The sequence below is a fragment of the Mytilus californianus genome, unplaced genomic scaffold (assembly GCF_021869535.1).
Source record: "Mytilus californianus isolate M0D057914Y unplaced genomic scaffold, xbMytCali1.0.p SCAF_2, whole genome shotgun sequence".
NCBI classification, from domain to species: domain Eukaryota; kingdom Metazoa; phylum Mollusca; class Bivalvia; order Mytilida; family Mytilidae; genus Mytilus; species Mytilus californianus.
In genome coordinates, this window is record NW_026262668.1 from 15946745 (window position 1) to 16018833 (window position 72089).

General features: G+C 32.1%; 4 protein-coding genes across 8 annotated transcripts in view; 2 read left to right on the forward strand and 2 right to left on the reverse strand.

Annotated features, from left to right (window-relative positions):
• Positions 1-2422: 2422 nt before the first annotated feature.
• On the forward strand, positions 2423-9185 carry LOC127728902 (thiamine transporter 2-like). The gene is made up of 5 exons (XM_052236484.1): positions 2423-2654; positions 3973-4623; positions 6163-6361; positions 8391-8532; positions 9072-9185. The coding sequence occupies exons 1-5, from the start codon at positions 2423-2425 to the stop codon at positions 9183-9185; spliced, it is 1338 nt and encodes a 445-aa protein (XP_052092444.1).
• Positions 9186-32951: 23766 nt separating this feature from the next.
• LOC127728903 (uncharacterized) lies at positions 32952-39472 on the reverse strand. The gene is made up of 3 exons (XM_052236485.1): positions 39427-39472; positions 35503-35621; positions 32952-33140 (listed from the first exon to the last, which is right to left on the reverse strand). The coding sequence occupies exons 1-3, from the start codon at positions 39470-39472 to the stop codon at positions 32952-32954; spliced, it is 354 nt and encodes a 117-aa protein (XP_052092445.1).
• A 21340-nt stretch (positions 39473-60812) lies between these two features.
• LOC127728904 (thiamine transporter 1-like) lies at positions 60813-65954 on the forward strand. The gene is made up of 3 exons (XM_052236486.1): positions 60813-61020; positions 61511-61782; positions 65790-65954. The coding sequence occupies exons 1-3, from the start codon at positions 60813-60815 to the stop codon at positions 65952-65954; spliced, it is 645 nt and encodes a 214-aa protein (XP_052092446.1).
• Positions 65955-71142: 5188 nt separating this feature from the next.
• The window catches only part of LOC127729340 (thiamine biosynthesis multifunctional protein ThiED-like), an 18801-nt gene continuing 17854 nt past the window's right edge, over positions 71143-72089 (reverse strand). For all 5 annotated transcript variants that reach the window (XM_052237101.1, XM_052237098.1, XM_052237099.1 and 2 more), the window contains one exon: positions 71143-71359. In XM_052237101.1, coding sequence (XP_052093061.1) covers positions 71171-71359 — 189 coding nt within the window. In that variant the 3' untranslated portion in view covers positions 71143-71170. The remainder of the gene's footprint in view (positions 71360-72089) is intronic.

The following is a 72089-nucleotide window of genomic DNA, read 5'->3' on the forward strand; positions in this document are numbered from 1 at the left end:
CCAAAACAAGTTTGATTTAAAATTTATATTTAAACAAAATTAACATACTTTTGATATAAAGACACTCTGGGATATAAAGGTTTGGATAAAGGGTTTCTGGTATTAAGAGGAGTCCAATGGACAATCTTTGGTGGAGAATTTCGATTTCGGCAAAATTTAATCCGATACTTTGAGTGGCATTTGCTTTTCTGTTTAGCATGCAGTGCTTCGAAAGAATAACAAAAACGTGCCTAAATCATGGTTAAGTGTCAAGGTAGTGTGACATGTCGTCCTGTGTTATTTTTTATTTAAAATTCGACATAGCTTGTCGAAAATGTTATCTTCTTGATTTAAAGCATCCATCCGCTATCTGAAGATGGCGATTTGCCAAAGAACGAATAGACCAGCCTATGCCTACCATTTTGCGACTTTTCTTGAAAGTAACAACATGAATTATTTCCCCAGAACCGTAATCTGAATTGCTTCTCCAAAACCTTAAGTCGAACTGCTTCTCCTTAAACGTAAGTTGTAAGTAGATGTACAACATATTTTTTGATACAATTGCTTTTGATTTTGCCATTTGATTATGACTTATATAGAAATTGACTATGAGGGTCGGTTGAAAACAAAACTTTACGACAAAAGAGATGATTTCAGCTTCCCAATTGTGAATTTTCATTTTTAAACCAAGAGTTCCAAATGGTGAAGTTGAAATCATCACTTTGTAAATTTTACGGACGCCATCACGAGTTTGTTGACCGTTATGGAATATCCGTTTCACAGATGATATCGGATATGTTCCTTACGTCGTAACTACAATCCCGTTCCCTTTTCACGAATGTGACCTACCGAATTAGACTATTTACCCCTATTTGTGACATTTTTACCTATTGTTTTTGTTTGTTTTGTTCACACATCGATGTCAATATAATGGAATTTGATGCGACTGTCATACAAGTGAGAGTTTTAGCTAGTTTTAAAACCAGGTTCAATCCACCATTTTCTACATAAGAAAATGCCTGTACCAAGTCAGGAATATGACAGTTGTTATAAATTCGTTTGATGTGTTTGAACTTTTGATTTTGCCATTTGATTGGGGACTTTCCTTTTTGAATTTTCCTCGGAGTTCAGTATTTTTGTGATTTTACTTTATAATAGAAACTGTAAAGTACTGAAGTACAAATTACATAAGAAATCCGTTGGTTGAGTACATAAGTAGCTTCCTTATTTGCTTAATCACGAACGGTGATGAGACGCTTTTTACCATGTGAGTCGCAAATGCCAATACAATATGCTCGCATGGTAAGAACATAAAACCTAGCAAAAATAGAGTTTTGCAAACTGTGTAACTGTCATGACAACAGACATAAAACATAAGTAAATCAAGTAGTTGCAGAAATCGGTTTTAGTTTTTTGCCATGGTGTTGTCAGTTTGACATGTTATCCATTTATGAGTTTGAATATCCCTTCTGTATCTTCCACCCTTCTTTTTAGCACAATTTTGTATGCTTGGGGTTTGGTTTTTTTAATTCGTGTCATGATAGTATAATATATTGCAGATCGTGGTCGTCATTTACATAACCTCTCTGTACCAATAGTTGTTATCATAGATATATTTATCAATATCCGTGTTAAAAATATGCCAGTTGATTAGAATTAATTTGGTAAATATTACCTTTTTTCAGTAAAGAGAAACCTTTGATTTTAAGGAAGGCTTATGTTAAAAGGGAACCGGTCGATATTCTAGGAACTGATGTGATATTCTGTGAGTAGTAGTTTGTATTTTGATTTAGATTTCAAATTCCTCTTGTATCATACATACTTTTAAAAATGAAAACAACATTTTATAAATTTCATGCGTCCGAAGCGCTTTTCTGGATTAACCTTTATCAGGAACGCTTGAAGCTGAATATTTGAAAGCCAAAGATGTATAAGAACCGAAGCAGTTAAAGAGCTATATGACCAAAAAAGGACCTAAAAATAATAGTAAAATTCATTTAAGGTCAACTTTGTCTAAGGGAGTTGAAACCTTAGTTTCTTAAATTATTCTTGAGTTCTATTACATCGTTGAAATTTTATGTTAAACTTTATTTATTATTAGATTACATTAATTTCATATTCTTCGTTTTGATAAAAACTTATATGAGCATATGAAGATATGTTAGATATTGGAATGAATAATTCTTCAGCGCACCTGACGAAGAAATCACATGCAGTTTTACTTTTTTACTTTAATATGGATGATCTTGAGTGATATGTTTGTGCGGTTTCTTTATTGTACTCTTTCCCGAGATGTTATGATGACTTTTGTTTCTTAAATTGTAATTGCATTTGAATTTTTTGTTTGTTCTGCAACACCAAAAGCATCAAGATTGTAATTGTGATTAGAGACATGCATAGTACTATATAATATAAGTCTCTTATTTTGTTTGAAATCAGAAATATGGACTGGAAGGTATTGACCTTTCTGGTATGTTTGTATGGCTTTCTAAAGGAGTACCGACCATCTGAAGCCTATTTGTCAGATTATTTAACTGGGCCATGGAAGAATCTTACAGTGAAAGAAGTAAACAATGAAATCTATCCTGTATGGACTTATGCTTACCTTGTATGGCTCGTGCCTGTCTTCCTTCTCACAGATTATCTAAGATACCAACCAATGTTGGCACTGGGAGGTACTTACATTTTATAAATAATTCATGTATCAAATGAAATAAAGGAACTAATATTCGGTAAATTGTCCCTTACACTGCCAAAAATAGAAATATAACATCTAGATATATTAAAGAGAGTTTGGACAGTTTCATATGGAAAATTCTTTTTTTGATATTTGAACATATAATATGACGAGATATGATCACAGAAAACTCTGGAAATAAAACATAGGTTACCGTGTAAGTTCGAGAAAACGGAGACTGATCCTTTTTTTAAATCATAGTTTTTTATGATAAAATTTATAATTATCATTAGGTAAACAATTAGAAACTTTTGGTTCAATAGCTTCATTGTAAGCAGCTACACTCTTTTTATGGAAGAAAAACCGAAAGTTACAATAATTATGCACGGCTCTACAATTAACTACAGGTTCTTTCTTTGTAAACAGTTTAACAAATATATCGATCTCTAAGGTAAATGTGACTGTCCGAAGTCAGAAGGCTGTTTAGCGGTTTCGTTTATTGTTCTGTCATACATCAGGTGGTGTTTTTTTTCCCGTTTAGATTGTTTCACATTTGTCATGTCGGTTCTTTGTATAGCAGACTATACGGTATGGATTTTGCTCATTATTGAAGGCCGTACGATGAACTATCTAGTAGTTGCTTAAATCCGATTTATTTGAACTCTGTTTGGTAGTTATCTCATTGGCAATCATACCACATCTATTTAATTTATATAACTGTACCATATATCCTTTACTTCATGTACATGGGATGGTTTTGTCCAACATTGAATAATTTAGTGGATGACATCATCTATACAACAGAATGATCCTGGGTTGTATGAACTCTAACATTTTTTATTTTTTTTTAGCATTTAAATTTGATTCACATCGTCCCCTTAAGTACCAAATAACAGTTACCCTGAAGCCAGCCTTCGAATGCTTGTGAAATCGAAATTTGACATATATAGCACTAAAACGTTATTTGTATTTTTTTTAATTCTAGAATCCAGTCGAAATGGCAGAATATACTATCAGGGAAAACTGTCATCAAGACTACAGGACTATTTCAAACTATTTATATCGAAATAGACGTTTTGCAAAATTATTATAAACGGAAACATGGTTTTTCTCAGTTTGTTTGTGAATAAAATTAAGACAGTGCTTACTGTATAACGTTACCATAATACTATTATCGCTTTTAAGGTTATTTTTTGCATAACATTTGTATCAGTAATGTATTATCTTTGTATTATAATTTATACACTGTTTTCAGAAAAAGGCTTAACCATTAGACTGCAATATGACATTCCAGGTAAAATCATTTCTTTTAACAGGTGTAGCTTACATTGCAACTTGGTCACTACTGCTTTGGGCACGTGGCGTTTTGGCAATGAAATTCATGCAAATAACTTTTGGCTTGGTGTCGGCAACAGAAGTAGCTTACTATTCTTATTTATTTGCAATGATTTCTAGTGATCGTTTCAAGATAATAACAAGTTTCACAAGGGCTGCAACCCTTGCTGGTCGTTTTGCAGCGTATTTGACCGGCCAGTTGCTTGTATCCTTCTACTTGATGGATTATCATCAGCTAAATATAATATCGTTTGTGAGTGTTTCGCTGGCTTTTCTTTTATCTTTGACTTTTAAAAGACCCCAACATTCTTATATTTTTCAAACCGAAGAGAAACAAGTCGACAAACAAGACTTTGTTGAGATAGAATTGAACAAGATTGGATTATCAACGAGTCAAGAAAATTCAAATGATCGGAAAAATACTTTGAAACGAGGTTTCGTGTTTTTATTGAGAGAATTAAAGACATTATATTCCGATAAATCTGTATTGATTTGGTGCTGTTTTTGGGCCTTTGCATCATGTGGACATCTCCAAGTGTCGAATTATATCCAGAACCTTTGGGAAGTTATAAGTCCAGCTAAGAAAGGAACAATTTATAATGCAGCAGTAGAGGCCTTTGGAACTATTATAAGTAAGTTTCTGATAAATTTATTTCCTTTCAATAAGAAACAGAAGACACAAAAGGAACCATAAAAACAAAACTCTGGATACGACAATTAGAACATATTCGTGTGCATCTCTGATACTTAATGCGACATAAGAAGCGACATAATGTGCATAACACTCGGTGCTGTCGGACATACGGTCGATAGATTTACAAAGTTCGATGGAGCATGTTTCACATTTACACATTATGTGCCATAAAAATATAAACTTGAAAATACAGGTGATTGAATTCAAAAATGTTCTATTACGTAATTCTGATCAATTTATTAAAGTCTGATACATAGTAAAGACTATTTCGCGTCTAGAGACGCCCCTATGACATGTGTCGGACACAACGAACATGTTTTATTATCAAATCCAATTTTGTTGTTGCTTTGCTTAATGAGATTCATATATTAAATTAGTTTCCTCATCACAATACTGACTTTTGGAATCGTATGTTTGTCGGTCCTTTAAGCCTATGATACATCTTTTTAGAAATTTACAATGAGGGTCGGTTGATAACAAAACTTTACGACAAAAAAGATGATTTCAGCTTCCCAATTGTGAACTTTCCATTTTTATGTAGTAACATTCCAGCAGCGCCTGCTTTGGAGTATATATCTCTCAGTTGATACGATATTCCAGGGCTTGCGTTTCCTATCATGATTTCCATGATAGAGGGTTGCTGCTCACAAGGAAGCTATTAAACCAAAAGTTCCAAGTGGTGAAGTTGAAATCATCCCATCGAAAATTTTACGGACGCCATCACTAGTTAGTTGACCGTTATGGAATATATGTTTCACAGATGACGAAGGATATGTTCCAATCGTCACAAATTAATCTCAAACCCGTCCTTCTTTTCCCCGATTGTGACCCACCGTATTAGACTTATCACCGGTTTGTACTTACATGAGTAACACGACGAGTGCCACAAGTGGACAGAATCTGCTTACCCTTCCGGAGCACTTGAGATCACCACCGGTTTTTGGTGGGGTTCGTATGGCTCTGTCTTTAGTTTTCTATTTTGTGTTTTGTATACTGTTGTTTGTCTTTTGGTCTTTTTCTTTTTTTGCCATGGCGTTGTCAGTTTATTTCCGACTTATGAGTTTGAATGTCCCTTTGGTATCTTTTGCCTCTCTTTTAGATTTTAGACGAGCTGAACAAAGGTTTAACTACGATCTATACTAATTGTTTTTGTCAAAAGCCAAGAGCTTGTATAGTCAATTGATTATCATTGTGTTACTGTTAACTTGTAAGAATTAATGGGAAATGAGAGGTAAACGTCAGTGAGACAGGAACCCAACGAAACAAATAAACTTGTGTCAGTATTTTGTATCAATTAATTGAAGAAACAAAGCTAACAATATATAAATGAAGTTTCAATGTTTTTATATATAAGGCTCGTAAATTTTCGTAATATTTTGCAATACAACTTTCGGTTTAATGTCCATCTGTATGTTTGTTTGTTTATAAATGATGTACGTGATTTGTTTTAACGTATATCTTTTGTTATTATAACTAGGTGTGTTGAGTGTGTTATTATTTGGATTCTTGCCTACTAACTGGTCACGCCCCGGGATTTCTGAAACAACGATGGCCATTGTTTGCTTCTTCAACATCATTGTTCTTATCATTATGGCACAGTCCACCAGCATTTGGGTTTGCTATGCATTTTATAGCGCATTCAGAGCTACCTATCACACAGTAATTACTTTAGCAACGTACGTCTTTATTCTATATATTTAAGTACTGTTTTATTCATTGTTTAATTCATTTCTCGACAAATAGAATGCATCATTAGATCTATAAAAGATGTATTCTAACATGTTATAGGGTTATATATATAATATGATTTTAATGCGTTTGTTGTCAGATTTAAATTAAATGTTTGAAGTACTAATTGTTTTTTTTTTTGGTCTGATTAGTACTAATTAATATTTTAGTCTGGGAAAACATGTTTATTTATAATTGTAAATAGAATTTGATCAAGCTTTCAATAACAGTGAATCTCTTAGACCCATTTTTGTGTTTTTTGTACTATTACCTTTTTGTTATTTGTTTGTGTGCGAAGAACCGATCTGTTGAGCCAATATCTTTTCAACTTATTTATTCAGTTTGTAATTATATTGCTTTCTTACACCAATCTTTAATGCACCATTTTCCACAGATGATTTATTGTTCCCATTACTTTTGGTTGATTGTAAGCTATACTGAACATGACGTATCAGTAAATTTTACTTGCATTGAGTAAAAGAGAGGCGAACGATACCAAAGGGACATTCAAACGCATAAGTCGAAAATAAACTGACAATGCAATGTTCTTTGGTTTGTCGCCTTGGCAATCAAACCACATCTATTAAGTTTGAATGTATTTATAAAAATAAGAAGATGTGGTATGATTGCCATCGAGACAACTCTCCACAAGAGACCAAATGACACAGAAATTAACAACTATAGGTCACCGTACGGCCTTCAACAATGAGCAAGGCCCATACAGCATAGTCATCTATAAAAGGCCCCGACATGATAAATGTAAAACAATTCAAACGAGAAAACTAACGGCCTAATTTATGAACAAAATAATGAACGAAAAAGAAATATGCTACACAGCAACAAACGACAACCACTGAATTACAGGCTCCTGAATTTGGACAGGCAGATACAGAATGTGGCGGGGTTGAACTAGTTCGAAGGCTTCAACCCTCCCCTTAACCTGGGACAGTGGTGTAACAGTACAACATAAGAACAAACTATGAAAATCAATTGTAAAAGGCTTAACTCATCAGCTGGATACAAATAAAATACATCTAACAAAAACACAGAGTGGACGTGGCAGGGTACTTATACATCCCCACAACAAAAAGACATTAAGTACAGATCTGAGAGTACTCGCAGTTACTGACAGCTAGTTTGAAGCCAATAACAACTAATAAAAAAAAATCATGCATCTAAGACTAAAATATCAATCAGTACACATCCAACATCCAATGGATTTAGTGTAAAGACGTCATTAACAGTCAGAGAAAAACATGACCTTGTGCAATGCGAAGATACAGGTATCGACAGATTGTAGAGCCATGAATATGCATATGTATATAAAAGTAATATTTAGTTTGATTTTAATTCACTGATAACAAAATCAATATTAATACCAATAAAAACAATATTCAAAGATCTAATTACAGTGTTGAATTGGTAACCTTTTAGTTCTAAATTTCCGGGCTCGGTAAACAACATCTCCGTAAAAATTAGGATGTGCTATCCCGTTTGAAATAAGTTTTCTACAGGTACAACCAAACTTTAAAACCAAATCTTTATATCTATGGAAGAATTTAGTAAAGGTTTTAAGTAATTTGTGGTAACGAAATCCCTGACTTAATAATTTACCAGTAATACATAGATTACGTTCATTGAAATCCAAAACGTCACAACAGACATAGTCTTGATCGTACACGGAAAGGTTGGTACATAAACATGTCTGTGCCCACGGAAACTGATATCATAATACAAAAAAAAAATATGTTATATACGTCCATGTGCAAACGGATATTGCTTGTGGTTTGAATAGAACACTACAATATTGTTTCATGATTTTGTCTGTGTAACGGGAAGATGTTATAATAGCACTTCTTAACTTCGAAGAATAAAATATGGTATACATTTATTTATGTATCAGCGTCTTTTATGTTTTCACCATAGTTAATGAAAGACATTCCCATCCAATGCATTTCTTTTCTCTTTCTTCTAAAGGTTACAGATTGCAAAATCCCTTTCCAAACAGAGATATGGCTTTGTAATTGGAGTGAACATGTTTATATCCCTTAGCGTTGAAACGCTACTAACAGTTACTGTTGTTGATAAAGCTGGTCTTGATGTAAATGTACGAACACAGGTATTTGTTTAGAAATAATGTATAAGAATTCGGGATTTTAATGCAATGATAATTACAATTGTTACTAAAAAATTAAACGTAAAATATCGAAATATTACAGTGCACCTGACATGTGTTTGTGGAATAACCTACTCCAGACATGATCGTGACCAAAAGTCATGCAGTCCCGTTATAGCATTATGGAAATAAACAGATTATTCGGAATTGCGATTGATTGTTATTTCATAGTTTCGTTTTAGTTTTGTTTAGAAAAGCAAAGGATATGGGGTATCCATAATCAGTACATTGTTTATAAATTTTTATTAGAGAGTTTATATGAATATATAATTTGAATATAAGAAAAGCAGTCCTATGTCATAGTTAAAGGCGCTTAAAACTTCAAAGCAATACTATTCGTTACTATGCAATTTCAAAAATTTTAAATCTTAAACGCTGAGATTGTCACCATCTACGAGCTAAACATCAACCATATGCAGATTAATTCTATTTTAGATAAAGGATTATAGTAAAACTTTTCTAGGAATTTTTTTCTCTTTTAGTTCATGGTGTATGGTGGATATTTTGGTGTTATTGGGTGTGTGTTCCTAGCAGCAGCATTTTACGCTGTTTACAAGAATGGTTGTTCTTACAAAGTCAATCGGCCAGCCGATTAACTCAAACTAAAATGGTTTTATATATCCAAAACCAGTTAAAAGTTTCTGAATTTTGAATATTTAAGAGATTAATAATATACTGAAAAATGTACATTTTTTTTAATATATTTTTATAAAACAAAAAAATGCTAAAAATCGTACTGACTTTAAGGTTAATGTAATACAGTTTTAAAATGTTTACATGTTTTTGTATAATTTTGCATCGAACGTTTTTAACCAGAATGAATTGATTTGTCGCTGAAATGTTTAAACCTATTTGAGATAGAATTTTGGTTTTAGTTAAGATTGGCCTTCTAAACTATATCTGTTGAATAAAGACTGAATAAATTGCAATATTGAAACACAATTGCAGTATAGAGCAATTTTAACCTTTATTATTTGAGCAATTGCTTCTAGTTTAGACATCATATTGCATTACACGAAAAACATACACAGAAGCTGTGGTACTGAGAATTTTAGGGAAACTGAACGATTTTTTGAAAATGGCCCTTGTGTGGAATAAATTCAGGGGAGAGTAGTCAAATCTCTTTGAAACAACTATAACTAAATTGTCAATATATTGTATATAATGAAAATATAACCATGTTTTGTCTAATATATTGGGTTTGCATGGTAATAAGAGGCATGATAAATTTAACGATACCAGCTTTATGAATTTAAATGCACTAGATGCGCATTTCGACATTTATGTCTCTTCAGTGATGCTCAATGCTAAACTAATTGATGTTCGTGTAAACACATCTATAGGTTTAACTTAAGTTCCATATTGATCACCTTATGTGCATCATAGCACTAAGAGGATTAAGTAAAATAAGAAGGTTCCTTATCACAAAATATGACAAAACGCTTCATGGGAACAAAGTCTTTAACAACATGAATCACTGCAAATCTGTGTTCTCCGAAAGGTTAAACGGTTCCAGTTCCACTAATTGCATCCGTAGATTTGAAAATCGGTGATAAGTAAAATTCGATATCACAATCGAGGAAAAGTGGATAGGAGTGTCATCTGTGACAGGAGTATTCAATAACATTTAACTTAATCATAATGGCGTCCATAAAACATATATGGATAATCTTTTTCGGCTTTTAGTCACAATGGTTTAAACTTCATTTTACCAAAGTTCTTTTTGATTTGAACATGTCATTAATAAAAGATCTAGAGAATATAAATTTTTTTTGTTTCGATATTCCGAACATTTCATGTATTTGTCTTAAATAATAGTGACAATACTTTACCGATGATCAAATCTCGTAAATCGATTAGGAAGAGACAAATAAAGGTAACAAACAAAAAACCGAAGGAATCGCATGAATTGTAAAAGGAGCAAGATCGGATGTCTTTACTCGAGAAATGTTAGTGAACCCCGTCACGTAAAGGCAGATCGAAGCAGATGTTCAAAGGACCAAAGAAAGTCTTAACGCATACAAAGAAGAGACAAAGCTTTCTTTCAGTTGCTCAATAGATGCTAGTCGAGTATGTGGTTCACATAATATATAACTAAGAAGATGTGGTATGAGTGCCAATGAGACAACTCTCTACAAGAGACCAAATGACACAGAAATTAATAACTATAGGTCACCGCACGGCCTTCAACAATTAGCAAAACCCATACCGCATACTCAGCTGGGCTTGTATTTCCTATCATGATTTCCTTGATAGAGAATTGCTGCTCACAAGGAAGCTATTAAACCAAGAGTTCCAAATGGTGAAGTTGAAGTCATCCCTTCGTAAATTTTACGGACGCCATCACGAATTGGTTGACCGTTATGGAATAACCGTCTCACAGATGATATCGGATATTTTCCTTATGTCGTAACTACAATACCCTTCCCTTTTCACGAATGTGACCTACCGAAATAGACTACTTACCGGATTTGAAATAACATAAGCAACACGACGGGTGCCACATGTGGAGCAGGATCTGCTTACCCTTCCGGAGCACCTGAGATTACCCCAAGTTTTTGGTGGGGTTCGTGTTGCTTCGTCTTTAGTTTTCTATGTTGTGTCATCTGTACTATTATTTGTCTGTTTGTTTTTTATTTTTGGCCATGGCGTTGTCAGTTTGTTTTCGATCTATGAGTTTAACTGTCCCTCTGGTATCTTTCGTCCCTCTTTTCAAATTATTTTGTTTAAGTGTTCCTTATAAAAATATATTCAGAAAAGCGATTCGAATGCACGACATTTATAAAGTGTCATTTTCATTTAATAAACATGTTATGCTTGAATGGAGTCAAAAAAAGCGGCATCTGCTTCCACACTCTTTAAGTAGATCTGTAGTGCTTTGTCCTTGTCTACTTGACCTTTGGCATAGGCCTCATCTACAAAGGCTTCTAGTTTCTTATAGCCAGTATACAACGGACTAAAAGACTTGTTTATCCAATCGGCATATGGCCCATAGTGATGCTAAAAAAAGGTATATTTTCATTAAACTAACTAAAAAAAAATCAACGCTGTATTTAGAAATTGACTTATCACAATCGAAATATGATATAATATGCAGATAAAAAAATGATAGATAAACTAACTGTTCGCCGTAGATATTAACATACATTGATATCTGTAACTTTGATGCTGCATATTGTACCAAACAAATGGCTTAAAATCTTGATTTAACCAATATCTTGATTATAATCCCCACGTGGTCAACAATATTGTTCTAGTTTTATAGCCATATTACATATCTATGAGTTGTTAATAAGTTACATTAAATAACTACCAAGGTAATCCTTTATTCTAGTTTATTTGTCAATAACTATTAATTTTATAACATTTTAGTAAACATATTAGTTTCTAGTAAACTTATTAGGGCTCCACCATGACCAGCTAGTCGGTGGTGCACTATAATAATTGCTTTGTCTGTTGGTCAATCGGTCATTGTTTCTATATAATACCATAACTCAACATGGCCTCTACGAATTTTCATAGTTTTAAAGCATAAGTTTTACCTGCATCTTTTGATTTTGTGAAAATTTGAAAATAAAATTGTGGTTAAACCTAATTTTTGGTAAAACTGACAAATTTTGATAACATATTGTTTGTACAAGGATTTCAATAATCATTGATATAATAGATATATAACATGCTATTCTTAATTGAATTGTGTGTAAACTGGAAAATAAGATTTGGTGAGAACTTAATTTTCGATAAAAAAAGATACATTTCGAGAATTATTTGTTTCTCCGCATCACACTTATTTGTGTAAGCAGGACCCGAACTGACAACCATTGACAATCATATCACATCTCCTTATTTTAATATTGCAGTTTTCTAGTTATTAATATTTGTCTTAAAATTATTTCCCTGTCTTGTCCTGCAGCTTTTTTGGACAAACAAAAAAGAAGTGATTTACATTCTCAATGTTTGTTACACACTGAGAGTAAGGGTCCACTATACTGTTAGCTGTGAAAATATCCGTTATAAATCTAAGAATAAATTTTTTCTTAATTTTATTAGCCATGTTTTCCTTATGTATGTTTCATTACAGTTATAAATACAGTTTATATATCTTTAAAAGAAGTCTATATTTGTTTAAAAGACTATATTTGGCTGACCATAATACTTACAGTTTGCGAATTTAATTCCTGTCCCAACCATGGCCATAAACGTTCACATGGAATAGATGATATGACAGTGTAAATTGGATCCTCATTGAGTGACACATTTAAATGATGATCAATGTAACTCTGGCATTCAGGTCCTACCACTATAGCTGATGCATTTCGAACATGCCATGTCATTGTCATACGATCACCAAGACTAGAAGCATAAATAGGCAAACAGTCTAACATATGACACTAGCTTTTTGTTTCAACATGTATATTTTTAATCACTTTCAGAAAGAACGCTTAGGGAGTTTGGAAGCAAAGGACGATTACATGTGTGCCAAATGTGGGGCAAGATCTGCTTATACTTCCATAACACCTGAGATCACCCCCGGTTTTATGGGGTTCGTTTTGCTCAGTTTTTAGTTTTCTATGTCGTGTTTTGTGTACTGTTGTTTGTCGTTTGGTCTTATATCGTTTTTTGCCATGGCATTGTCAGTTAATTTTCGACTTATGAATTTGAATGTCCCTTTTGGTATCGTTCGCCTCTCTTTTACATGTAGGAGGTTGGAAATATATAAAAGGATCCTAGATGAAATGAATAGTCAAAACCGTAGGTAATTTGAATCTCAGTTCATTAGAAAATACAATGTATGGTAAGAGCTTTATTTGGCCTCTAGGTGTAATTTCATGTGGTGCAAACTGTTGCTGTATGGCTGTTTGTAATAATATATACTTGTTTTCTGATGGGGCAAATACAACTGAGTTAAAGTAAACTGATCAACAATTGACTTGGATCACAAAAATAGAAGAAGGGAAAACTAGCAAAAATTGGTAAATTTGATATCGTATTTCACAAAATTAGCTGTCATCACATTTGTGACCACGAACAATCTTTTGGTAGACATTTAGAACCAAAGACTGTTCAAAATAATTGTAATAAAAAAACTAAGGGCATGATTATGAATTTAAATATCGAAACATTGAGAACTAGAAGGATTATACAAATTGTGACTACAGTCCACCTCCAATCAAATGGCACCCTTTATTACTAAGAGCCAACCAACGGTCAAAGAAGACCTTTTGGGACTGTTCATCACCAGTCAAAGAGCAATAACCGAATGGGACACTATTATTATTCCAGATTTCTTATTTTTGTCTCTTTTGAAATTGATTAAAATAAAAGTTGACGAAAAACCAGCATGGGTATGATAAATTCAAGTAACTACTGCAGAATTTTTAACCGTTACTACATAAACAAAAAGCACAATGTTTTTCCTTATAAACACGAGGAGGGGAATGAATGGAAACATTTCACTTAAGAACAAAATATATGTAGGACTCACATCCATGGTGGGTTCTAGATCTATGGCAGATTCCTAATCTATGGTAGATTTGACGTCATGCCATTCCAAATCTATGGTAGATTTTTTAAATCCATATCTATGCCAAATTTTCTTATGTAATAATCTATGGCGGATTTTGTAGTTTCCGAATTTAAGGCATATTTTCTGCAAATGGAGGACAAGTCAATACATATCTGACGAATGACTCGCCTTTAACAGGTGGATTTGTCCAGAAATCTTTCTTTCTCCAACAGAAAAGTTATTAGCTGAAAATTATGTAGTTAGGTATAAAAAAATCTATGAAAGATTTTGTTTATAGTTTCCAAATCTTAAGAAAGATTATTTGCTAAAATAGTACAGGCATTCCCTGTAATATAGCTAAAAAAAACGAAGATTATGGTAAAAAAAACCTTTAAAGAATGCCATAGAAATGAGAAAACAACCAAGAAAATAGCATAGCATTACAACAAATTATTTTAAGCCAATTTGCTGTCGCGATTAGGATAAGTAGCCGGTTTTGGGCGTCTTGTTCTTTCTGTTTTTGGTAGGGATATTGCACTTTTACATTGGCTTTTCACAGTCTACGTAAAGATCAAAGAGCAGCTTTGCGTTTTCCCTTACAACTGGAAAGACAAGACTTCGAATAGATCCAAAAATGAATGCTGTGTGAGATTTTCTGTGATTTATGGAGTGATGCTTTTTCACCAGGTCAATTAATTCCTCCTTTGACAGACATTTTCTATGTGGAGTGGCTAAGTCGTTACTTTTCTGTACAAATGATTAGAATTTGAATCGAAAAAATAGTTTTCTAAATATTTTCGACGACGTAATATGACGTTATTTGATTGTGATGGTATAGTCTACTCTTTTTCTCAAATAATTACGCAATTATAAAGTCTGTCATAGATTTGGAGAAAACAAAAAACTGCCATTGTATTATTTTAAATTGCATGGCGTTTGTGACGTCAAATTTGCCATATATTTGAAATCTGCCATAGGTCCAGAACCCACCATAGATTTGAGTCCTACATATATTTGTACAATGTTTAATATATTTACAGTGATTGCGTTAAATATTTAGAAATTTGATTTGAATATTCACTTACACATACAACAGAAACAAAAACCCAAACAAAAACATCAATAATGAAGTTACTGATTGATAAAAGAAAAATACACATTACCTCTTATACAATTTCATCTCGTATTCCAGAAATGTTTTAAGAGCACCATCACTTTGTCGACTCCAAGCCTTTTCGAAAGATTTAGAAACTTCCAAGCAGTATATTGCATCTTGAATAACATATTGACCTATAAAGTTACAATGAACACTATGTCTTTACTACGAAAGTATAAAATAATGTACTGTAACTTGTCATTCAATATCTTTCAATAAAAGAACAGAAACAATACTATTATAGATTTCTATTTTTTTTTACATACATTCATAAAAAGTAAAAAGACATTGATTTTTTTCCAACCCTACACATTGCTTTTAAAGACAATCTTGTAAATATTTCAGCGAAACATCAACCAAACGTAAAAAAGAACAAAAACAATATAACAAACATTTGGAGGTCAATATCCGGTCTTCAGCACACTATGTCTATACACTATGCCAAGCTCTACATCGGCCTGAGCATGAATAGAGTTTATATTATATGATGTTGTCAGAAACTCAAATGACACACACGAAACTTTAATATTGAAAATTCAAGATGTTTGAAGATTCAAACAAATACAGCGCCTTCATATGGAGTATGTATTTCCAAGTTGGTACGATATTCCAGAGCTTGCATTTCCTATCACGATTTCCTTGAGCCAGGGTTGCTAACAAGAAAGCTTTTAAAAGTGTTGAAGTTGAAATCACCAATTTGAAAATTCTGCAGACGCCATCACGAGTTGAATGACCGCTATTGAATATCTGTTTCACAGATGACGACGGATATGTTCCAATTGTGATAACCACAATCCCGTCCCCTTTTTCTCGAATGTAACCCACCGAATTAGACTTATCACCAGGTTTGTAATTACATGAGCAACACGACGGGTGTCATATGTGGAACAGGATCTGCTTACCCTTCACCTGAGATCAAACCCCGGATTTTGATGGGATTTGTGTTGCTCAGTCTTTAATTTTCTATGTTGTGTTTTTTATACTGTAAATTGTCTTTTCGTCGTTTTTTTTGTTTTTTTTGCAATGGCATTGTCAGTTTTTTTTCGATTTATGAGTTTTATATCTCTTTGGTATCTTTCGCCTCTCTTTCAAAAATACCCGTCCTCGTGAAATAAATTGAATATAAATTGGCGATTCCTGTATATATTTATTGACGAATAGCATTAAAAGATAAAATTAAAACAGAGCATCACAAACACAATATTGAAATATATTTTTGAAGAATATGAATAATATCAGCATGTTCGCAACTCAACACGACATAGTCAACTCAACACGACATAGTCAACTGTACAACTCAACACGACATAGTCAATTGTACAACTCAACACGACATATTTAACTGTACAACTCAACACGACATAGTCACTGTATAACTCAATACGACATAGTCAACCCAACACGATATAGTCAACTGTACAACTCAACACGACAGAGTCAACTCAACACGACATAGTCAACTCAACACGACTTAGTCAACTGTATTTTGGAACTATGTAAATACAATTAATAAAAAGACGACCGAACTGTTGAAGAACTACGTGTCAATACACGTCAATATTCATATTTCAATATCGCCAGAATTGTAGAAGTTTTTTCTATTTGTTTTATAATTTTTCTAGTTTTAGTTAAATTTTATCCAGTAAATCCGGCAATATAACCTAGCTACAAGCTATGATCAGGAGAACCATTGACAACTAACAATGAGATTTAAAACGTCATAATATTGACAGTGTAGTCTTCCTGTAGTGAATCCAAGATGTATCAAGAAAAATGCCTTTATTTCAGCTTCCACAAAAAATCCCTTTTTTTGTGATCGAAGCTTTGGCCAATTTATGTTATATTTAATCTCGCTGTTTTAAACGTTTAGTGATGACAATATTACGATCATTGACATCACTATAAACTTATCGAACTTACTGAAGAATGAATACTCAGAACAAGTTTTAAATGTTTTGTATTAACGTATTTAAGAAGCAATCAGAACATTAACACACAATAAAGAACAATTAAAACTAATAAAAAAACATGGAAAAGTCCCGTTTGTCATAAACTTTAGTTTTAAAATTGCATTGGGATTTTCTTACAAAAAAGGACAATGATCACATTAAATGTTAAAATTAGAGCAGACTTAGGTATGTGGTCGGGTTGTTGAATCTGAATTATTCCTCGTTTTCATTCTCTATTCTATATTACTAACCAAAAAATGTTGGATGCAGAGTCCCATCTCTAACTCCTGTCACAAAAGTGGTATTCAGTGATTTCATTCTAGCGTGTACTGTTTCACGCCATATCCAGTCACTCAGGTTGTCTGCCAATAAGAACTATGTTAGGTAACAAAATATCGAATATATCTATGGTACATATATGCATTGTGGCGCGCGACGACGCATGCAAGCCGAGAGATAACATTTGACATTGTCGTATATCAAAAGCATTCTTCTCATTCGCATATATTATATCACGGCGTCAGGTGCTTGAGGAAAATGAATTAAAATATCGGGAGAAATTTTGCGGTAAATTTCCCAAGGATGAAAATGGGAAGTACATTAAAAAAAGTTAACAGGATATCTTAAAATGAAAAAAAAACCAAAACTCAGGGATCCTCTGATATTTACAAATTCAGAGCGGGTATAACTAAATTATTTGTAAAACTTCCGAAAACGTCAAATCAGAAAACGTTATTTCGAAAATCAAACAATAAGGACATTTTTTCGGAAATTTTCCGCTACATTTTTTTATTGATCACGACAGGGTAAAAATCGGAAATTTGTAGAAACGAACCGGATTTTGAAAATTTAAGAGCCTAAATAATATCATCCGTGACTTTTTTTTTAACAATTTCAAATACATCAATAAAAAAATGAAAAAGTTATTCAATGACACAGTAACTTAGCTTGCAAATGTCACATGTTTTGGAAACATTTTTCATCGAAAAACGTCGTAAATCGAAAGGAATTTATTTACATTTAAAGGTAACATATAGATTTACATTCAAAAGAATTTTTGTTTCGGCTTAGAATGTTCATTTTGTCTATTTTATGTGAAAATACTCAAAACTTGTCAAATTCCATTAAAACTTCAGATTTAAACCGTTTTGAGAGGTTTATAAGTAGATTAAATGTTCGGAAATACGCAATTAATTCCAGTTAACGATCCTGGAATTATACAGACTAGCAGTGATATTGTGAATTTTGGTAAAGATTAAAAACCTTTAAAAATTGGATACTAGTAGGTGTGAAATAATTTCAAAGGGAATTAGACAAACATCTTACACTAAGTTTATATTAACACTTTAACGTGCAATCCAGAATTGACAAAGTTGGTGTGTTTCCCTCGGTTTTGGTTTGTTACCCGGATTCGTTTTCTCTTAATCGATTTATGACTTTTGAACACCGGTATACTACTGTTGCCTTAATTTATGGTTGTAGCCTTTGGATTCGGTATTCCTTAGCTAAACGGAAATACATCACGCAACACTTATTTTCTACATTTGTTTTGCTCGCCAGAAATACAGTTTGATTGTTTCCATTTCAGCGTTTTGATATTTTGTGTTTTAGGTACAAAACAATGGATTATTAGCATGGGGTCGTAGTACAATTTTGATTAAAATATCATGAATATTGATAAGAAAACTCATAAGAATATCTTAATTCCGGAATCAGCAAACAACTTATAATTTAATTGTTCAAGTAATTCGTACCCACTGTTAGAAATATTTGTATTCTTTTCCCTGGTTTGCCTTTTGTTTGTTTTTTTATGCCTGTCTATGTTAAATACATTATTATACTTACAAGAACACTTAATTCCTACAACAAATAAACATATACAGTTAATGTTGTTATCAATAATCGTTTAGCAGATCTAAACCTTCTTTTCAGTTTGTAACTGCGTAAAAGTCGAAAGAAGTGGCAGATACCAACATTAATAAAATAATGAACTTTAAAATAGTGTAAAATCCAGTAGGGTTTCTTTTACTTTCTTTTGTTATAACTTTATTTTTAACTCGATGGAAATTTTAAAGTTATCAAGAATGTTGCTAATTATGTTGATCCTGCTAGCTATAAAACCAGGTTTTACCCACCAAATGCCTGTACCAAGTCAGGAATACGGCAGTTGTTTTCCATTCATTTGTTGATATAGATTAACGGTTTGATTTTGTCAGGTTTTATGGACCTCCTCCTATTTCAATATACCTTGGGGTTCGGTATTTTTGCTAAGACTTTTTTTCTGTTACAATTTGAACTGCTTAAATTGACGTTTTTTTCTGATGAGGAACACTTGCAACTTTAATTTGGTACAATATGCTCAAATTATTTTCGAGTATCGATTCGCTTATTTCGCTTTACTGGAAGAATATATATGTTAGACCATCATTCTTCAATTATATTAATAAAAGGAACAATATATACCATATGATTTGTAATTGTAGAAAATAGCTTATATAACTTTTACAAAAATCATGTGAGAATTTTGGTTGTTTAAAAATTAAATCTAGTAAACCTATTAGGGATTAAAATAATTTCTACATTTTCATATTTAATTAAGGTTGCAAGGGACAAAATGTAAAACTGTCATAATACCATATATAACTTTAATTGTTAATCATTTTTTACTTCGGAATCAAAATGACCTCAAAATTGTAAAAAGACTGTCACACAGTTCAGTATTTATATCTGAACATGCACCTACAGTAAATTTTGAAACAAATTATGTCAAAATAACTTTAGAATGAATACATATACCTAAATAGTTAGTGTTCTCTTTCTGAACTTATAACCTATTTAGAATAAAGGGAGGTTCTCTTTCCGAACTTTAAAATCATTCAGAACAATTACTGTTAAAATGCCTCCAAATAAGAAAGAGGCGAACGTTACCAAAAGGACGTTAAAACTCATACGATAGGAATAGGTGGTATACTTTCCATTCAAACTGCTATCCACTAGCGACAAAAGGGACAAAAATAATTACTATTGACAAGACACTGATAGTAAGGTTTCAATCTTTCTATAATGTATTCTAGAAAGGCTTTTGCTATCAAGAGATAGACAATCAGATCTATAGAAATTGCAGGATTACCATTGGAACTTTTGACGTTTTCGGTTGCACTCGACCCACCATTTAAACATTCAGGTGTCTTTGGAGTGCCTGTCACTCCACGCTGTACTATTGTTGATGGTCTACGTTCGACATATTCAGGGTGGACTGAAATATTAAAAACACAGATTAAGCAAGAAATGTAAAATAAAGCATTTTAATATAATACGAATGCACATAAGGAGCATTGGAGATTCGAGGTTACAAATTCGACGTTCTATATTTCAAGCTTACAAACGGTTTGAAATTCTACGTTTGAGGTTTCATATTCAATATCTGATTTCGATAAATTGAGATTCGATATTCAATGTCAAAAATAGACACCATTAAGCCAACTTTTGAATATTTTGAATCTATTGGAGTCAATTGTGTATATTTCAAGCAACTAAAAATGTCCTGATTTCTGAAATGATAAAAAATCAAAGAATATCTACCAATTTTGTACATAGTGGGTTCGATTGATTTAGATTCCTATTAAATAAAGGCAACAGTAGTATACCGCTGTTCAATAGTCATAAATCGATTAAGCGAAAACAAATCCGGGTAACAAACTAAAACCGAGGGAAACACATCAACCATAAGAGGAAAACAACGGAACAACAGAAACAATGAACTGCAACAAAAACAAACGCCAACATACATAGAAACGGACTATTTAGTTTAAACAATATTTTATTTTCGAAAGTGCACAAAATACAATTATACAATATAAATACTGGGATTCGGAAACAAGAAGAACTTATATAAATCCGTCTCCCTTTAAAAAAATGACAAAATTAGGAACATAGTATAAGAAACTCGTATAATGTAATTTTCAATTCACAGTACTAGTACATGTTTATTCAGTGGTTTGCACGTTACTCAGAAGTCAGAAATCGAAAAATGTTATCAACTCATCTTTTTTTTATGATTGTGGTCTCACATGTAGCTGTGAAATATGTAAATGTTTCGAAAATAAGGTAAATTAAATTAAAGTTTTCAACATCTTAATCGACATAGAAATAATTGTTTATGAACCTAATCTCCCTGTTTCTAAAATAAAACTTTGTACAGCTTTAAAAATATTTTCGATTTCCTCATCACTGATGAGTTCACTACCTGATAATAATGTTTGTATTTTATATCTTGGTAGTGTAGAAATGGTTTGTGTCCTGATGAGACTATAATTATGACATTCTAGCAGATAGTGTTTGGTGCTCTCAACCTGTCCACATATACAGAAGCTGGACAGAACAATATTTTTCTGGAAAAGGTGTTCATTTAAGCCACTGCAGTTCAACCGGAGTCTGGCGTGAAGTATTTGGCATTTTCTACAACCAGTATTATAATATGTAGGGACTTTTTTAATATCTCGATTTATATAATTTTTAAGTGTAAATTTAGATGGCTTACATCTAACATCTTGTGGAAGGCTGTTCCATTCACGAATAACAGATGGTAGGAAGGAATTTTGATAAAAAGTAGTTCTGCAGTTCATATTTTGAACATTAAATGCCCTTCTAGTATTATAGTTATAGACTTGATAGAGTTGTTGAGGTACGAGACTACAAAGATAATTAGGAGCTTGATCATGAAACATTTCGTGAAATTTAATAACTTTATGTCTGGATCTTCTTTCACTCAGAGATACCCAACCAGTATCATTATAAAGTTTAGATTTAGAGCAAAGTTTGGTGGCACCTGTGACTATACGAGCCGCTTCTATTTGAATACTCTCTAGTTTGTCCTTTAAATAAATTGGTATGTTATCCCACACAGTATCCGCATATTCGAGAATAGGCCTGATGCAACTAATATAAATAACTTGTAGATTATTACGCGATAACTTAAACTTTAAACTCCTCATAAGATTTAAGCGCGGCGTAGCTTTATCAATAATATAGTTAACAAGACTTTCCCAACAGCCGTTTTCTTGAAAAATTAACCCTAAATGTTTATGTTCTTCAACCTCTTGTATCAGTGTATCATTCATATATATTGGTGGATGATGGGGTTTTGCTCTTTTTCTAGATATGGTCATGGTTTCAGTTTTTCTTGGATTAAAATTAACAAGCCATTGTTGAGACCATAAGTGAACTTTTTCTATATCAGAATTCATTAATTCAGCCGTAGCATACTCGTCCTCAACAGCTATATATAATGATGTATCGTCAGCAAAAAGTCTGATGTTGCATGATATGTCACATACAATATCATTTATAAATAATAAAAATAATGCAGGGCCTAAAATTGAGCCCTGGGGGACACCTGCTTTAATGCTATAAACATCAGAGGTCTGTCCTCCTATGACAACTCTTTGTCTTCTCTCAAATAAATAACTTTTAAACCATTTTAGTAAGTCCCCTCTTATTCCATATTTTTCTAGTTTATGAAGGAGGCCTTCATGCCAGTCTCGGTCGAACGCTTTACTGATATCACAAAACACAACTCTGATTTCCTTTCCAGAATCAAGGGCTTTAGCAATATCGTTGGTAATATAAATACGTTGATTAACAGTACTATCTCCAGGCATAAAACCTGATTGCAAGTGTGTAATTATTTTATAGCGAGAAATAAAATTAAATAAATATTTAAAAACACATTTTTCCATCGTTTTACCAATAAAAGATAACAGAGAGATTGGTCTATAGTTTGAGAAAATTTCTTGAGAACCACTCTTGAAACTGGTATTGCATTTGCTATTTTCCATTCAAACGGATAAATGCACAATTGAAGTGACTTATTGAACAACAGAGCCAGAGGATAGCTTAATTCGCGAGCCGCATATTTAAGAAATCTTGGACTAATGCTATCGAGACCTGTTGCCTTAGACACATCTAACAAGAGGAGTTGGTCATGAACTTCTTCTTGCGTTATAATTATATTATCTAACGTATGAATGATGTCATCTAAATTTAATTCTGGGATATTTGTAGATGTGTCATCAACGCGTGATTGATCACAAAAATAACGATTAGAGGCATTTGCTTTATCCTTATTATCGTCTAAGTAGGTATCATTTAATAGGATTAGTGGGTTGTCTGAGGATTTGGAAGGAAGCCCAGCCAAGTTACGCAATTTTTCCCACCAATTCTTAATGGAATCTACGTGTGAATCTAATGATTCACATTGTTTTTTTCAAAATAATGGATTTTTGCTAGTTTATTCAAATTTACACATTCATTCCTAATTTTCTTAAAGTTTCAAAAGACTCAGGAGTATTGCATGTTTTGGCTTTTTTGTGCGAACGTTTCCGTTTACGAATTTGTCTCCTGATAAATGATGTCATCCAAGGAGGATCCTTCGTGCGAACAACAATTAATTTACTTGGTATATGCTTGTTAGCAACATCTAGAATTTTTTGTGTAACAATGGAGACTGCATTATCTAAATTCGTATCAAGTAATGTATCCCAGTCAACTTGTCTTAACTCCTCACAGTAGCGATCGTAGTCCCCTTTTTCAAAATCCCAAACCTTACGTTTAAATTTGGTGTATTTCGGTTTGTGTAAATTAAGTATTCCACTTACTGGACAATGGAACCTAGTATTTGCTTCCAAAATATTTTCACTCACTTCGTGATATGCAAGAATATGGATATTTGATAACAACTGCAATATTCCTGATTTGGTACAGGACATTTTAAGAAAAAATGGTGGATTGAACCTGGTTTTATGGCTACCCAAACCTTCCGCTTATATGGAAATGTTGAAAAAAACTACTAAAATGAAAACACTACTCGACAGGAGTACAGTACAAACAAACGAACACTCAGCACAGAGAAATACACGAACAAACAATATAATAGTACATTACAACATTAAAACAGCAGAATAAGAACGGACACATCCCATGAATTCACGACAGCACAGGACACGACAAATGAAGTATAAACTGCGCGTCACATAAATGGATCAACGCCACAAAAAGTGATGTATTTTTGTGACGTTTATATTATGACAGGTAAATTACTAAAAATAAAATAGATTCGTTTATCTATAGACACGTACAAGAATATCAAACTGGGATTGAGTTTGTAATGGTGTTATATTATGTGTACAAAACTGTGTATAAACAAACAAAGTCCTGTGCATATAGTTGCTTTAAACTTAAAATCATATAAATGAAATAGCTGATTTTTTATCTTAACTTTTACATACATATAGAAAATAAAAATAAAATAACTGCTATATCAGGCAAGATCATGTAAGACCAAACAGTAAACACACTTGAAAACAAAAACACTGTGGACGAACCACGAGAAACTCGACTATACTGACAAATAAGACATATGTGAAATGTACCGAAAATACAGAATTCATACCACAAACGATAAGAAATAACACAATAAGTGGACTTACAAAAGAAACATCATAACTAAATACATGAATGTTAGATGTATAAATACTGAGACACGTCGTATATCAATGCGAATTCACACTCGGCTAAACAGTCATATTCGCGAATAGGTCACGTTCGGTACTTAGCAGATCAGACGACGTAGATGGTAAACCACAATCTTAGACGTGGTAATAATGTCGTTTTCAAAAAGTAGTTCGTTATTACGAGGTAACAAATCCTTTCCTTAAACATATTTTATTTGCTTAGTTTAGTCAAAATGGAAAAGACATAAGTAAAACATACGAGTGAAAAGTCAAGATATGAGTGTGAAGTCCAACATATGAGCGTACATTTATCGTAACAGCTTTTTGTCACTATAGAAGGTTCCCTCGTATTAACAAATTTGAAGGCATAAAAGGCATTTTCTAAAATTAAAATACTATCAATTTGTCTAGAATTTTTAATGACTCTACTGTTCAAAACTTAATACGAAGAATACAGAATGGAAACGGGGAATGTGTCAAAGGGACAACAACCCGACCAAAGCTTTTTGTTACTATAGAATGTTCTCCCGTATTGACAAATGAAGATCATAAAATTAAAATACATTAACAAAATTATTAATTTTATCAATTTTTCAAGTATTTTAATGACTCTACCGTTCAAAACTTTATACGTAGAATAGAGAATGGAAACGGGGAATGTGTCAAAGAGACTACAACCCGACCAAAGAGCAGAAAACAGCCCAAAGCCACCAATGGGTCTCCAACTCAGAGAAAAAATCTTGAACTCGATGGCGGGCTTTAACTGGCCGTAAACAATAATGTTCACTACATTTCCACACAATCAAACTGCTTTTTTAAATTTAATTCAAGAGTCCTTTGAAAAATCTGATTGCATACTTATTTGCTGAAACTCATATAAAGCCTTTTTTTGTAATTAAAAATGGACCTGTTCCTGTGTTGTTTTGAATCACAGTTTATGGCCAAACTCAATAAAGATCCGTCTAAATTACATTTAATTGATGAATTCCAAAACACTTACTGTTACTTTGGTGATATTTTGGCTTTAAAAAATCAAGACTTTTCTAACTTTACTGTAACAATTTACTCAAGAAAACTAATACAGACAACAATAATTGTCCTTTTCTAGATTAGGATATTGCAGTTTCACAGGGAAAACTATATACAATAATGTCGACAAAAGAGACGATTTTTCGTTTCATATGATTAATTTTTCCTTTTTGGACGGATACATTTCTTTGCCCCTTCCTACGGTGTTTATATTTCACAACTTATGCTCGTGTCTGTTGTTGAGTTTTAGATTTCAATGAACGTAGTTTTTGAATAACCTTGTTAATTATTAAAGTCGGGAATTTCGTTTTATAGCTGACTGTACGGTATGAGGTTTTTTTCTCACTGTTGAAGGCATATAATCGCTAATATCCACGTCATTTGAATTCTGGTGGATAGTAGTCTCTTGGCAAATAAACTTCTTGTTTTTTATATTGATTAGAAGTCCTCACCATAATACAAGATACAAAAAAAATAACAACTGAGCTTGCCTACAAAGAATATAAGTCATCATATATATGATACGAACTATGAATAACAAAAACAAAGCTATAAGAAGTTTTTTTTAATGATGGCAACGATGGTGGTTAGTGCCAGTATCAGTAACAATTTCTAATGCGCAACAAATCTGTTTGTCTTTCTAATAAAATCTCAAACTAGTTTTAAGATTTGAATATTTTGTTCATTTGAAATGTGTAAAATAGCTTTGTTTCGCTATAATAAATTTCGGGACGGCAATTTCGATAATGGAATAAGGTTTTCTACAAGTAGAATATTTTGGAACAACAAAAACGAAATGGTTAACATCCTCAATGTCTGCCACACACTGACAGGAAGGATGCGCTATAATGTTAGCTCTGAAAAGGTTACAGTTTAATTATAACATAGAAGATTCCCAGAAAAGATCGCAATTCTGTTAAATAAAATTTAGTTTCCATGAACTGTATCGATATCATTTTTCAAATCTTTTTAAATCTAGAATTACCTTTGCAAATATTTTGATGAAGCTTATTCCATTCTCATGTTGTAGAATGGATAAAAGATTCAGTAGTAAGAGAAAGTCTACAAAATTGACCAATACTAGCTAGTCCATTTCGCAAAGGATAGTTGGTTGTACGTTGAAGCAATGGAGGGACAATGATTTCGAATTATGTCATAAAACATCAGTAATGTTCATCTTCTTCTGTCATATAAAGATTTTCAGCCAATTTCTGAGTACAGAGTTGCAGTTTTTAATGAGAATTTGTATCAATTCTGACAGCTTCCATTTTCAAAGCGCCTAAGTCGTTTGAATATTTGCACAGTAATATTTGATAGCTGAATGTCTAGTGGGAATAGGGTCGATAATATCAGAGGACCACTTCAATGTGACCTGTGACATAACGAGATTTATAACGCGATTTTGATATCGGTAAAATACTGTCGCCTTCATTTACCTTTAACATAAGTACATATCATAATGTTGTTTACCGGTTGCATAAAGGACGTTAATTACAAATCTGTTTATGTAAGAGATCAGTACACTTTTATTGGTTCAATGCCCGAAAACCCGACTTGAATTTGTGTTCGCCATTCATGACATAAGCAAAATTATTACAGAATGTAGCATGACAACAATGTCAAAATTTAAAGTGTTTTAGCCTCAAACCAACAACGAAAAAAATGTTTAAAAGAGAATAAGAATCAAACAATTCAACGGAAATCAGTATCAAAAGAATAAGTATCACAAAATTCCTTTTTATATATTGTAATTCATAAAGGGTTATTTTCATTTTGCAACAGTTAAGATATGCATGATAAAAGATTGGTCAATTATTGTTTGCCAAAAGATGATTGGCAAACATTCTGCGTAAAATACATGATCTACTCGCTCATATGTAGCAGATCTTTTACTCGATTCGAATCTTTCTTTCAAGACCAGGTTCACTTTTGCTAAAATTTGATCTAGCATTTCAACTTTATCACAAAATATGAAAAAAGACCCCACTTTGGTTCTTAAATGGATCTATTGCAAAAGCCTAAATGACAAGTTAAACAAATCTCTTCATAAGAGCATAATATATGCTCCAAAGTCTGCTAATTTTGGATACGTTATTAAAATATCATGTTTTTTTTTTACAACATTTGGACCTTTAAGCACCAGAAAGACCTTGACAGCCACCCGCGATCCAAAATATTGTGTTACCAAAGGGTGAACAATTTTTATATTTAATCCCTACACACAACAGTTTTTATCGATCAGGGGTTGCGACTAAAGTCATCTAGTATGCGAAAAACTTCTCGCAATGATTTACGTTAAGAAAGCTTAAAAAAAACTACAATTAAGGATCGTGTTTTGTTTGTCTTCGACGACTATTCAAATACAATTATTACATTGGTTGCAAATCATATTATTACATTGGTGTCAGATAAAAATCTATATTTCACATATGAAATAAACACTGTATTTTTCCTCATTTGATGTCATATAACAATATTTGCTGTCAAGACGTTATTGATCAGGTTGCACCAAAGCAAAGTAAGAATATTTAGAAACAGACTTGTTACTTGAGTTCTATTTTATTTTCATTAAATACATTAAAAGTCAATATAATGAGAGAGAGAAAAAAAATAATCAAAGAATAGAAAAATAGAAAAATATTGTACTTGAGGCCAAACAACACCGATAGTTCACTCATGCGCTTCATGATTCGTGAGTTAATGTGTTGTTCGGTTGCACGTTTAATATGTTTCGACAATCAAATTCTTGGATTAAGTATTCTGTTAATTTGATGTCTATTAGCATATATGCAATTCACATTCTATGTCTGCAAAAGCAAAACCGATGTTACTTAGATATAAGAAGATGTGGTATGAGTGCCAATGAGACAACTCTCCATCCAAGTCAAAATTTATAAAAGTAAACCATTGACTGTAAGTGTTGCTCTCCACCTATTGCAGTTTATACAAAATTCTGACCAAATTGCTATTTGTTTTATCAAACCAAACTGATCAACTGGTCAGGAATTTTAACAATTTTAAATAAACTGCAATAGATGGAGAGGAACACTTACAGTCAAGTCACAGTTATATCATATTAAAGAATCTCGTTTGTTATACATTACCATAATAATAATGAAAACAGGAAGTATCGGGTTTACGTTATCGACACATTAACATAAATGCAAGCACAAAAAACAAAACAAATGTCATTTTGAGGTCAATATAGCATAATGGTCTTCAATGATAGACATGTTTTCAAGCCAATATGTCCAGCTCAATGCCGTCTTGAGTCTATGGAAACTGCCAAATGCTGCAAACTCTCAAAGCAAGTCTGACGTGTAAACCTCAAATACATAACCAGAAGATAAAATTTTTTTATCATAAAATGTAAATATCATAGCAACAGATAATGAAAGTTGATATATTGTCGTAACGATATTGTGCCTAATATTGATACCTTTACACATAACAAATTAATCTTAAAGACACTAAAATTGATTTATTCTAAAGAAAAATACCTGATTTACAAGATCCAGTGGAAAAAAATAGCAAGATGAACAAAAAATTAATCACTCCGCTCATGTCTGGTTGTGTAATTTCTGCACTGCAATTCAAATCACTAAGCCTTGAACTTTCTCTATCAGGATCTAGAGAGCAATGTACAAAATAGACTAATCTAAAGTAAAGAAATCGGTCAGGAAACATATGTCATTCAGTATCGTTCTTGAATTATGTTCTGATATGAATTCAAAACTGAATGCAATATGTTTATGTAATTGTTTCAAGAAAAAGATAAACAGTTGCTTAAAATCGATTTAAGAAAATCCCACAAAAAAACAATTAGATATTTCAGTTTTAGTTGCTCCAAACTTCTTTCTTTATTTTTAAGATGATACTCTCTGCTGTCGATTTTTTTATTCGAGTTGATCCAAATAGTTCAAGAAACAATTGCACAACTATGAAATAATAGAAATAAAAATATTAAAGGGTAGACGTCTTTTTCAAAGAAATGACGGTTTAATTAATAGAGATTCATTTGTGCATAGTGCGGCTGATTTGAAGAACTGAAGATTAAACATGGAAGCAGCATAGGAATTTTAGAGCTTTACAACAGAAAATGGGTTGATATCCAGAAACAACTATATAGATTACCAAGAAATTCATGACACCATTATTATTTAAGAAGATATACCTAGATATACACCATAATTAGAAAACAAAAAGACAAAAACACCTTCACAATCTGATTTGCTGTAATGCATTACCACATCACATGTGACAGTTTCTTCGCTAAACGGATGACCTTTCATTAGTGAATCTATTTATGAGTTTCTTTTTGTTGCTGTAGAAGAACGCATCAATTAAGTATGCTTATTTTGCTCTGTTGACGCGTTTATCGTGTATGTATCACAAATTACACGACGGGTGCCACTTGTGGAGCAGGATCTGATACCATTTCGGAGCAACAGAGGTCACCCTCGTTTTTTATCGGGGTTCGTGTTGCTCGGTCTATAGTTGAATTTTTGTATAATGTTTTGTAGTCTTTATCCTTTTGTAATACGATAAAGGAGGTTATCAAACAGCATAGATCGAAGAAAGAAACACGACACCAAGTTTTGAAGAAAAAAGATGAAAATAGATTCAAATCACAAAATACTACAAGGAAAACATAAAGATGAGCAACACAAACCCAACCAACAAATTTGGTCTACTCTAAGCTTCCGGAGAAGCGTAATCAGGTCTTGGTGAACTAAATTAAGTGGCATATATCGCGCTACCTCAAAAAGCTTAAATGCAGTCGCATTCGATACAACAAACAAGGAAGGGAGAAAAAGAATATGCCTACGACAAATGGAACAATAATTGAGTTTCTTGGTCATCTGGTGCACAGATATTCCATAACGGTCAACCAATTCATGATGGCATCCGTTAAACTCACAAAATAAAGACTTCACCTTTGTTATTAAGAATCTTCTGTTCAACAGCTTCACGTAAAATCCACAACCGCTGCACGTAAAATTCAAAAATTAAAGTCGTATTTTCTGTCTTGAATATAAGTATTTAGCCGACCTTATCATTCATTTTCTAGATGAGAATAGATAATCGATTAGTGACTCAAATGACAGGGTTTTAAAGAATATTTTTATATATCAGACATCACTCATCAAACATGATCAACATACGACTCCTCCGCAAAAATCCAGACGTATAAATATAAGAAACGAATAGGAATAAATCTTTGTCCAAATAGCCTGACTTGGTACAGGTACAAAATTAAGTTCGGTTAAATAGTATCAATACAGAAACCAGGCTAAATAAAAGTTTTGTAAAAAAAACGTTTTACGTGCTTACACTTCTTGTCAATGGTTTATTATGTGTATACGCAAATTTTAAATGCAAAAAAAGGGAAAAATCTTTAAAGAAGTCCTTCAATTGGTGTGCAAATTTTCTGTGAAGTTTTAAGGATTTTGGTTTAAAAACTGCATGAAGAGTAAATTATGGAAATACGCCGACTTTTGAAAATTTTGCTCAAAAAATCAATTATAATCAATTAGTTCACAAGTTCTGAAAAATATAAAAAAAAATTTAAACTAATTTCTAAACAGCTTGCGAACAACTAAGGTTTCTTAGTTGAAAACTGTAGAAGACGTTTGGTTCCACTTTTCTCGGCTGCATGATATCACCACACTACACGCTGGTTTTTAGACAAACATCTTTAAAGGAAGATGCACAACTTCAATTAGTGTGCAAATTGTCTGCTTCAAAGATTTTGGTTTGAAAAACTACAGAAACAGTAATTTATGGATATTAAAATCTCGTACATACATTGAACATTTAGAATATACAAACTGCCCGACTTTTTTCATAATCAAGTGTCATACACGTGGGAGGTTTAGCTAGCTATAAAACAAGGTTTAGTCCACCATTTTCTACATAAGAAAATGCCTGTACCAAGTCAGGAATATGACAGTTGTTTTCCATTCGTTTGATGTGTTTGAGCTTTTGATTTTGCCATTTGATAAAGAACTTTTCGTTTTGAATTTTTCTTGGAGTTCGGTAATTTTATTATTTTACTTTTTGTAAGACTTATGTTTGTTTATAAAATGTATGCGGACATTTCTTAAATCAAAATTTGAAATATCAGATCTAAAACAAATCTGTTATTCATGGTTTTTGCCTAACATCTTAGAATTATCTAATGCAGAAGATGGATGCATTGTTCGTGGCATTTTGAACCTTCCGTATATTTGTCTTCATTACAAATGAATGGTGGTGTTTAAACAAGTTACATGCCTTGTAGTGTCATTTTTAAAGAGTGATAATACGTTTATTACTCTCATAGCATCATGTCTGATGGGTAATAACAAGGTTGTTTCCAACTTTGCGAAACCTTCTGAAATGTTTTAAGTTGCATATTGAACAAGAAAAGTCGGAGAAAAAATATTTAAATTGATTATAATCAATTTTGATGTCTTTCATCTTTTCGACATTATGATAACTTTCCATAACTGTAGATTCTTTATCTCATTTGCATGATAACTGTATGTCTTAAAATTGGGTTTAATTAGAAAACAAAAGAAAGCCGGAGAATAGCATTAACATTCCAGAAATGAAACACAGACTTTGTCCTTCTAACAAAGAAAAAAAAAAAAAAACAACATTTTGGAACGGTCACACATATTGTTTTTTTTCACATTTATAGAAATAGTAAAAAGGACAGTAAAACATTTGATATTCTTGTTTTTCATTATTTAAAATGTTTATCATCTCGAAAAAAGAGGCAGAAAATACCAAGGGGACATTCAAATTTCATAAGTTGAAGAGAAACTGACAACAACATGGCGAAAAAAAGGAAAGACGACGAAAAGACAAACAAGTCCACAAAACATTACATAGTAAACTAAAGACTGAGCAATACGATCCAAAATGAGAATGGGGGTGATTTTAGGTGCTCCGGAAGGACAAGCAGACTTCACTGGTGGCACCTTTTATGTTATCATGGTAAATCACCGATACAATAAATGAGAAATGTCAGAAATCCACATTAATGATAGTAAAGGACACCGACTAAATCCAAACAGGACAGACATACAAACAGCATGCAGTTGTCTTTCATTAATCGAGGGCATTGACAAATCCAATCTGTTTGTTTATTTGTAATGCAAAACATAATTATACATTATAACTCATATAAGACTGCTAGCTTTAATTGAAGATTAGATAACCACTCAAACTGGTATAGAATTGAAAAAAACAGCCTCTCCATCCATTGATTTTGTGTAAATCTGCAGTGCTTTATCCTTGTTTATTTTGCCTTTAACGTAACCAGCATTGGCAATGTCTTCAAATTTATGATAACCAGCATATACTGGACTAAAGTATTTCATCACCCAATCTTTATATGGCCCAAATTGATGCTGAAATATATATTTTTCTAATAAAATTTAGTTCATATCAATCCTGTAAAAATCAAATGATTATATGAGTTTACAGAGTGCAACCTATAGTGTACAAGAAATTTTGTCGTGAAAATGCATGTTTTAAAATAATTGTTATTCATTGAATGTCATTTGTGCTAATCTATTCCATTCTTTTCTTCACATTTTGAACTTTTAAACAAGCTAAATGCTATTCTCCGGCTTTCTTTTGTTTTCCAAACAAACCCAATTTAAAGACATACAGTTATCATGCAAATGAGATAAGGAATCTACATTGTGGAAAGTTATCATAATGTCGAAAAGATGAAAGACATCAAAATTGATACTTTCCTCTTATAGTTGATGTGTTTCCCTCGGTTTTAGTTTGTAACCCAGATTAGTTTTCTCTCAATCGATTTATGACTTTTGAACAGCGGTATACTACTGTTGCCTTTATTTACATATGCGCTTGTTGATAAGGTCAAAAAGTGAAGAGAAAAAATGGAATAGATTTGCACAAATGACATTCAATGAATAACAATTATTTTAAAACATGCATTTATCAAGACAAAATTCCTTGTACACTATAGGTTGCACTTTGTAAATACAGCTGTTTCACAAGCCACGCCTCTTTTTGGGAGATATATAATATTCATAGATATTTGTTTTGTTTACGTACTGGTTCCCAGATATGATTTCTATGTCTCATCTCATAGAGACATAACTTAGGAATGTTACCAGTAATAAAACACATGGTAGACGCGAAAATGGAATTCTGAGGAAGACCCAAAGTGAAGGTAGGGTAGTACAAAATTTTAGTGAATAAGTTCAAACTCTTAGAAGTTCGGGGCATATAAATGTTGAAAATATGCGGCACAGCCCTATGTTTTGACCTTTGAATAAAATAGTAGAGCATATCAACTTTCCGTTCTAGGATATAATTTTTTACGAAACTTCATAGTAAAAGTGGCACAGTTTTAGCCGCAAAGGGAGTTCCTATGGGAAATTGCATTGTCTATATTTCCAGAAGTGCAACCTGTATTGGATGAAAAAAGAGAACATATTGAATTTCACCAAATCTGGTTAAACATAGAGATTTTAATGAAGTTAACTCAAATATAAAGTTTAATATATATTTCATGAAGATTGAGAAAATCCTAATTAATTATGATGACTCACTATAAATTCACAGTTGACAGTATGCAAAGTTTACTTAAAGCCCTGAATGCAAAATAAATTCATAATATATGCATATTTGTAATTTAAGTTGTTTAGAAGTGCTTATATATTTTCTCTTCGCAGTCATTGAAACTCATAGATCCTTGATGAATATTGTTGTTGGGGTGTTTTTGTCCTGTCGATAACCAAAAGTTAAGCCGTAACACCTAAATGTGTTTTTATGTGACCGCGGCATAAAAAATACAAGCTAGAAATACAAAAAGACCTCAGTAAAACTAACAATAGTGTGTTCTATCCTAAATATGTACTAAATATTCCATATTCACAGAAACAGCAAAACAATGTAGCAAATTTGATGTCCCAGTGGCAAAAAACAGAGAAAAATGCCTACCCCCTGGGTCATAAAACAGATAGTTTAACCTGTAAATGCTATGATTTTATTATTTTAAAGGCCTTTTGTATAGAAAACAATAACTGTGCTTGGCAGTTATGCAAAAAACAGATGTTAGCAGTCAGTTCTATAAAACTTTAAGTGAATTCATACATCAGACTGGTAACTTCATACATACAACTTTTGCAAATATGGCTTTGTTTAAACACTTCTAGTTCATATATTAGCTAAATTATGTTAGATATATGGTTAGAGATGATATTGTTGTGGCAAGATTTCTAAACTGACTATTTGAGGCAGAAATTGTGAACTTATATTGACAAATAGGCATACAGTAAGATGTGTACTGGAGACATAGGCAGGATTGGATACTTTAAAAAAAAAAAAAAAAAAGGATTGGATACTTTATATAATCTTAAATGTTGGAATGATTAACTACTAAACTTTACATTTATAGTATTCTGAAATGCTTTCAATTTGTTATCAGAATAGTTTCAAACAAGTTCTAGACATTTTATGTCAGAAAACATGCACATAGTGTAAGCTGACAATAATTAAAGTTATGTTTTCAAATTCTTTAAATATTGAAACAGGGGTGGGGGTATAAAATGTACTGTAAAGGAAAAGTAAGAGTATATGAAGTGATTTTTTAAGGCTATACTACTGATAGATTAGTATTGTTGTGAAAAAAAGTGTTTTTCAAGAGTTTTTTATTTGAATAAATGTTAGTGTAAGGCGTTTATATCACATATACTTTAGTTTGCACAAAATGATTTTTCACATACTACTAACTGGGTGTGTGTTTAGTGCCAGTCCCAACCACGGCCATAAGCGTTCACATGGGATAGATGCTACAACGATATAAATTGGTTCCTCATTCAGCGCTACATTTAAAAGATGATCAATGAATTCTTAACATTCTGGTCCTACTTTAACAGCGGAGGCATTTTGAACATACCAATCGTTTAGGATTCCTTCACCAAAACTAAAATTATAAGCAGACAATTATTTTGATTATTTTAAGATGATTTCTCAGTTCAAGTAGTTACTATGTATATTGTCGTACAGTGATTTGCGAAAAATATTTTCTTTTTTGTTGTAAAATTAATACAAAGAATAGAGGAATATATATCAATTAAACAGAAACCGCACGACACAAAAATCGAAAGACATCTAAAGATCAACATACCGTGTTCCGCAATAGACAAAATAGCTCCTAATCCCCCTCGTAAACTACATCTGGGAAATAACTATAAAATATCTGCCATCAACACCAAATTTCGAATTTGACAAAAACATTAAAATATACAAAGAGCCAATAAATGACGTTTAAATGGCAGTAATAAAATTCTCAAACTAATTAAATTGAAACTGAAATTCGGAATCGAGAAAGTTACAAATACTTCTCTTTAAATTAGATTTCTTTAAAGCAATAAAGGCCACTGTGTTGCTCTTGAATTAAAAAATCAAAACGTATAATAAATCTATCTAATAAAATTCCTTAGGTGTTCATACGAAATTAATCTCTAAATCATCATTTACTACATTTAGTTTTATTTTACATTATCTATTTTAGTTAGACTCCCTTCATTTAAAAAAAACTGCCAAAAAAGAAAATACCCTACTACTGAGATCTTTAAATTAATTTGTAAGTCTTCCCCTATAAAAATATTTTACCAATAGATTATATGTCTTAAAAAAGGTTTTGGAAAACAGTTTTAAGGTAAGGTTGTAGCGCACTTTTATTGCTATTGAATTTCACCAAAAATATATTTTTGAAATGTTTCTGATGTCACAGAGTCAAATCAAATTATATTTCTGTGTTAATGTGACAAATTTGATCTTAAATACTCATTTACGAATTTACCATTATTTTTGAAAGGTTTGAGGACTTTACATAATTTCTAATTTCAGGGTCAAAATAATTGCTCTTATCCATTTCCCCCTTACAGACATTAAAGCGCTTCGTCCTATTTTAACATTTTATTCCTTTCTATTTCATATTTTTATTTGTTATTCATCTATTTTTTTATTAACTTCTCCTCCTGCTGGTATCTTTCAAGAGTAACAATCGTATTCTTTCTTTTTCCAAAATTCGAATCCTGCCAGCGCAATGTACCTTCGACTCCTATATATAGATATAAGAAGATGTGGTATGAGTGCCAATGAGACAACTCTCCATCCAAGTCAAAATTTATAAAAGTAAACCACTATAGGTCACAGTACGATCTTCAACACGGAGCCTTGGCTCACACCGAACAGTAAGCTACACCGACAACTACTGAACATCAGATATGCCGATTTTCTTACCGACGGTCGTTGGTTCTCTCTGGGTATACTGGCTTCCTCCACCAATTAAAACTGACCGTCAAGATATTTAGACAAGAGTTCTGAGAGTAGGACTATTAGACCTTTTCAACAACTCTCGACACCGACTATTGACACCTACAGTTTACAGGAGAAATAGAGGGGTCGTATCAAAGATAAAAATCATTCAGGTATAACATGAATGTAACATATACATAGATATAGGAAGATGTGGTATGAGTGCCAATGAGACAACTCTCCATCCAAGTTACAATTTTTTAAAGTAAACCATTATAGGTATAGGTACGGCCTTCAACACGGAGCATTGGCTCACACCGAACAGCAAGCTATAAAGGGCTCCAAAAAATTACTAGTGTAAAACCATTCAAACGGAAAAACCAACGGTCTTATCTATATAAAAACGAGAAACGAGATACACGTATGAAAAACATAAACAGACGACAACTACTGTACACATTTGATTTGAACGGTATTATTTTGTAAAAGGACGGATACTGAGCAAATATAACTATTGTGGATTTTCTTTGTTTGTTTCCCTTTCTTTCAAATAAAACTTTGCATGGTAGCTATAGGAAACAGAGGCATGATGATTAATTTATTGTAGAATGAAGAGAAGCGACACACAAAATGAGGTCTTCTCATTTAATAGTATACATGCTGCGGCATTGGATTTGATCTCTTCTTTTTTTGTCGGAGCCGATCAGATCTCGCTGCTTCGTAATGATTACCCGACAGTATTGAAGATCACGCGGTAACTCTTAATGTCTGTTTTATGTGTTGCATTGTGTGATTTTATGCTTTATTTGTGCCATGTCCATAACCTGGTCTGCCTTTTTTCATTATTGTCACAGTCTGTTTTGTGCTTTTGGAATTAAAAACAAAATATAACCAAAATATGAAATAGGACAATAGCTTTATCAAAATTTTCTGTACAACTTGTAACTGAATACAGATTTAAATTGAACATAGTATGAGTGAAATACAACAAAACTGTTAAGTATAAAGTACATTACGAAGGAACCTTAAGCCAAAAAATAACGGACTTTGTATAGAAATGTGCCGCCCATGTCAATAGACATAAAACAATGGTATGTTTAAATATTTACTACTTCTATTTTTTATTTTCCTAGTTTAAAGTAGCTTTAATCTCATCTTCTTAAAATATTGAATAGAATATTAAAGATCTCCATTTTATTCGTTCATGGGAGTCTGAATGGGGTTCCCTCAATTCTGTGTTCTCTTACTTTTTAAGCCATTTTCTATTTTGATTTATTTTGCCCATTATTCTCTATTCTTTATTTTTTTTTGCCCCATGATTCTGTAGTATTAGTCCATTTATGTCTATTCTGTAGACCCCATCCAGATGCTCATTCATACTCAATTCAAAAATAAAATTAAAGAATTTAAAACAGTAAATGGTTAAAACCAAAACAAGAAAAATATCGTTGTGGTAAATACATATAGGCAACAAATAAATCCCTTCAATTCAGTTACTGGTAACCATTACTACTTTGAGACGACCACTTACATCTTACCTGTCGTAGTCGTTGTCAACTGACAATTGTTGAAAAGGTCTATTACAATAACGTTATTATATTAGTCCTAGGATATATTTATTTAACAGCAAAAAGTTAACAAATCACATTACAAATAAATATATAACAGTACATACCTTTTGTATACTTTGACTTCGTTTTCAAGAAAAATCTTAAGACGACCACCACTCTTAGTTGCAGCCACCTCTAACGCTTTTGAAAATTCTAAGCAGAAGACTGCATCTTGAATCAAGTATCTACCTTTAATACAGATTTTCACACATATGTATTTGCTTACTGTAATTGTTTTCGTCGAACATGGGTATTTTACCTAAATACATAGATATGATTTAAACGCTTACTGTTATAACCTTTTTTTATTTGTTTTTATCAAGGAAAATATGTATTATGAGGATGGACGCCTTTAATTTATAGTTGGAAATATCTTTGAGCATAAAACATTTATTCTATCTATATAACTATATTTTTTCTAGTAACTTTACTCAAATAACAGTTCAAAATTAAAACACGTATTCATTACTTAATCTGAAAAAGCAGAGACATTGATTGTGACTTACCAAAATATGTTGGATGCAATGTACCATCTTTAACTCCTTGCACAAACGAAGAATTCAGTGATTTCATCCTCGAACTTCTGGTTTCATGCCATAACCATTCACTAAATTTATTTTCTGTTAAATATACTACAGGACTTAACAAGGTTACATAGTATTCTGAGTAAACATATATTTCAATACCAAGATTCTTGAATATATATCCTGTTTTCAAAATATTTCCTTGTTATATATCCCTTTAGTATTCCGTCTCTTTTTGATAATGTCATAATATTAACCTGGTGCATTCACTTTTAATGATGTACTGTGTTTTGGAAAAGGCATTTGTATAATATTAATTTAAATTTTTCGAAACACCAAGATTTTTTTTCCGGAGGAATAGATTACCTTAGCTGTATTTGGCAAAACCTTTCGGAATGTTTGGTCTTCAATGCTCTTCAGCTTTGTACTTTATTTGGCCATTTTAACTTTTTTTATTTGAGCGTCACTGATGAGTCTTTTGTAGACGAAACGCGTGTTTGGCGTACAAAATTTTAATCCTGGTATCTATGATGAGTTTATTTTTCACAATTATGTAATTTTACATTGCTAGTTTCTTTAAGTTTGATGAAAAATAAATGACACGAACAACCAAATAATACATGACACGAATAACCAAAAAATACTGGACGGAATAACAGAACTCATCAACAATCAACATCCGACTCCTCAAATAAAATAGACCTTCAAAGGCAAACAACAACACAAAAAAAAAAAAAGGTCCAGATAGCTTAACTGGTAAACTAATATAATATTGTGGAATGAAACTAGTTTTATATGATCTATTTGAGAAAACAAAATGAATAAATGCAATGACAAATGAACTCATGACGGCTGTTGTTTAAAAAAAAACAGAAGTAAAATTAATTTAAAAAAAACCGACCAACTAGGAAAAAAACATATAAAAAGAAACAAATTGCAATAGCAGGGAAGAAAACAACAATAAAAAGGTTGTACAAAACAAATTATCATTCATATCAGGAATAAGCTGAGAATACTCATAAAATAGCTTTACCTAAGATTATAACATGTATAATGTACAGCAAAACCGGTATGGAAGTTAAACAAAAATATATCTGGTCGACAAATATGTACACATTCATTATAAGATTACGTTCCCTGTGTGTTATTATCTGCCATGTATCTATCTTGCTTGTGTATGTACATAAAACTGCCATTAATCTATAACGAGATATACCAGTAAAATTGCCTTTGGTATTCCAACTTGATCCATTATTAAAAGAATCAGAAATTTGTGTAGTGCCAGGCTGGTCATCTTGATCTAATATCAGGTACCATGGATTTACTAAATCACTAGGAACTATAAATCAAGAGTATCAAAATGTACAAAATATAATCAACAAAAGAACATTAACGTTTGATGAATATTGCGTTATGTATTTATATCCGATAACTTTTTTTAAATTTTGTTCAAGAATGTGGAACTATCCATGTATTTACTTTACAATAAATGTAATTGTGTTATACAGGTGTTGTGTATATCATTCTTGGATTTTTTTGGGGGAGTATAATCCACAGGTCATCAAATATTTTTCAATTGAATTGTAATCAGTTAAATCAGAATTTTTTTACCAACGTTCATATGATGCCGCACTTCTTTTGTTTGAAAATATAAGTCTAGTATAAGCTAGTATTAGTGTCTACAGGAAGAAGTTTCAATTAAGGACCTTATTCGCTCAAGTTTTTTTCTTTAGCTACTGTGACTTATCGACGCAAATGGCAATGTTTCTGTGTACATATAAATATCAAAGAGGGGATTACGATTTGAGGCCAAATTACCCTGAAATCAAATATATCTTCAACTATCTCTGAGTTTTGGAATAAAATGTTGAATGTTTGTACTTTGATTAAACCTTACAGTTTTGGTAAAAAAATACCGTTTTAAGCAGCCATAGAATGATAGTAAATTTAGGGCAATCAAATAAAAGCTTGACTATTCTATTCTATTTGATGTAGAGTATGTAAAAAAAAAATAGTTACAAAAGTCAAAACTTTATCGAAAACATAAACAGCGAGGAATTAACCACACCATATGTGCCATCAAAGAGGCATTACTGGTATAATACTTGGTCAAATTTGTCCGACAGAGGCTGATGTTTCAATGCATTTCTGAGTTTAAAAGTTATTTTACAATAGAAAATACGATAATATATGATACAAACAAAATATCTGAGTATATACTAGTAATGTTTTGGGGCTGAAATATAATTCTGAAATGAAAGTATGAAAATCGCTTAGGATCTTCATTAAATCACATACTTAAATGAATGAATTCATGTTCAATGAAATTGGAAAAGAAGTTATATATCATATAAGAAACACACTTTATACTGACCTGCGCTACAAACTCCGGATAAAGTAGTTATTAAGAAGAATACAAAATGGAACATTGCATTCGTGTAAGATTCAATCTAATGCACAATACTAAACAAAAAAGACCCTGAATCAAATTATACAGAGTGTACTAAATATAACTAGAGGAAATGTCAGTCATTACACCACGTGAATTTATATAAGATAAGCCTTAATTGTAACACTAATAACTTTTAATGACAAAAATAGCTGTTGTATGCAAATGAAAATGAAAAAAAAAAAAAAATATAAAAATAATAAAATGAACGTTATAAGAAAAAGATATGTTTTCTATCATTTGTCTAACTATGGTATTCAGTACTTCAAACTGGTACTATTTAGATGATACTTAATAGTCCGAATTGGCTGGAACCTTGACTTTGTTTGTAGAATGAAAATATTTAGATTAGAACAACCTTGTTTTTAATGTTCTAAAACTATTGACATTTTGACTCCTTTGTCAGGCACGCTGATAAACCTATTTCGTGTGGTTTCAAATTTAGGTCCATGATATAAACATAAGATAGAAATTGGTTGACAAATAATACTCGATGGTCTTCAATAATAGATTCTACGTGCTGAAGTTTTGTATCTTTCTATTTACTTTACAGTTTTCCTTTTACTTTTTCCATTCATTTGATGTGTTTGAGCTTTTGATTTTGCCATTTGATAAGGGACTTTCTGTTTTGAATTTTCTTTGGAGTTCGCTATTGTTGTTATTTTACTTTTTACTTGTCTTCGTGCTATTATTTTTTTTTGGTCGTATGACGTTTGACGTGACTAGGTATTTATGCATCCCGCTATCGGGGTTTTGACTTTGGACGTTCCTCGTGCAGATGGGTCCCGAGGTGCGATTCGGACGCAAGAAGTTTTTACAGTTTGTTTACCCTTGTATTAGTATTTAACTTAATTTGTACTTTATCGGGAAAGTGTATACTATATATTATATAACTATAAACAACTGTCATACAAGTGGAAGGTTTAGCTAGCTGTCATATTAGGTTTAATCCACCATTTTTATCCGGAAAAACGCCTGTTCCAAATCAGAAATATGACAGTTTTTTTTTTCTCACTCGTTCCGTTGGTTGATAACGTTTGATTTTGTCAGTTTTTATGGACTTCTCTATTTTGAATTTACCTTGGAATTTGGAATTTTTGTTATAATTTTTTGCTAAAACCACTTACCGTTTTTCTAAAATAACCCTCTTTAGGCGCCTAACAAACAGGTTGAGGTGTCACGGACAGGAACGTCTACTGCTACAAAAAAAAATGTAGTACTTATTCTAGGCTATAACCTTCCTAATTTCAACTTCAGTTAACGTTCTTAAAAAATAGGGAAGATACCAAAAGGACAATAAAAAAATCAAAAGTCCAATAATACAGACCACAACTATAAATAGAAACAGAAAAACGACGGAAAGGCACACATAAAGACTACACAGAAAACTAAAGTATGAGTAACACAAACAACCTCGCACACAAAAACAGGCGTGAACTCAAAGTATATAGTAGTTGTTGTAATGCCATATTGTAGTAAATGCTAGCTTAACAGTCGTCTTGGAGTCAGAAAAACAATTTCTGATAACCATGTTGAGTACTAGCTTATCTTAATTTTGACAATGAGTTAGACTTTCAATGCTTTATACTTTTTGAAGTTCATTTGTCAATATTTTTATCGCTATAATTTAAGGTTGTACTAGATTGTGTTTTTATCCTATTTATAAATGTTTTGGTTCTGTTTACTTCACTACTCCATTTTATAATTTTTTCATGAGATTTAAACTATGACACGATATTGATTTAGTTATCTCCGACTGCAAAGCTACATTTTTATCGTTGTCTACAAAATTTCGTTTCTTAATTCTGTCCATGTTTGTCACTGCATTGGAATATGTAATTAGTTTAACAAGATGATTTCACGATTTAATATTGAAAACCGAGGACGTCTTCGTGTTTGTATTTGGAAACGTATCAACTGGCAACCTTGAACGAATTACTGAAAAATATGTTATTATCCCATAATGAATTTTTCATTGGCTTGCTTCTGTTCTTGAACTATTGACATTTTGACTCCTTTGTCAGGAACGCTGATAAAACAATTTCGTGTAGTTTCAAATTTAGGTCCATGATATAAACATAAGGTATAGATAGCTAAAAGCACTAACCGAGTTCTGAAATAACCCTCTCCAGGCACATAACAAAAAGGTTTCGATTATGGAGTGGAACGTCGACTGTTTCAAACAAAACTTGTGGTACTTATCCTACATTATCGCTATTTTGTGTATTTTTCCTTTGATATTATTTGTGATAATTTTTTGTATTATACTTCACGTAAAAATGCAATATTTTGATTGGCTTATACGAGGGTATTAATTTACTCTAATCTATGGTAAATACTCTATTACCCTTTACGGAGACGCTTGTTCAAGTGTGCGCTTTATTAAATACGGATGGTTTGAATTTGAAATTTAATCGACAGTTATAACAGAACATTCAGTATAATAAATTAAATAACACATATCTGAGAGGGTGATAGAGCAGACTGTTACCCCTCGAAAAGACATTGTCAACCTTGGCTTCTCCTAAGTTGACAATGTTTTCTCGGGGTAACAATCTGCTTTACTATACTTCACGTTAAATGCCATATTTTGATTGGCTAATACGAGGGTGTTAATTTACTCTATAACCCTTCATGGAGACGCTTGATCAAGTGTGCGCTTTATTAAATACGAATCTATCCTATGGCAAATACTCTATTACCCTTTACGGAGACGCTTGATCAAGTGTGCGCTTTATCAAATACGGATGGTTGTTATGTACAAGACGTCATAGTTGATTACTTTGAATTTGAAATTTAATCGACAGTAATAACAGAACATTCAGTATAATAAATTAAATAACACATATCTGAGAGGGTGATAGAGCAGATTGTTACCCCTCGAAAAGACATTGTCAACCTTGGCTTAGCCTCAGTTGACAATGTTTTCTCGGGGTAACAATCTGCTCTATCTCCCTCTCAGCTATGTGTTATTTATATACTATCACCCTCTCAGCTATGTGTTATTTATTTAATATGCTTCTCGCTTGAGATGGAAAATTGTCGATAGAAAGTAAAGGCGCACGTGCCGTTGTCAATGTAAATATCAACAACGTCACTGGCAAAATAGCGATAAACAGATTATCAATGGTCTTTTAAACTCGAGGATGTTGCTCGGCCACATCTCATCTCAGGAAAAACTATGGAAAATCTATAACTATCATCTTCCCAATTTCTTCTGCAGTTAAAATTCTTAAAAAGAGGGAAGATACGAAAGGGACATCCAAAAATCAAAAATCAAATAAAACAGAAAAACTTTGACAAAAAGAAAGACGACGGAAAAACAAACATAAAGACTACATCTTCCTATATCTATACACAAAAAACTAAAGTTCAGCAACACAAACAACCTCGCCCTCAAAAACAGGCATGAAATTAAAGTATATGGTAGTTGTTGTAATGCCATAGTTTAGTAAATACTAGCTTAACTGTCGTCTTGGAGTCAGAAAAGACATCCTCTGATAAAGTTAGGTAACGATGTTGAGTATGAACTTGTTTTAATTTTGACAGTGAGTTAGATTTTAATGCTTTATACTTTTTTGAAGTTCATTTATCAATACTTTAATCGCCATAATTCTATTTTGTATTATTTTGTTATTTGATTTATTCAAGTTTTGGTTCTGTTCACTGCTCTTTTTTAGAATTTTCACTTGAGATTCAAACTATTACACGATATTTGATTTAGGTATCTTCGACTGCAAAGCTACATTTTTTTTGTTGTCTTTAAACATATGTCCTTTCTTATTTCTGTCCATGTTTGCCTCTGCATTGGAATTATTAGTTACACTAGATGACGCCACGATCTGATATTGAAAACCAAGGACGTCTGCATGGTTGTTTTTGGAAACATATAAACTAACAACCTTGTACAAATTACTGAAGCATCTGTTATATCCCAAAATGAATTTTTGTATAAACGAATTTAAAGTCCTGGCAATCCTATACTGTATTGATGCCTATACACCGAATGATGACAAATTTATATCTTTATGGGGTGACTATATTGGGAAACATGTGACATAGTTTTTTATAAAATGAAATTATCTAAATAAGCAAGGTTACATCTACAAGTCTTCTTTGGCGTTTTACAGAACTGATGATCAGAATTGGAGATTTATGATTTGACAGAAACGACAGTCCATTATAAGTGATTCATATTTGTCTCTTTTATATCTAGACCAACGAGATATGAATAACTATCAGTAAAATACAACATTGATGCAAAATAGTGGCTTTTTCATTTTCTCACCCGTCAAATATGGACAGGCAATTTATATTGCTCTCAATCTTTTATCTATTATTTAGAAAATATGACCAACACTCTTCAACTCCGTTCTGTATTTAATCTTTTTAACTTTTTTACTCGAGAGCATCACTAATGAGTCTTCTGAAGACAAAACGAGCGTCTGTGGTACAAAACTTTAAGCCAGGTATCTCTGATGCGTTTATTATACTCGCAAGTTACATGATATACAAAAAAGCATTTCTACTGCATAGGGTCACAAAATTGAATATATTGCCCGTACCTTATGTGTATGGGTGACAAGGAAATATATAAAAGAAATGCATATTGATCGATTTTGTGCTACATTAAATATGTTTGCAGTTGTCCAGATTTTTTCATCTTTGCTTAATAAAAAGCAAAATAATGATAACAATTATATGAAAAAATACGGAAACTGCAAGCATATCTCACAATATAGTCCCCCTTTCACCTGCAAAGTTATTCGGTTGACGAAATGAAAAAAAGAGGTGCAAAAGAACATTATTTGTATAATGAGTATAAATCTGTGAAAGTGAAACGTTCAGGAGAAAGAACAGATAAAAAAGGAGACAGTAGGAAGAGCGGACAAACATCAAAATCATTATATACCACCCGGTTCATAACGCAAGGGAATTAAAATATTTTTCAGTAAATCAAATTTTACTATATTGAGATTTTTTATAACGATTTCAGTTTAGGTAACTTAATACGTTCCAAAAAATCAAAAACCCTCAGCAACTATTCCTTAATTTCTATTTGCTTCAAAGAATGATAAGTTCTCGCAATCCTATACTGTATTAAATCGGTCTGTAAATGTTATCGCCTAGAGATGACTACGTTGGGCAGTTTTAGGAATAATTTATATAATGTGGATTCATTTATTTTCGTGTATACTCATTTTCGTGGATTGAGGAAAACTTACATTTTCGTGGGTATTTGATTTCGTGGTTGTGCCAAGTCTGCATTTAAACATTTGAAAAAAATGTAATTCGTGGTTCGCTTGTAACCAAAAAATCCACAAAAATTGGTATCCCACGAATAATAATGAATCCACAGAATATATGATAACAATGATGAAAGAACAAATTTTCATTAAATTTGAAAAAAAAAATCAAATAATTACAACTGTCTCCGTTTTCAATAAAGATACTCAAACTCGCTCAACTAAATAACAGGCGGAAGATACCAAAGGAATATTCAAACTCATAAGTCAAACTGACAACGTCATGGCAAAAAAGGAAAACAATGAAAAGACAAACAACAGTGTACGAAACATAACATAGAAATCTCAAGGCAGAGTAATACGAATACGAGGTAATCCCAGGTTCTCCAGAAGGGTTAGCAAATATTGGTCCATACAAGGAATCCGTCGTATTGGTCATGTAAGTACACATTTGGTGATGTCACATTCGAGAGATAGAGGACGGGATTATGGTTACGACCATTGGAAAATATTCGTCAGTATTTGTTAAACACATCTCCATGGCGGTCAACCATCTCGTGATAGCGTTCGTAAAGGGATGATTCAACTTTACCGCTTAGAACAATAACATCCTTGTAAAAATTTAGAAAAACAACCGAACGCAATTGAATAGAACATCTAAAATAGTCTAAATAAAAACCGAAATAAAATCAGAATTTATTGACTGTTGATTCGAGAACCGTTTTGCATCTATCGTTCACTGTTTTCAAACGTCATTTTTATTATAACATACACGCTTGAAAATCTTTGTTCTTCTATGAGCAAGTTCTAAACAGTTCTGATTTTTTGTTAAATGTACTGAATCCTGAAATAAATCCTTAAACATCAAGTGAAAACATTTATTTGCGACACAGTCTGGTTTTGAAATAGGCATTGAGCAAATTATAAGCGTATCAAGCGAGAACACCTTACGTAATTCATCGAGTTTTCACAGCATTTTTTTGGCTTTTAAAACATACAAGATGCATACAAACAAAATGTGAGAAATTCTTTGGACATATAATAGAATTTTCTTGATTCATTTTGATGGATGAAATCATACCTTCCTACGACAAAAAAAAAATATGATAGTGAATTGATGGTCAATAGGGATCCAAAATTTATCTTCATTTTTTATACAACGTTGCATTTTATTTTACCAAACAATAAAATAAATAATTCTTCGAACATTCTGTTAAGTTCTTCTTTAGTCCTCATTGGTTTTTTAAAAAGGTTTCCACAATAATTACGCTTCATCAACAGTACAAAATGCCTGTTTCCAGCTTGCCGTGATTTATTTTTACTTAAATGAATCCATTTCAAACAAAACGTTTTACAAAACCGAGATTGTTACAGTCATAGGTAAATTGATAACAGAATATAATGGTTGTGATTGAAAGACATGTACTTTCTGGTCTATTTTGAATGATAAGGTCAAACTATCACGTGTATTGTAACTCTAGTTAAAGAGTTCAAATATTCAACATATAAGAGTTTGTGTTTGTTGTTGCAAATTAAAGTGCTGCAGACAGAATCAAAAATAGAAATGAGTGGAATGTTCATATTTTACAACTTTTACTAGTTGTTTCTCTTGGATTTTCTAAAACAGGTAATTGATAGAAAACCAGTCACTTATTTGATAATGATCATGTGATTGCAAGATACTTGAACATCGTAAAACTACTATAGCCGTAATTTATTTCAATTCAAAGCCGTTATATTAGGAGATAATACTTTTTAATTTAGGTAACATTTAAGATTTTTGAAAATTATCCCGCTGTTGGGGCAGTGAAAATAACTCTTTGTCAGTAAATGCTAGTTCCATGTGATCAAACATATTACGCCTTTCTGTAAAATAATATAAAAAGATTACAGAAAGCATAGTTTTTTGTAAAATGCTGGTATTATAGAACTTATTGTTTTTATCAACTTTTTTTATAGAATGTTTTCTTATGTACATTTGGTTTTTCTAGTCATATAGATTAAAATCTGAAAAGGATGCTAATCCCATTTTCCTTAATATTTTGTCAAAGAATACTTTTTTGTGTGTAGTGTTATGTGTCCTTTTTAGCACTTTCAACAACAGCACATCGAAATCTATAGAAGCAATATTGAAAAAGCAATGCATCAATAATACATTGATTAAAGTTGTATTTATACGATACTTTGTTTATTTATTCAGTTAACTTTGAAAATGTCCAAGAGGTGTCCATACATTCTATAAATAGAGAAGCAGACGTCACAGGGACTGCACAAACACCTGAATGTTTAAATTTCGGCTCAAGTACACCAGGAAATACCGACAGCTTCAAAGGTAACTTCTGATCTTTTTCTGAATTTCTTTTGTTTACATAAGACTATTTAACACAAAGTTTATATCTACTTGTTAACGAGATGCTTTTTAATTGTATGGGAAAGGGCATTATGTGAGCTGCGTCGGGTAGAAATCGACCTTATGTAAATGAATATCAATACATCTGTTGACCTATTTCGGGTTGAAAAAAACTCTTTACAAAATCAGTAACTGTTTAAAATGGAGGTGATATAAGAATCCTGCAAAACAGACCAAATTTATCTTTTATTTCGCATTTGAATTATTCAAACTCAATCAAAGTCTTAAACATGTACATGTATACGTGCACTTGCATAAGGTCGATTTCTATCCGACGCAGCTCATGTTTTAATCAAAAACGTTTTTAAGCAATGACCTCAATGTTGGTTGTCTGATTGGGTTAAAGTACTCAGTTATACAAGTGGGTTTTTAATGATCTTTTGAGTCACACTTGAAATGATTAGCATGTGACTTTTTTTTGGCTCATTACAGGCGATATATTAAAAATACTGTAAAATAAGCTGTTTTTGATGAGTTTGTATCACGCGATTCTAATGGTAAAATCTGTGCCTATGACAATAATTCTGTAATCTTTATTCATAAACTTTTTGCGAGATGGTAATTTTGCGATTTTATCTATATCGCGAAATTGTCGAAAATAGAACCTATTTTTACCAATTTTGTTCTGTTAGAGAATTAATTATAACCTTCACAGCAACTTAATGCTTGAAAGCGGTCGAAAATTTAACTCTTACTTCAGCGCTCTACTGTAAAGTGCTGAAAAGTAATAACCTCATGGATTCTGTAAAGAAAATCTATATTAAATCGACATTAATATAAAATTACAAGTACTTTTGTCGTACATTTAAACATACGTAAATTGAAATAGAAAACTTTTAATATTCATTCAGGTTTTGGAAGACGAAATGCACAAGCGATAGTATCAGGTAGGTATATTTCAAATCGATATAAATTTTATCAATTATAAGCCAAGTTGAAAATTTGGCAACAGTGAAATATCAAAAGATCACGCAATGGTAAAAGTTTATGCTAGAAATTGTAGTTGTACCCAATAGAGAACAGGATAGAAACGTGAAGGTCGATTTCCATCTATTTTTTAGCCTGATAAAAAGATTGTTTTAAGGCTTTGAGTGTAGTGCAGAATTTTGTTTTCTAATTCAAGTGATTATAGTTTCCTTTATATTTCATTTCTATATTACAATGTATTTCATTATGAATGCATGTCTCTTTTATAGGAGGCCAGTGTTCCCGTAAGTATTTGAAAACAAACTATGACAGAGTAATCAGCATTGTACCATCTATCTTTCATTTAAATAATTGCTTAGTAATAAAAATGATTTTATGAGAAAATAAAACGAACTCCAAAGTAAATTCGAAATGGGGAAAGTCCATTAAACCTAACAAAATCAAACGCACGGCTATATCAACCAACGGAGCGAATGGAAAACAAATGTCATATTTTTTCCGAAAAAAATGGTGGGTTAAACCTGGTTAATAGCTAGCTTAACCTCCCACTTGTACGACAGTTGTTTATGAGACATATGCTGACAAAATTAGGTAAGCAACCCAAACAGATACAACTGCTTAACTTACCAATAATTGGGATCCCCCAGCCATAACTGTGTAAAAATACATCACAGACATACAACACAACTGACTTAAAAATATAAACAAATTTACAAATAAATCTGACAAAGACGCCAACAAAAAAATTTTGATGTTCATAGTACAAACTGTAGTCAAACATAATGACATATACAATTTCCCGATAAAGTACAAATTATGTTGAATATAAATACAAGGGTATTCAAAATAAATACAACAATATAAATCACCGTGCGTACGAATCCCATCTCTGGATACACCTGCATCAGGAACGGAAAAAGCCAAAACAAACACCCAAAAAACAACAGCATGATAAACAAATGTTTATAAATAAAGGCAACAGTAGTATGCCGCTGTTCAATAGTCATAAATCTATTAAGCGAAAACAAATCTGGGTTACAAACTAAAACCGAGTGAAACACATCAACTATAAGAGGAAAACAACTGAACAACAGAAACACTGAACTGCAACAAAAACAAACGCCAACATACATAGAAACGGACTATTTGATAACAACTGCCATATTCCTGATATTACAGGACATTTTAAGAAAAAATGGTGGGTTGAACCTGGTTTTATGGCTAGCCAAACCTCCCGCTTATATATGTATTTATCTAAGTCCCTCACTAATAACAATGGGATGTTTTACCGGATTAACTACTACATACAATGAAACAATATCGAATCCTCTAGGTACATAAAAATACATTTAAAATTGTAAATGTAGCCAAACAGACACTAAATTCAAATTTGAAATGATCGGCTTGTACCTCCGTAAAATGTATTGTAGTATTTGTAAAACATTTAAAGCGTTGAAAAGTTGCCTTTCATTTTTACTAGTAACCGGAAACATTAAACAAACGTCAGTGAGGTACATAGTGTAAACATATATAGAGCAAAGTAAAAAATAATAGTAGCAAAAATTCATATACCGCATTCACTACTACGTTCCATGAAATGATATCGAATCCTCTTGGTACATAAAAAGACATTTAAAATTGTAAAGTAGCCAAACAGACAAAAAAAATGCCATGTACAATATAAAAAAGAAACAACTTATTACAAAATACACGAAAGTATTTTCCTATGTATATACGTATTATTTATTTTAATGCTTATATTCTGCCATTGTTAGATCATTTTTACAATTTATGGGGTAGTTGTAATGAAAGTGGAATAAATAAACTTAATAAGTTATTAAAGAAATCTGCAAGGATTATAGTAGAAGCTGACATAATGACATCCTCCACTTTATTGTTAAATAGTTTAAATTGGTTGAATGTAAAAAACCGAATTCAATATCAAAATACTTGTATATGAATCATTAAAGGATATGGTTCCTAACTATTTACGAGAAAACTTTCATTTTACTGATAATCAAAATTATAATTTACGTTCAGCTGATGAAAAACTATTAAATCTTTCGAAGCCAAAAACAAGTTTTTTGCAGAAAACTTTTATATATTCTGGTTCTCAAATATGGAAAAGTTTACCAAATGAAATAAAGATGAGTAATACACTTGTATCTTTTAAAACAAAATGTTACAATTTTTTCATGAAGAAGGCAGTTAGAATAATATGCCTTTTCATAAATATCTATATAAATTTGTATATTGTGTATATCATTATAATATTATATTTACTTTATACATATGTTATTATTATTTTGAGGACTCTCAGGAAGATCAGTTTTAACTCTTGGGATTATCCTCTTGAAATAAAGATTATTTAATTTATATACAACAAGGTACTGATTCAACATTTCCTTTAGAAAGATTAATATGTGTTATGAATTACTTGTTTTAATGTTTTCACTATGAAATTATTAATCGTTCCACAACTCAATACTTATAGACAACCTAAGTCACTGGTTGTGGCTCAAATCTGAAAGTTCAAGAATGTGGGCACTGAACTCAACGTTTGTGACAGGTGTAAAGGATGGAACACTACACCCAACGTCTTTCGGTAAGTATCATTTACGAATATAAAGGATTATCTATTTGAGTTCATAACATTAAAAAAATCCTTTTTCTTATAAGAGATGACGTTTTAATTTAAAGGAACTTTTTTTGTCAAATGTATATTACACATATGAAAACTGCACAGAATTTGTTTCAAATGCATTAGTTATTTATACTCTATTGAAATGGGTTTAAATGATGTTTACTTTGAACATTTAAACTCTTTCAACCTTTACAAAAACAAAAACTTTTCACATTAAACTTTACTCTCAACAAACCTTACAATGTTAAAGGTACGATTTTACAAAAACAGATGCGTATTTTGACAAATAAGGTCTCCTCATTGATCATCGAGGTTAAGATATTTTAAAATCTTACACAGAAATTTAAAAGCTGATAAAACAAAAATAGCTAAATTAAAGTCAAACACGGAAAAGAAACCAGAGCCTCATATGCAGGGGGAAAAACATTTCTTAATTTGAAAATTTTGAAAAAAAATTTAACAGCTAAATTCAATAAAAAAAATCGTTCTACCCTCAACTTGTAATACTGAAATACTTTATTATTATTTTAAAGAGTTTAATAGATTTTTTGTTCAATTTACAATACTCTCCATACATCATTATCACAAAGTTTTAATGATAAGGTTTGCGAAAAGTAAAATAGCAAAAAAAAAAACCGAACTCCAAGGAAAATTCAAAACGGAAAGTCCTTTATCAAATGCCAAAATCAAAAGCTCAAACATATCAAACGAATGAAAAACAACTGTCATATTCCTAACTAGGTAGAGGCATTTCCTTATGTAGAAAATAGTGGATTGAACCTGGTTTTATATATGGATTTTAAGATGATAGTTTTGAACGTCAGACGCGCTTTTCGTCTTCAAAAGACTCATCAGTAACACTAACATCAAAAAAGTAAAAAAGAAAAAAGCCAAATAAAGTACAAAGTTGAAGAGCTTTGAGGACTCAAAATTTTGCACTATTTATACTTACTCCATCAGGTTATTAACATTTCAAAAAATAAAATTAACATACATGACATAAACGTTTTTAATTATAGACCAAAAATTATGAATTTAATAGTCAGAATTCGTATATATCATATATTAACATACATCAAGGAAAAAAATATAGATTTGAAAAAAATGAATTTTTAAGAATTTTTTTCTGCAAATATATAGAAGTCAAATGAAAAATATTATTATTATGATTATTACTATAATTATTATTATTATTATGTTTCTGTTGGTAAAGATGATTTCTTCTATGCACAATAGTGTTAGATCACACCTAACTGACACTAAAATGTTTTATTATTTATGTTTTGACTTTTTTGTCGTTCCAAGAGAGTTAGTTTTGACAAGTATCTGAAGAGAGCAAGTCAAAATTACTAGAAACCAGAATGTAGAATTTATTTAAGTAAATAATATTATCAATGTTCTGTTCCTTAATCAAACCAACGAATCTGTAAAGAAAAAAACCCTCCAAACTACGTCTGTGATTTTGTAAATCCGCATTGTATAATAAAAAAATCAATGTAGTGATTATACAAAATTCCTAGAATTTCAGGCATCTTCGAAAATAAATAGTTACACAAATACACATTCATTATAACATATAAAAAGCATTTAAATCGGATGGTTATGTTTAAAAAAAGAAATATTGATAGAATATATGTAACTTTTATAGGTATTTATATGCTTCAAGATGCAGTGTTTTGCCTCGAAATATCTAAATCATTAGAGGTGGCTGCCAATAAACAAAGTGATGGACCACTAAAGGCTTTTCTTGAACACAAAGTAAAATCTTATAAGAGGTATGAAATAAAAGGGTAGATGAGTATTTATAATTTATTTTTTACCGTTTATCTATTTTTAGTCATGAAAAAAATACTAAATATTTATAAAAGGCATGTATCTTTTCACGTCTTTCCGAACAGTAAGGTATTATATCTTTAAATGACAGAAGACAGTTAATTAACATTCAACTCTTTCGCCTTTTTTTCTTTTATTTCAAAGCAATATTTATTCAATAAACACTCACGAAAAATCACGTTGCATTCAATTTTTTGATAAGTTAGTATATTAGTTTTACAACTAAAAAGTTAAATCATAAAAATACTGAACTCCGAGGAAATTCAAAACGAAAAGTCCCTAAAGCGGTGAACTAGTCCGTTAGAATGATTTTACGCCGAACATTAAAAAAAAAGAAAACATGGGACCTGTAAAACAGGCCACTGAAAAAAGTTAGAATCTAACTTCAAGTTGTAACAATGTTTCATTTCTTATTCTCAAAACGTTCTTATGCGTTGATGACTAAATTCCATATTCTGTTCTCTTATATGTGGTGTATGCAGTTTTATTCTGATTGATTAATGAAGGTGCATAACGTAGGAAGAATATGTATATTTAATTTTATGACAATGCACACAAGTCTGTCTTCTACAAACATGTAGAACAAATAACGCAATGATAGAACAACATGGTTAATCTTACTCATCAGATTCATTTACAAGTCTTATATAATGTCAATCGAATGTATATAAAAAAATAACTGGTAAAGATACAGATCCAGCTAGGTTGAAAAGAGGATAAAAAATTCGAAATCGAAGTCTTGATGTTTATACACAAAATTGAACGTATTCAGAAAGGAATTCATAAGAATGTACGAAACATCTTTCTTATATCTAAAAATATTAAAAGTGTTAACAAAAATTCAATATTTATTAAATCGTTTTGTACGTGTATTGACAAGGTGTGCTGATAATTTGTTTGCAAAATGGCATATTCGAAATGCATCAACCATCGTTGTTGGACCGGAATGTCAGGGATATATAGATAATCATGTCAATGCTACAAGGGATGATGATCCTATCTATGCTGTCGTAGCTTCAATCCCATGTGAACGTTTATGGCCTTGGTTGGGACAGGTATTGAATTCACAAGATGTAAGTATTTAATTGTATGATTTAACATTTTTATTGAATTCACAAGATGTATTAAAAATTCCATATGGAACTAGAAATTGACTATGAAGGTCGGTTGAAAACAAAACTTTACGGCAAAAGAGATGATTTCAGCTTCCCAATTGTGTGAATTTTCATTTTTTAAACCAAGAGTTCCAAATAGTAAAGTTGAAATCATCACTTTGTAAATTTTACGGAGGCCGCCATCACGAGTTGGTTGACCGTTATGGAATATCCGTTTCACAGATGATATCGAATATGTTCCTTATGTCGTAAATTCAATCCCGTTCCCTTTTCACGAATGTGACCTACCGAATTAGACTATTTACCCCTATTTGTGACATGTTTTCCTATTGTTTTTGCTTGTTTTGTTCACACATCGTTGTCAATATAATGGAATTTGATGCGACTGTCATACAAGTGAGAGGTTTAGCTAGTTTTAAAACCAGGTTCAATCCACCATTTTCTACATAAGAAAATGCCTGTACCAAGTCAGGAATATGACAGTTGTTATCCATTCGTTTGATGTGTTTGACTTTTGATTTTGCCATTTGATTGGGGACTTTCCTTTTTGAATTTTCCACGGAGTTCAGTATTTTTATGATTTTACTTTTAAGATATGCTTGAAGAACCAATTTTAGGTATTCACAAGTTAATAAATTAAGTTGTATCCTGAAAGTCATAATTGCATTATTTATTTTGTTGACATAGTAAAAAGTTGTCTATTCCTGTATATGTTTAAATCGATGGATGAGGAATTAACATATGATATTTGCCAATTATGCAGATATAATAACTGCGATCTAATTTACTATGTTGTATCTCGAAATGGCAGTTTAAAATGCTTGATATCTTACTTTATTTAGAATTTCATTTGATTTATTTAATTTATTTTCAGCATCGCTTTGGAGCCTATACAGACTGGGTGAGAGATGATTTTGATCATACTGATGACGGCTACAAGAAATTAGAAGCATTTGTAGATGATTACTATTCTAGAGGCAAAATCGACAAGAATAAAGCTTTACACTACTACTCGGAGAGTATGGAAAAAGAGGCTGCATTTTTTGATTCCATACCAGCCTAAAAAGTCTTTGAAAATAAAGATACCAAACATAAAACCGTTTTATTGAAGGTTTTTTTCATTGACCATTTCCTGTCATACTAATGAGCGGTTTAGCTAGTTATAAAACCAGGTTTGATCCACCATTTTCTACCTAACAAAATGCGTGTACCAAGTCAGGAATATGACAGTACTTTTCCTTTCGTTAGATCTGTTTGAGCTTTTGATTTTGCCATTTGACAAGGGACTTTCCTTTTTGAATTTTCCTTGGAGTTCGGTATTTTTTGTTATTTTACTCTTTTCTCTTTTGTCAATGTCTTATGATGAATTCATTAATAAGCTAAGATCTGTATGTTAGTACCACAAGTTATTCGGGTATCACATGTGGAGCAGTATCTGCTAACCCTTCCGGAGCACCTGAGATCACCCCCGGTTTTTGGTTGGGTTAGTGTTGCTCAGTCTTTAGTTTTCTTTGTTGCGTTTTGTGTACTTCATCTCGATGGTTAATTAGATGCTAGACTAAAATACACACGAAATGCTGACATATATTATCGAGTCCATGCATTGTTAATTAATTATTTCAGATGTATTGTAATTTGGAAATACGTTTCAGTATGTTATAAATCAAAAATGAGAAGTTGACTCAAATTGGTGAACATGAATTTGACATCTAATGCCCCTTTAAGAAAGGTTTATAATAAATCATGTCAGTACCGAAGTACTGACTACTGAGCTGATGATACCCTCGGGGACTGATAGTCATTAGGGTTGAAGTTTGCATTCATAGCGATGCATGTAGACATTTCCGATACTTCTCAATATCACTATTGGTTTCTTTAAGAATTTTGAGTACCCAACTTTGTTGTTAATTGACAGTAATGACACAGACATTAAATAACTAGACTTGGATCGTAAGCATTGTTTTTATTTCACAGCCATCAACATAGTGGTTGGGTGGTTATATTACATATTAGTTGCTAATTTTACGTACCTTGTGAACATTTATAAAAACTCATTACCATGCTTATTTAGGAGACTTTGCCCTTTCACACTACCAACTGCTTAAAAGTTTAACCCAATTGCAGTTTGAATCCACCTCTACAAACTGATCAACTGGTAAAACATTTAAGCTTATTGCTTCAGTGAAAGGTAAAGCTGTTTATAAAGAATTTCCATTTTGTTTCTAATTAACATTTATCGTGAATATTTGTACTTCTTACTTCTTGATATTGATACGTAAGTGATGGTGTTGTCTGTCTTTTGACTTAGGGTTTGTTGATTGTCCATAATGATTGAGTGTTTCCCGCTCCTTGTTGGATTTCACTGAATGCTGACATTGACTCCCTTACCAATGTGCAAATTTCATTAATTTTGAGCATCCACCTTTGAGATTTTATAGTATTTCATTGGTAATTATCACTGTAATTAATTAGATACTTATTAGCAATGACATGCACCTGATGGATAAGCATATTACCTCTTATCCATCAGGTGCATGTCATTGCTGATAGTATCTAATTAATGAAAGTGCCTTTACTTTCGTATTATGTATAAAATTGAGAATGGAAATGGGGAATGTGTCAAAGAGACAACAACCCAACCAAAGAGCAGAAAACAGCCGAAGGCCACCAATTGGTCTTCAACACAGCGAGAAAATCCCGCACCCGGTGACGTGCTTCAACTGGCCCCTAAACAAAAATGTGTACTAGTTCAGTGATAATGGACGTCATACTAAACTCCAACACATATAAATGAACTAAAATTAAAAATCATACAAGACTGACAAAGGCCAGAGGCTCCTGACTTGGGACAGGCGCAAAAATGCGGCGGGGTTAAACAAGTTTTGTGAGATCTCAACCCTCCCCCTATACCTCTGGCCAATGTAGAAAAAAAAACACACAGCAATACGCATAGTAAAACTCAGTTTAAAAGAAGTCCGAGTCCGATGTCAGAAAAGGTAACAAAAGAAACTAAACAAAATGACAATGATACATACATTAACAAAGAACTACTAGCAGTTACTGACATGCCAGCTCTAGACCTCAATTTAACTGGTTGAAATATTATGTCTTCGTCATATGAAAATCAAGCACAATCCCTCAATATGTATGCATGATTGAGTCATCATTTGATATACCAACGTTCAGTGCGTGCATTCATACAGGAAATAAATACTCAAATTTAAGCTTGCTTACCCTTCCGGAGCAACTGATATCAGAAGCCCGTTTTTAGTTTGGTGCGTGTTGCTCAATATTTAGTTTTCTGTGCAGTGTTTTGTGAACCTGTTTGGCTTTTTGTCGTCTTTCGTTTTTTTGCTATGGCTTTGTCATCACGACTTATGACTTTTAAATGTTTCTCCTGTATCTTCTTTTTGTTTTTTATGATACATATAGCCTGGATCTTGCAACGCATGCTTATTCATGCTTATGAATGTATTTTTTTTTCCTGTTCGTCGGCTTCCTATTCTGTCCATAAAAACTATAAGCACAATTCCATCACAGCCGGTAAAATTTCAAAAGTTATTGTATATCATTCTTAGATGTGCATAAACGAATATATGTCTTCCCTGACAAGTCTTACTGAAATTAGATTGAGTTGTTTTCATACTGATTCTTTTGGTGTTCATCATTAGGCTCCGAAATGTGTAGGTTACAGATACAATGTCACTACTATGACTGATCAAGTTAATCAAATGCCTTTAAAAACCAGTAAGATGGCATCTGAAATTATATGCACTTAATACCCGCCATAAATGTATACAGGTTTTGTACTTAAGATAGGCGCTTCTTAGATACTTAGAAATGTAAACAATCATTTGGGACATACTTTCTTCATTTTCATAATAATTCATTTACTACTTCTTGATTTAAAAAAATAAAGTTCTGTCATTGTCCGATATTTAAATGAAATGAATCACACAATGAACAAACTTGAGCACATCTGTTCACGTTTATTTGTTTATTTGTTATTCTTTAGAAATAAAACTAGATCATTTCACATATCCCAAACTGAGCCTTTTTCGATTGATAAAACCGTTTTATCAGTAGTATTAATTCGGTCATTTAAGTAGATACTTGTATTTTTGTATTTAATTTATTTATTTCGGAAGGAATGGATGATTTATTTTTACCAAAGAATAATAGACGCACTTAAACTCTAAAATAGGTAAGACTATATTCCCTGAATCACACGTTAGTAAATGTATATTAATGGATAATCTTTTTGCCAGTTTATTTTGGTGTCTATCGAATCCAAATGTTCTAGTTGAAAAATGACATATAATGTCGAAGTTCTTGACGTGGAACAATCATAGAAACCTGTAGTTTTTACAGGATGTATTGAGATCTCAATCTTGATCAGTAGATCAAATAACCTTAATGAACAGACTATTAAAAAAAGAACGAGAAAAAAAAAACACTTCATACAAATCAATTAGTTAAAATGTTTTGCAGCAATACACATTATTAAGGATGTTCGCTACTCTGTTTCAAAATAACAAGCTTTTTAAAAGACTGTTATAAATTGATAGTATATAAATAAAGGAACTAAAAAAGCAGAAAAAAATGAAGGGTCCGTGTGCTTGTTTTCGAGATATAAGCCATTGAAAATTTGGCGGGAAATAATTCTCTCTAGATTTTTCATACATTTTACATTGGCACCCTTTTTCTTTCGAAAATTATGAAAAAATAACTAGGATTTTATAGCATTTTCAAATATGGCTTTTTAAACTATATAAAAGAAAATTATGAAAAGAAAAGTTGAGGTTAGCGGGAGAAATTTTTTAATGGTACTACATGGATAAAACCAGAGGATTCCGAATATCTGGCAAAATATCAAAAACATGAGGAGCAAACATCCTTAACAGGGATCTATTTGTTTTGTTATAGATAGCCTTAAGTGCATATCAAAGATATCATTTGTTTCTGTTATCAGTATTTTTGAATGATAGACGAAAGATGCACTGGAAAGTTTTGACGTTCATGGCATGTTTGTATGGATTTCTGAAAGAATACCGACCCTCTGAAGCCTATTTGTCAGCTTATCTTACCGGACCATGGAAGAACCTTACAGTTGAGGAAGTAAATAATGAAGTTTATCCTTTTTGGACTTACTCTTACCTAGTCTGGCTGGTTCCTGTATTCCTTCTTACTGATTACCTCCGCTATATGCCGATGTTAGTTGTTGGAGGTACTGTTCTATATTACATCCTAGCATCATGTTTATCTAGTAATTCTAACTGAATTGCATCATATTCAAGACACTAAACTCAAAAGATACACAAGATTAAAGGTTATTAATTATAGAATGGTCTACACAATGAAATACATATAGATATCGTATATGCGGATGGCTTGATTTTGGTGTAAAAACTAACATGAATTACCAATTTTCTTAGTATTAAGATCAATTTCAGAAGAATTTCAAAACCAATTCCCTTCTTTCTGAGTCAAAATACTTCGAGATGCATTGAAATTAATAGGAACTAAATACTGCCTTAAGACCCTGATCATCCATTATATTAATCTTAAAAGCACCTGGTTTCGCTCTGTATGAAATTTTAAAATGGTCTTGTGAAATTTGAACATCGAAAAACTACTGAGACTTCTGGTTAACTATCTTTTTGCGTTCTGTCATATTACTGTTAGAATGTAACATATAATACGCTTTGTTTTTGCAGGTTTAGCTTATGTTGGCACTTGGGCGCTCCTTCTATGGGCACAAGGAGTTTTAGCTATGAAGTTTATGCAAGTCATATATGGATTAGCAACGGCAACAGAAATTGGGTACTTTTCTTATCTATTTGCTATGATTTCAAATGAACATTACAAGATAATAACAAGTTTTACTAGAGCCGCTATTCTTGTTGGTCGTTTTGTTGCGTACCTGACTGGACAATTGCTTGTGTCCTTTGATTTAATGAATTACCAGCAGCTAAATATAATATCATTCGTGAGTGTTTCACTTGCTCTTATTCTAGCTCTTACATTTAAAAGGTCTAACCATTCCGACATTTTTCATTCTCGCGAGAAACAAATTGAAACCATAAATGAAATGCATTCAAACAACAAGGTCGAATTGGCAACTATTCAAGAAAACCCAAATAACTGGAAAAGCAGTATTCAATCAGATGTCAGTCAGGAAAGCTCCCATGATCGGAGAATCAAATCTCACCACGGCTTACTGTTCTTATGGCAAGAAATAAAGACAGCATATTCAGATAAATCTGTGATAGCTTGGTCATGTTGGTGGACTTTTGCATCATGTGGAAATTTACAAGTTGGAAATTATATACAGAACCTCTGGGAAGTGATAACACCTGAGGATAACAAGGGAACAATTTACAATGGAGCTGTAGAGGCGTTCGGAACACTTATCAGTAAGTTCAAATTGCTTACACATTAAGTTAGTGCTTTATGCATTTCTCTTCCCAAACTTTTGGTCTCGGCATACCAGATGAAGGTTTTTTTCAGAAGTAAATACATTTGATCATGATGATCAAACAGCTTTAAAGACATGAATGTGAATGTATAATTGCAATAAATAATTATCATATAATGTTTAAATACAATTCAAATTTAGTGATATGCTTCTTTTTCAAAAGGTGCCTTGAGTGTGGTAACCTTAGGATTTTTACCTGTAAATTGGTCACGCCGAGGATTATCAGAAACAATCATGGCCGCTGTATGTGTTTTCAACACTGCTGCTGTTATTGTCTTGGCAAAATCTACCAACATTTGGGCGTCATATGCATTGTATAGTGCTTTCAGAGCTACATATCATACTGTGATATCTTTAGCAACGTAAGTTATTCCAGTGGTATATTTTCAAATAAAAAAATGTGTAATTATACTTAAACTTCAACGCATGGTAGCAGCTCCCGTGCGATGCTGATCTTAGGCAGTTTTGACACTTATATACAGGCCGCTTCTTTTGGTTGAACTGCTTTGCTTTTAAATGATTATTTTTTGGCATTCTCACCTTATTACGTTAAAAAAAAAAAAAAAACACGTATCAAACCAACAGAAATTGTTAGACAAATGTTCATATTATATTTTACCTCGTGATATCTGTCTTTTTCTACCAACTCTAACATGAGTTATATGTCCTTTTATTATCCTCGATATCATCACAATACATAAGGCTGATCGGAATCCTCAAGGTAGTTGATAGGCTCTAGACACAGGTAATAACATTTAAGATTTGAGACAAAAATCACCATGTTGCAAACAAAGCAAATTCAGGTAAAGTCATTTTCAGAGGTATCACCTTGATCTTTGTGAGTGAATAAACAAGGGCTTATATTACAATCTATCTTTTCTCTTTGAGACTATGAATTGACTCCTTGCAAAACCTTGGAATGAAAATGAAAATGAAATGGATCAAATAAACATATTTTCACCATCGTTCGTACTCATTATATTACCCACTAAATCTGCTGATCAAATGCTACTGAAAAAGGCATACATGATCACAACTTAAGACATTATCTTATCGAATTCATTGTGGAAAACACGTGTTTCTCGAATAACCTATCACCAATTACGATCAAAATCAAACATGATGGAGGCCTCGGTAGCCAAGTAATCAAAGTAGTAATCAAAGTAGTGTATTTAGGATACCACGAGATTACCAGCACTGAAGTTGTTAGTTGCAAGGTACACCGATCTTAATTGACTAGGATTGCACAGGCAAACGATGAATGTGGCATGATGAAACATGTTAGCGTGCGCCAAACCCTATCCTAACCTGGGACAGTAGTGTAACAGCACAACATCATAAAAACCCACAGTAAAAAACAGCTGAAAAGGATTTGACTCAAATGATCGACACAAAGGGCAAAAAGTACATAGTATCTGATATGATTATTTTGTGACAAAAATTTGGACTTTTTCGTTTAAACCCCAGTTTATTTATTCGTTTTGCTTTATTATCATTTTTTAATCAATTTAAGTTTCTGTATGTAAAAGTTAAGATAAAAAATTAGCTATTTCATTTATATGATTTTAAGTTTAAAGCAACTATATGCACAGGATATTTTTGTTAATACAGAGTTTTGAATTGGAAGAAAAACCGACATGGTTAGAAAATACAAATAATTACACCATTGCACACACAATTCCATTTTAATATTCTTGTCATGGTTAGAAAATACATAATATAACACCATTACAAACTCAATCCCAATTTAATATTCTTGTACCTGTAAATAAAAAAAAAAAATCTATTCTATTTTTAGAAATTTACCTGTGACAATATAAACGTCACAAAAAATACGTCACTTTTTGTGGCGTTGATCCATTCATGTGACACGCAGTTTATATTTCGTTTGTGTTGTCCTGGTGTGCTGTCGTAAATTCATGGGAGGTGTCCGTTGTTATTCTGCGGTTTACATGTTGTAATGTACTATTTTATCATTAATTTATGTATTTCTCTGTGCTGAGTGTCCTTGCGTTTGTTTGTACTGTATTCCTGTCACGTAGTGTTGTCATGTTAGCGGTATGTTTAACATTGTCATATAAGCGGGTGGTTTAGCTAGCCATAAAACCAGGTTCAACCACCATTTTTTTCTTAAAATGTCCTGTACCAAGTCAGAAATATGACAGTTGTTATCAGCAGTCCGTTTCTAAGTATGTTGGCGTTTGATTTTATTGCAGTTCAGTGTTTTTCTATTGTTCCATTGTTTTCCTCTTATAGTTAATGTGTTTCCTCGGTTTAAGTTTGTTACCCAGATTTGTTTTCGCTTAATTCGAATTATGACTATTGAACAGCGGTATACAACTGTTGCCTTTACTTATCTGAAATTACCATTCAAACAAGCAGAAATATGACATCGAAGTTTTCAACAGTCCCAATAATAATTCAACAGATGCTCACTGCGTATCTTCTAGAGTCCCCAATTCACTTTGGCTTTTTGTTAGAGTTCGTATTTCTCAACAATTGATTAGTTTTGTGGATTGTACTATAATAGTTTTTTGTCTCTTTTGTGTGTTGTCTGTTTATCATCACCTTCTATCTTTTGATTGCTTCCTTGGTATCTTTGTTTATTCAACAATTAATATCTTGTCAGTACTGTTCGAGATTCAAAGTGTTGGATTTCAACATATCACATAAACGCCGTCCTATGTAGATAGTTTAACGTCAATTATTCTGGGAAAAGTGATTAAACTTTCATTTCATTCATTAATAACCATATGCCTATAATCCTTAAAGAAAAAAAGAACGTCTACCAGTTGCAGATTCACCATTTTGAAAGAGGAGGGCCACACCAAGGCAACGATTGGTCGTGTGCGACTTTTGAAAAAGGCTATATATGTTGTACTTTAACCATATTTGTAGCTTCTATCTAAATGTCTACAAGTGTACAATCAAGTGATTACTTATTTTAAAAGAAATCAACCTTCATATTATATTTACTATGTATACAGTACTTTGAGCGCATTAACTAATTAACACAGTCAAATACTATGGCACTGATATGATTAATGTTGTCATCTGCCATTTCATTCTGTAGACTAGACAGGTCACACAGGGTCTTTTAGAATCTACAACATTAGATATAGCAAGATGTGGTATGAGTGCCAATGAGACAACTCTTTATCCAAGTCACAATTTGTAAAAGAAAACCATTATAGGTCAAAGTACGGCCTTCAACACGGAGCCTTGGTTCACACCGAACAACAAGCTATAAAGGGCCCCAAAAATGACTAGTGTAAAAACATTTAAACAAGAAAACCAACGGTCTAATCTATATAAAAAACGAGAAACGAGAAACACTTATGAACCACTTACACACAAGACAACCACTGAACAACAGATTCCTGACTTAAGACAGGTGCACACATGCAGCGGATTTAAACATTTTAACAGGTGCCAAAGCCTGTTCTGGAAAGAGATAAATTGTTTTAAACTGGTTCCACCTAATGTACTTTTTTCATTTTTCCGGTAAAAGGTTGCAGATTGCAAAATCCCTCACCAAACAGAGATATGGATTTGTGTTTGGAGTTAACATGTTCATGGCTCTCGTAGTGGAAACAATACTTACAGTTATTGTGGTAGATAAAGCTGGTCTTGATGTAGATGTGAGAACACAGGTATTTCAGAATATCTTTATCTCATGTTAAATGCTTTGAATAGCGCATTTTGTATAAAAAAAAAGTATATCCCAGAAGTCTGTATTTTAATTACTACATTTTGAATCATCTCTCGGATTAATTTAATAGCACAAATGTATTTAAAAAAGACCAAACAAGTCCTCTTCTCTTCAAATAAACAATACCACACCCCATTCACACTATGCCATTAAATCCGGATTCGAACCCATCCGGAGCAAAACCAGATTAAAATTACCCTTTATTTTAGGCGGAGTCGATATGTGTCGAACACGGGTTAATTGCCTCGTACCCTTGGATTTGCAGCTGAGTTATTTGAGGTTGTTATAATGACACGTGAAGTTTTCTTACGTCATTCGAAATACGAGATGCCAAATCATAGACGAAGCACCAAAATCAGATGTAAGCAAATACAATGCAGTCTCACAAGAAGAAATGAGGAGCCAATAATCCTACAACCTATATCTGGAGAGAGCAAGATGCAGGTATGAAGATGGGTATACGTAGTGCCGATTATCATCGAATCATCGAGGATTTTCGCCAAAAACTAAGACTGAAAAATGCATTTATGATGCAAAGAACGTAAACAAATCCCGTTGACAGATGCTTGCAACAATTTTGGTGCATACGTTTCTTGTTTTGTTAAGGTGAATCAAGAAGAGTGTTTAAATTATATTTAGTATAAACCAGAGTCATTATTCGTGTTAAACAATCCTGGTTTCCTCTTGGGAGTATATTTCATAGTGTGAACACGGTAGGTATCAGTGTATACTAATTTATGCATATTTCACAAACTGATTCTTTCGTCAGAATTACATTTGATATATAACAATGTCGTTATCCTAATTGTCCTAACTAACATTAAAGGGGCATTAGCTGTCAAATTCATGTTCATGGATTTGACTCAAATTCTCATATATAATATATATTATATATCAGCATTTCGTGTGTATTATAGTCTAGACGCAATCTTTTAACCACCAAGATGGCCTCCGAAGACTGCCGACGGTCTTATAACCCGTTATAAACATAAATGTTAATATAAATAGATAGCGATCACGTGCAATTGGATTTTTCTAGGTCTGTTTGATTTCATTTTATAGGTTGAAAAATATGTTAATCGACGTTTTTTCCTGTATAAGAATGATTTTTTTGTGGATCGAATCAGTCAACGAAATGGTTCACCCTTGTTTCACTTTTAATGTTTACTTTTTATTTATTGTAATATCTAAGCACGCCTATAACATGTGTAACCTATCTCTGGCTAAGGGGTTCAATGTGAAGTTCACATGAATACGGATTCACATGAGGTCTAATTATTCACTTGCAAGTGATGTTTTTGAGCTTATTTGATAAATTTTGTCCAAACTAACTGCTTATAACGAAATATTATTTCAAAATTCCGCTTTTATTAATACTTGAAACCAAAAAAAAAATCGTATTTTAAATTTTTGTCTAACTCGTAGCTAATGCTCCTTAAAGATTTGTCGAAATCGAAAAATCAATAGCGCCAAAAGGACAAAACAATGCGCTTTTATTTAAACAACCAAATCTTACGGAAATGAAATAGTAAAAAAAGGCATGCTACCATTTCCTTAAAACTTGGTCAAATATATATAAACTCAAAAATATAATACATCTTAGTATATACTTTTCTTATATCAAGGATCTAGATTAAAACAATAACATTTGTATGCTTTTGTTCAAAGTCAGGCCTATCGTCAGTGTTTGCCCTTAGTTATAATCACTGTATTTGGTTCAGTTTTTTATTTTGCTTTTGTTTTGTGCATTCGTTTTTTTTTCATTTTTTTTTTCATATATAAACAATATTGATTTAATGAATCATGCAAGTTTCATTTTGCATAAGATCTAAAAAATGAAGAAAAAATACAAATTCCATGTTACAAACAATACCTTGTATCCCTTATTTATCTTTTTTTAATTGAACAATCAGAAATTTTGAACAATGCGAATAACTTCAGCTCATATTTGATTATGACCAATTATTATCCATTTGTTTTCTGTTTATTCTATAACTACATTTGCTTTGCCGTAATTAACTAATATAACGCAGTATAATTTTTCTTTTTATCAGTTTCTAGTATATGGTGGATATTTTGGTTTTCTCAGCTTGGTGTTTTCAGCGGCAGCGTTCTACACTGTCTACAAGAATGGTTGTTCTTACGGGTTTCCTGTGGAGGAGACATATTATGTGTCGACATGACACACTTGTATTAAATGGTTTTCGCCATGTTAAATTTCAAACATAATCTCAAAATAAATTTATTTTACTACGTAAAAATGTCTATGTCATCACTTTAACTAGATGTAGATGTAAACTATTGAATACAATTGTAATGTTTGAATATCTTTTAAAGGTGTACATTTAATCTTTTATCAATTCCCATGCGCATGTTTTTTTTTAATTTCATATTTAGCTTTATATTATATTATGCGTCTTAGAGTATATTGCGCTTGTCAATAAGTTACATTTGTAATTAATCGATGTTATTTTCGTTGCTCGTCATGTAGTTATAAATATTCTGCAAATACTTTAATGCTTTATCAATATTTCAATCACTCGGAAGTTTTAGCAATATTCATTCAAAATCACTGATTTCCAAATTATATTCTCAGTATCTTTACCCACACGCATGACATTTCTTAAAACTTGATTCAATCAAATTTATGGATTGTTCCGACAAAAGTATGTAAATTGTTACTATTCACCGCGTACTTGTACTGTTCCCACATTATATGTACTGATGGACTTTAAAACGCAACACCCATTTTTGTGATTTTTTTTTACAAAATCATGAATGATCCTCATATAACTACTACTCCTGCTTACAAGACTTATTTCCGTTCAATAGCTAACTTACCTGAGGAGGCCGAACATTCCGGATTATTGAAGTCGCACGAATTTCTTAAAACGATATTTGAAACCAATAAATGATTTTTTTGAACGTTTTTTCTTCGTGAAATAATTCTTTCATTCAATAACACACTAAAATCAATAAAACAATGCTGCATTTTCATATTGCCGAGACTGAGCAATGAAAATCTGAATCAGGCCATACGAATATTGCAGGCAGAAATACGTGAACGTACTGTTGCTTTACGTCAGATACTCCTCTTACTGTCCTTACAACAAACGGGATTTGTGAATGACCACCCATAAGCAGATCAATGTGTAGTTTCAACGCCACGTCAATAAAATTTGATTACGCAACGCCGTTTGCGAGACATGTTTACGACCTCAACGTCAACTGCTAATTTAGTCGTCGAATGCCATGGCAGGCTGATTTACGCCATAAATGTTTTCCGTATACTGAAATGCCAAAGAATCGACTGCAAAAAAAAACATTTTAAGCAAAAAATTTTTTACCGCACAGTCAGTATATGAAAGTTGATGCATGCCATGTGGGCAATAAAATACCGTAAGTCGGTGAAGAAGAATTGTGACGATAAAACAACAGCAACCCACGAAACAGCCATTAGCACTCTAAAACAGAACCCATTCTCTTATTTATTCAAATATATTTGGATCAAGAGTTACGTTACTATAATTATCATATCTTAACGTTGATAAAACTTGGCGTCCGTTTTTCTGTGCGGGGTGTATAGATATATATTCATGTATGGTCGGAATTGGGATGTTAAATCCGATGCCACATGGAAGGCGAATACCACGCTGTCTGGACGTTACGGAAATCTGAGAGATCCTTGGCCTGTTGCAAGGTAAATTATCAGATCTTATTCAACACATCTTAATTTTAAAAATAGAGTTCAAATTTCCTGCCCTTAATCCTGGCCGACTTACTTTCGCAATACTTGTTGATTTGTTTAAGCCCCAAGCATGTATGAAATATTTGCCACTGGACGTTAGGCAAGCAAGCAACAAACAATCAATCAATAACACCTTCTAACTATTTCCTGAAATCATGTTGCACTATGTGAAGTAGTAAAAATGATTTTGATTTGTCTATATTTCAATAAAGATTATCTTCGACTATCATGACTATTCAACATACTTAATGATGACAGAATTTGATTTTTTTACATGTCGATTAAGAAAAAAGATGAACACAAGGATCAACCTTCTCGCATGTGAAAAGTAAAATAACTCAAAGGAAAATTCAAAACGGAAAATCTCTAAACAAACGTCAAAATCGAAAACACAAATACATCAAACGAATGGAAAACAACTGTATTATTCCTTACTTGGTACAGGTATTTTCTTATGTAGAAAATGGTGGATTAATCCTGGTTTTATAGCTAGTTTAACCTCTCACTTGTATGACAGTCGCATAAAATGTCATTATATCAACAATAACGTGTGAGCAAAACAAACAGACATTATAGGTAAAAATGTCAAAAATTGGGATACAGCAGTCAACTAGTGTTAAAATCTTAATCATTAAAAACAAACCAACTACGTCAACAAATAAAAACAAAATGGTATGTGGACACTCTATAGACAAAACACATAAGTAAAAATGAAAGACAAGAATACAAAAAATGACCATAGCACAATAACACAATGGCGGGATGTATACATATCGAGCCACGCCAAAAGGATAATACATTAAATGGACTTAACAGTAAATGTTACAAATATACAAAGACAAATAAAATGAACACTATAACACGTAATTAAGATGATAAACAACGTCAGTACCTAGAATCTGTACTTCAAGACCATCATGCATTATCTGTTGATACGGAATATTTATCAACAAGGTCTTGGTATCTTCCGGTATTTTTTTTTAGAAAAAGGACGAGACGTTCGTTGACAAAACCCTTCTTCATCAACTTTATGTTCAGACACTCGTGATGTTTTGTAAATTCTGAGTAGCAGCTGAAAGCTTTTGAATACCGAATGAGTTTGGAAATGTATATCCCATATGCAGCTGAAGTTGGTATATTGCTGCTAAGGTGGGGGAATGACAAGTGCCTGAAGGAACTCCGACTCATATGAAAATAAGAAGAGGTCGGCAAGGAGAGGCACACAGTTCGTTCCCATAGAAATGCCAACAACTTGTTGAAAAAGTCTACCTCCAGATACAACAAATATATAAGTAACTGACGATACATTGAGATTTGACATGTATCACGCTGTGGAATAAATAAACCTATTTCAAAAATGTTTAAACAACTCCCTAGATTGAGTGAAAGGTGCCCAAAAAAATAACTAAAGTTGTTGCCTGAAATCTTGTTTATTGTGTTCAAGGTTTCACAGAATCGAAAAAGGCAGCTTCACCTTTAATACTTTTAGCGTAATAATGTAATGCTTTATCCTTGTCTATTAGCCCTTTAGCGTAGAATTCATTCGTCATAACTTCTAATTTCTTGTAGCCGTCGTAGGTTGGATCAAAGTTATAATTCACCCAGTCTGTATAAACTCCATATTGATGCTGTAAATGTACTATTTTATTAAACTAACATTCATTCTTAAACTCTAAAACAGCATACAAAGTATTTATAAGATAGGTGTCAAAAGTGGAGCAGGAACTGCTTATGCTTCCAAAACATAAAATTTTACTACCATATTTTGAGGATATTGGTGACTGTCTTTGTATATCTTTTATGAAGAAGGACCGAATAAAGGCCAAAATGTATTTTACATTATCCAGCTGTGTAGTAAATCTTGAAGTATCATTTTCATTTTTTATTATCTATAAATGTAACTTAAATATACGTCTACATGCCTCTAGCCTATCTTTTGATAATTATTCATATTTTTGCATTTTGAATGAATTGGTTCTCTGATCTGATTATTAGTGAATATTCCTGATACTCTGACTTGTGTGTGAATATCCAAAATGCTTGTCCATGAAATAATTATGCATAAAAAAGAAATGCATGATCTCTGGCTTACAATAAATATCATGTAATGTTTTAACGCGATACAAAATGATAATAAAAAAAACATAAAGAATTCTAGTACCAAATTAAACTCTACATAAGTACTTTTGACATGAGAAGCATTCTTAAGAGTCGGTAAACATTTCTAAGATGATAGGCTGTTCAATATCCTCGAATCGTGTTTGTAAGAACTTGTCAAATTGGACTTATTAAACATATTATCTATTAAAATAATTTTAAGAAGATAAAATGCATAAGCCAAAACTAGAAAGCAGGTTC

Excerpts from the sequence above, each read along its gene's own strand:
- LOC127728904 (XM_052236486.1), top strand. The coding sequence starts at position 60,813 with ATGGCATGTTTGTATGGATTTCTGAAAGAATACCGACCCTCTGAAGCC. Across the intron at positions 61,021-61,510 it reads GCCGATGTTAGTTGTTGGAG|GTTTAGCTTATGTTGGCACT; the intron begins GTACTGTTCTAT and ends TTGTTTTTGCAG. Across the intron at positions 61,783-65,789 it reads AGCTAAATATAATATCATTC|ATTGCAAAATCCCTCACCAA; the intron begins GTGAGTGTTTCA and ends AAAAGGTTGCAG.
- LOC127728902 (XM_052236484.1), top strand. The coding sequence starts at position 2,423 with ATGGACTGGAAGGTATTGACCTTTCTGGTATGTTTGTATGGCTTTCTA. Across the intron at positions 2,655-3,972 it reads ACCAATGTTGGCACTGGGAG|GTGTAGCTTACATTGCAACT; the intron begins GTACTTACATTT and ends TTCTTTTAACAG. Across the intron at positions 6,362-8,390 it reads ACAGTAATTACTTTAGCAAC|GTTACAGATTGCAAAATCCC; the intron begins GTACGTCTTTAT and ends TTTCTTCTAAAG.
- LOC127728903 (XM_052236485.1), bottom strand. The coding sequence starts at position 39,472 with ATGCCTTTTCCAAAACACAGTACATCATTAAAAGTGAATGCACCAG. Across the intron at positions 35,622-39,426 it reads ATTAAAAGTGAATGCACCAG|AATTCATTGATCATCTTTTA; the intron begins GTTAATATTATG and ends CAGAATGTTAAG. Across the intron at positions 33,141-35,502 it reads TGGCACTAAACACACACCCA|CATCAATTTGGGCCATATAA; the intron begins GTTAGTAGTATG and ends TATATATTTCAG.